Source organism: Telmatherina bonti (genome assembly GCF_933228915.1).
Source record: "Telmatherina bonti genome assembly, chromosome: 14".
Lineage (NCBI taxonomy): Eukaryota > Metazoa > Chordata > Actinopteri > Atheriniformes > Telmatherinidae > Telmatherina > Telmatherina bonti.
The window spans coordinates 25482771-25554859 of NC_136612.1; the positions used below are offsets into that span (position 1 = coordinate 25482771).

General features: G+C 39.8%; 1 protein-coding gene across 1 annotated transcript; it reads left to right on the plus strand.

The window, feature by feature from the left end:
- Positions 1–1909: 1909 nt before the first annotated feature.
- col5a3a (collagen, type V, alpha 3a) lies at positions 1910–47351 on the plus strand. The gene is made up of 67 exons (XM_079253390.1): positions 1910–2046; positions 10735–10899; positions 11204–11417; positions 11775–11937; positions 19234–19356; positions 20677–21096; positions 21903–22022; positions 22126–22242; positions 22340–22393; positions 22505–22546; positions 22878–22940; positions 23832–23906; positions 24111–24194; positions 24379–24435; positions 24718–24771; positions 24917–24970; positions 25099–25152; positions 25638–25691; positions 25942–25995; positions 26535–26579; positions 28055–28108; positions 28277–28321; positions 28482–28535; positions 28926–28970; positions 29312–29365; positions 30010–30054; positions 30393–30446; positions 30960–31004; positions 31134–31187; positions 31301–31408; positions 31645–31698; positions 32034–32087; positions 32217–32261; positions 32464–32517; positions 32807–32851; positions 32958–33011; positions 33132–33185; positions 33493–33546; positions 33667–33774; positions 34087–34176; positions 34797–34850; positions 35035–35142; positions 35423–35530; positions 35626–35679; positions 35866–35919; positions 36015–36122; positions 36207–36260; positions 38752–38805; positions 40171–40224; positions 40364–40417; positions 40505–40612; positions 40708–40761; positions 40876–40929; positions 41108–41161; positions 41275–41328; positions 41679–41786; positions 41896–41949; positions 42102–42155; positions 42240–42347; positions 42438–42491; positions 42801–42836; positions 43238–43291; positions 43388–43682; positions 43833–43945; positions 44080–44148; positions 44789–45022; positions 45239–47351. Exons 1-67 carry the CDS (start codon positions 1962–1964, stop codon positions 45383–45385), a joined length of 5619 nt encoding a protein of 1872 aa, XP_079109516.1. The 5' UTR covers positions 1910–1961; the 3' UTR covers positions 45386–47351.
- The last annotated feature ends 24738 nt before the right edge of the window (positions 47352–72089 follow it).

Below are 72089 nucleotides of genomic sequence, written 5' to 3' on the forward strand. Positions count from 1 at the left end.
TTATTATTGTTTTTATTAATATCATTATTACTTTATTATTATTATTTTTTTAGTTTGGCATGAAGTAGTGTGCCAAAAGCCATCCTTACTTGGAAAGACTAATTACTTGGGACTAATGCTTCTCTTATATCTAGTCGTGAGACCCTCTCCTGTCACCTTTTTTTCTTGTTTACATCAGTACTCTTATTAGAAGAAATATGTACTTGATATTGTCAGCCTCATTGTGAAGTCAACTTTAATTTATTTGATGATGTTGCTCACATACAGTAAAATGATAAGTGATCGGTAAATACACTGAAAATCCTTTAGTTTGTAAATTTGCTTAATAAAAATTGGTTCACACAAATAAAGACCTAACCTGAAATAGTGTTAAGATAAGATTTCTTTTAATATGAGGTCTTTATTTATCCCTTTAACAAAATGTAAAATAAAAAGTGCCACATTTGAAGGGATATTTTTCATTTATTACCATGTGAAATGCCAAATATTTTGTAGTGTGCATGCTTTCTGATGTCCATTAAGGGCCAGAACACAAAAATTGCAGTGTTCCACAAGATTTTGAGCAAAGTTTGCACCATAAAGTGATGCCAAATGTCTCTGCAACTGTGTATCATATATGTCACACAGGATTCTGACGGGTTAATTTTGTAACCCATAAGAAAACTTTTAGAAAACTTTAAAATGTATTGAAAACGGAGTTGAATATAAATTCTCTTTTTGTATTTCTCAAATAGAAAACATATTTTTACATTTTTGTTTAAAAGAAAATAAATGTCATATAGTGTTTGGCTCAACTGGTTGAGCAGCCACCCCATGTACAGGCTACCACTCCTTGTTATAGCTGTCTGAGGTTTGAATCCTGATGTGGTGCACTTTTCTCCATCACTCTTCTTTACTCCTGGTTCCTGTCTAACTACTGTAAAATAAAAGTCACTAAAGCCCCCAAATCCTTTAGGAGAATGAATGTACGTAAGATCTAATATATTTGACTAAATTATATACCTTTACAGGGTAAAAGGTTTGCAATGAAAAAAAATCTTATTGTTTTAAGTAAAGGTTTTCTGCCGGTTGTGCCTGTGGCTAAACTAATCAAACTGACTAGCCATGCGTTGTCCTTTTAGCAGTCAGTAACCTTTAACCTCAGGTGATTCAGGTGTTCAAACTCCAGCCTGAACAAACATTACAGAGGCAGATGCATGACAAGGAAAAGGCATACTGATGGTGGCGATAACCTGATGTGGAAAAAAAAAATCTTCCAACTAGCCCGGAGTATTAAAATGTTGAAATGTATTTGGCTTAGCTATTTCCATGAAGTTCAAAGCTTGGACTCAGCTTCAAAGATATTGAGCAAACCTGATCTGCACTGCAAGTGGAAGTTAACTTTGAGGTCTTTAGGTCATTCATAAAGATGTAAATTATGTCAATTTTTATCATCATAATAGTTGTCATCATAATTCTTTTAATGCACCATTCTAAAGAGCCCTAACTTGTGCATTTTGACCTGTTCCCATGTTCCATCCTTTCAGTCCCCATTAGCTGGATCTGCAAAAGTCAAAACTCTTGACAGGTTAAGAGGTAAGAGTGTTGTACATTACAGCATCTCTGGGGGTAATGACAACCTCAGAGAAGTGAAACCTGACAAATTACCTCAAGTAATAAACCTGATTTATGAGTTAGTTTTGCACAGGGGCACCGCTCATCCATACTCGACACAGTCCTATGGAAGGGAAGAGGCGGGGGTGGAGAACAGAGGGAGGGTGTGATGGTGAGAGGGAGACACTGAATGAGAGGGGACAGAAAGAAACTGTGAGGAGCCACCACAACAAAACTTCTTTAGCAATCAAGAAAGTGGACTGTACGTCTGTCCTTTCTTCCACGAATGGCGTCTTAGTTCCAGCAAACAGAACTTCTGCAGCTTAAAGTTCTGGTTGCTTGTGCAGACGGTGTCCCCGCTTTGAAGGATGGAGCATTTTAAAAGGACCAGGACGCACAGGAGAATACAGCTCTGTCTTTTCATCCTACTTCATCTAACGACAGCACAAGCCGGTAAAGTATCTACACGTAAAAAAACTGCAGTTTGGCAGGTTATTCGTGTTAAAAGAGGTAAACATGTCAATGAAAGTCCTATTTGTGTGTCTGTGACTGTAGCTTGAGTGATGCTGGCACTTTAAAACCTCACATGGTCCACAGACAACACGAATTTTCAGCGCAAATTCATCATCTCCAGGTTCTGTTTTCATTTTGATCCTGGTGTGTTCGGCAGATTTCTGGGATCTAAAGCTGTTCAGATGTTGTGGTGATGCTGCAACTTGTCCAAAGGAGTCGCTTTAGGCTGCCATTAAAATAGCGACTTAGCTCAAATTACTTTCGGAAGTTGTTGGAAAGTCTCAGACCTGTGTAAATGACCGCAGTTATTCAGTATGTATTTTTTGTGAACTTGTGTACACTGGCCAGTTGCTTCTCAGCTTTACACAACGGACGCATGTGCTGTTTCTGCAGCAGCTGCGTTTTAACTGAACGCATTTCCAACACTTGGATCTGAATGCGTCCTTTCTGTCAGGTGCGCTTTTAGGGGATGCAACTTGTGATGTCATCTTTGAGTTTGCTTGAGACCGGCGTCAGTTTACTGCGAAAAAGGTTTAACGTTGGCTTGAGAACAACGTGAATGGCTAAACACTGAAGGAACAGAGTAGATTAAAATTCTTGTCATGGATCTGTTTAATGTGCCCTCCGCTGGCATAGGTTATGTGAAGGGGTTTAGCACTAACACTCTTTCTGCCATAATCAGGATTGTTCGGGTCAAATTGGATGCATTGGACATTTTTCAATACAGGCTTCTATTTCAGGTCATATTGCATAGGGTTACTTTAGAGATGCATTAATATTTTCAGTTCTACACCTGCAAAACGATTATTGACTCTCAAAAGGCTGTGTATGCATTTCTGTTAGTGCAGCCTGGCATGTACTGCCCTTGTGAAGATGCTCATGTGCTGTAGTCAGTTTGTGCTCCCATATGCCATTTGGCCCAATGCTATCAGTCACCAACACAGGTCTTCATGCCCTATGGCCATGTGAGACTATCTATAACCGGCGCAGGGTTCTTCCTTGCAGGTGCAGCAGTTAGAAGTCACTGATGGAGTGACATGTCTCAACAGCAAGGGTAAACCCTGTCGTTATAAGAGGTGCTTAAAGATGACAACTTTCCACATGCACCCAGTCTGTGGCTGTGAGGATTTGTTGGACCTCACTGACTGAAATGAAATGATGGCAAATGAAGTGAGCCATCTGACCGAATCACATTCTAGTGGCACAGTGGCTGCTGTGTCCACTGCTATGGAGGGCCTGTGCAGGGATAGGTGAGATGATTTCAAAGTGTATGAGACATATGGTAGTGCAGATATCGCAGTCTTAAATATGTGCTTGTGGTTGATAAGTCCTTTGTGCCTCTGAGCCTTTGAATGTTCCACAAGAACATGTGTGTATTACAGTGAAAGGAGCGTTTTCCCACATGCTTGCTGTGTGTACAAGAGACATGAGAGAGCGCTTTGTAGTCATGTTTACAGACAGGAAGTGGGGCATTCTTGCACACGTGCACAGTTCACTTCTAAATTCTCTTTTTTCTTAAACCCATTTGCATTATTTTTTTAAAAATCAATCAAGTATCAATATAATTTTGTTTTTATTTGACATGCCTTATCTCTTCATTTACATCATCTCTCCTCCTGCTTACATCCCACTGCTTCCCTAATTCTTTGACATGGAAAAATTGTGCAGACAGGCCCCTCACTGCGTCTTGTTTGATGCAGCCTTCTTGCCAGTCCTGCATCAGATTCCCATAGGAAGTCAGCAAGCCTCGTTTTCTTTTGATCCATCGCGAATTAGTGGCAAATGAAAACAAATGAGACGTGGTAACTGAATTTGACCAGGTTTACATTAGGAAAAGAAAACGTTTCTAAATACTCGTGCCACAACGTATTTTAATCCAGTGAGATCCTCCAACATCAGAAGTCAGAGATGCTTACTGTATGTCTGCTGATACTGCAAGCGTCAGATCAAACTGCTGCAAAGAATTTTTGAGGGGCCAAACGTCCCTGGAACTCTCCCAAGTCTTTAATATGTAGAAATAATACTTAAACACTTTGTGGCGCCGCACTGCAATCTATAGTATTCAACACACATCTGGCTTCCAGAAATTCCCTCTCCCTCAGGCTTTTCTAATCATTGGAAGCTCCAAGCAGCTTTCTTTGGGACTTGCTGGAGATGCTTCCTGTGGAATTGCAATACACAGACATCAGAGGGGCTTACTTCTTTGCAGGGTCACTTTATATGGAATCTGACTATTTATTCCTCACACATCACATGCACATCATGGTAGAGGTCAGAGTTATTTTAGCTGCCACTGAAGCCGTACATAGTCTCTTCAGAACAATATTATGACCTTGCTCATTATTTGTAATTATCTGAACGTGCTCAGTGTCATCTAATGTAACAGTGACATTAATGCATATGTGTGTGTGTGCATGTAGGTGTGTAGCATGTTGTTCTAATTTGATTTTTAGAAAGTTGCCCAGTGTTGTACCTAAGAGACTATATGTCCGATTGGAGTGCACTTGTACATGTTTGCATGTTTATATGTAAGTGTCTGACTGTATGGGTCCCTCTTCATGTGAAAAGGTGTTTAAACAACACTTGTTCTATTCTTGGTGCTTGTGTTACATATTTTTCAAACTTAATATCCGTTTTAGCTCTTTAAGATGGCTTGTGATTAGAAATGAGGTCACTCTGTGCCAGTGTTAGGCATGGATTGGAGAAAATGTTTAGGCTTAATGAAAGCATTTGCTGTTTTCATAGAAAGTTTTTTTCAAGTAGAGAGGAGGAAATGGGTTTACTTTTTTGTTACTGGAGGTTTTCTCTGCATCTGTGTGGAGCGCCTATTTGGTACAGGGCCTTGAAGGGCAGGTGTTTTCTCTGTGGGCCATGCAGCTTTTGGCTTATCAGCTCATCATGCCGAGAGCAAACATGAGCAGAACAAACTGTGGAGATTGAAGAATGTGGTGATGATGAGAACTGGAAGGAAATGTGTAACCAGATTCCATTTAAGTCCTTTGGCTTCAACATTAGTGGTGTAACTGGTGCAGGCATTATCCTTCACAACAGAACAGACTCTCTGACCCACATTCAGAGATAGCCTCTATATTAGGTACTTTGATTTATAAAAACACACACACACACACACACACACACACGTATATATATATACATATATATATATATATATATATATATATATATATATATATATATATATATATATATATATATATATAGTCATCTATTGTCTTAAGTGTTTGTTCCAATGTTTGTTCCAATTAAGAGCTGTGGGGAAACTGGAGCCTATCCCAGCAATCATTGGGCGAGAGGCAGGGTACAGGTTGCCAGTCTACTGCAGGGCCAACACAGAGAGACAAACAATCACTCACGCTCACATTCACTGTTAGGGAGAATTTAGTTTGACCAATTACCTAACATTCATGTCTTGGTGGAAGGAAGGTGGAGTACCTTAACAAACCTATATGCACACACAGGCAAGAAGAACATGCAAAATATTCAAAATAAACACACACCTAAACAAACACACACACACACACACACATATATCCATATGTCTCTCTCTCTCTCTCTCTCTCACTATATTATCTCTGTATGTAGACTGCTGACCTGGCTTCCTCCTGAACTGTCAGTGATAACTGAAAACAGATTCAACCACAAAGTCTATTCACCCACAATGACAATCTCTGCCTCAATCATTTCCTGCAAGCTTCCAGAACAATGAATGCTTTTAGTGAAAGCTTTAATAAGCTACCTTTTTGCTGATATTTACATGACACAGTATAACATTTCTCCAGTTATGATTCTTTTAAACACACAGACAAATATGTTGATCTGGCTTAGGAAAAGAAAAAAAAAAAAAAAAAAAAAGCTTAGAGGTCCCCAGTGATTTCAGCTTCCTCCTTGGATGTTGAGCAGTAGGTAAACAGTGAGCGCAGATTGTTTCCTCACACTTGCATGGGTGCACTGTTAGTTTATCAATCAACCTATTCTGTGGGTGCTCAATTTAGTTTTCTTCATCTTATAGTGATTCTGTCTGCACACACTTGTGACCCAGACGTAGGCTCACATCCGGACTTTATTAGATTATCTGTTCTTAATGCCTGAGCTAAAATGTGTCTGGATTTAATCAAACACATGCACTGGACCTTTCATTAATTTTTCATCATAAATCACCATCTTTAAAAGCTTGGCACACTTGAATATTTACATTTGAGTGTGTAATTGTCTGATACTGTGATTTTTATTTATTCTGGATGAGAATGCATTTTTATTTTTACCGCATGAGACGTGCATATCTCTGCTCAGTGATTTAAAGTTGAAATGTCTCCTCCACTCATCTCAGGGTGTGGCCCAAGATACTATGGGAATATTTAACTGCCCAGATCTCTCATTGGCTTCATTTCTTGTTAAAATTCCTCCAGTTCCCACATGCAATAGCTTTTGACAGTGTTGTACTGTGTGTGTGTGAGAGAGGGGTATTTTCCGGCAGGGCTGGGAGTGTAGGAGGTGTGAGTCATGAAACATGTCTTCAGAGACATTTGCTTTAGAAACACAGAGAACACATTATATCCATGTATGACTGAAATGATTCTGAGTTGTATGACCACAGGGCACGGAGAGAACGGGTCAGAAACCACCGACGATGCACAGATGAAGACGGCTTGGTGGCATTTGGATGGTTTTGAGTCAGTTTTGTGAGATGGACTGCTCAGCTGACTTCTACCAGGAAAACTGCATCTGCCACTGCTCCTGGGCAGCTGTTCGTATCTCATTCCACAAAAAGAGGGAGAGAAGACAGCTTTGGACATGTGTTATAGCAGAGAAATCTGCATAAAATCCCAATGAGCTTTCTCCATTAAAATGACCTACTGGTCTGTGCATGTAGAATTGGCCTGTTCACCAAGAATCCGCAGACATTCATGAAATATCTGAACATTTTAGCCCCTTCCACGCAGTGCTCTGACCTTTTGATGTGATTGGAAAACACACTGAGTCACTGGTCCTTAGAGGTACTATGGCGTTTTGAACATGATGAGCATAACTTTAAATGGTAGGAACTGTTTTGTTTATTTGCAGTTGTGCTCCAGCATTCTTGATCACAGTGATTTCGTAGCTTGTCCAATCTTCCCAAGCTTCTAGAAGAAAAATAATTTGGCAGGTGAGATAAGGACATGATCACACACACACACACGCACACACACACGCAAAAGAATGAGATGCAAGCAAAACGTGTTCAGACAGTCAGTGCTGGAGGTTACATAAAGAAGCTGCTACAATAGGCATAACTCAAGGTGACTTAATGGATCCAAAGCAGGGAAAAGAACATTCTTTTACCAATTGTTGCATGGATCTGGACTGCTAATGACAGACATCCATTATTCTGGGCTATTCTTCTTGATGTTTTGTCAAGAATAGAAGCCAAGTAAAAAAGCGACAACTGAACAGAAACACGATTATATTTTATTTTGGTTGTTTTTGCATCCAGCTAGCTGTTAATGTTGTATCAGAAGCCATTGAAGTTACTTCCTTGCACATCCAATACAGATTTTTCCCTCGCCCTCTGAACTTATTGAAGTTTCTTCTAAATTCACTGCATTTTGCACACTTTGGTGTTGGATTCCTATTATTTCCTTGACATTTGATTCAGATAGTTGTGAAAGCACAGTCTTTGTTGAGAAAGTTCCTGGTGCTCGTCTCAGATTTCTCCCTGTGGCGTTGCTGTGCATTTTGAGTGTTCCTTTTTTTGTCTTTGACGTGTCAGAGGTCAACGCTCTCCTGTCAGCCTCAAGCTAAAACATGAACTAGGCAACAGCTGACTCAAAAACTCATTACAGAAATCCTCTTAATATGATTCAAGGGGTGTGTTGAAACATTGCTGGACTGCTCAAAATGAAATGATTCTGTTAACTTGCACTAAAATCGTTTTGTCAGTGTAATCAAACCCATGTTGCTTCAGTTTAAAAAAATTACTCCAGATTGTTCCAAACGTCACTGCCTTGTGACATCTTGTGTGCATGAGCATGTATGAGAGACTGAGAAAAACAGAGAGAGAGAGAGAGAGAGAGAGAGAGAATTTGAGTGTGTTGGATTCTGACCTTTGACTAAAAAACAAACTTTCAACTCAGCTAACCCAAAGGACTTGATTTGTAGTCAGCAATCAAATAAAGCCACAGTAAAGCCATAAAAAGCTCATTTGAGATCAGATAAGGACAGAGGCGCTCTACCCATTCAGTGAAATATTACAACCCCAGCATAAGACAGAGTACACAGTAAACTAACAGTGTTGCAACAGAAACTGCTTAAATTTTCCAATTAAACATTCAGCTGCAAGAACAGAAAACACTCTGGAGCACCATGTCTGTGAGTTGCTTCAAGGGACAGTCTGAAAAGAGCATTTTGAGATAAACCTTGTTATCTTGGTGATTCACTCAAAGTAAATGTCATTTATTTTGCTTCATAATCTAACCAGTATTATCAGTCTGTTGGTTGTCTTTGATGAGACTTTTTTTTAGAAGAAAAAGTTCAAATTAGCATTTTCATTAGTTTGTAATACGTCGAAATGTATTATTTGTACAAGAAAAAAAACAAGAAAATACTCCATATTTTGAGCTATGTTAGCATTTGTCCAAGTTGAGTTATTGGAAATCATAAATCTACTATATTTTACCAGTGTGGAGTATCACACACACACAACTTTTAATTTATAGTTCAATTTTTTTTTTTTTTTTTTTTTTTTTTTTTTTTTTTTTTTAATTCCTTAGTAACATGCTGATGTGTTTAGGTTTTGATTTCAACATTGGACAATGGTTGACAGGGAACAATAAATATTGCATGATCCTGTAAACAGAAGTAGGATGTGAACATTACCCAGAGTTACCCACATTAAGTCATTATAAAAGGTAACATTTGGCAAAACATCAAAATATAAAGAAGTTTTTTGAAGGTATGACAGTTAAAGAAAACACTGCCTGTCTTTATTGACTTGAATGCTAATCTAAGAGTCAATATGTGCACATATACTTTATCTGCTGACATTTAGTTCTTGGTCTGCTCTCAAGATAAATAGGGCAAATCTGAAAGTTATCCTGGACGACTGTGTGTGTGGGTCAACTTTTATTGCTGCTACTTGTGCATTTAATAGCTTCAGGGTTCGGTTGTTTTCTTCCAATTTTCTGCCATCAGTTTGGTTAAATTGGCTTAAAAGTTCAAAGTCTTTAGATAGACACGTACTATATATATTATATTACTGGAACTTGGCTGTATATCTGAGTTTAACCTATTTGAAACCTTTTCAATATGTGAAGGGACCAACAGGACAAGCTATTAATGCTAGTTTGGACAAACGATGCCTACTTTGCAAATAAAAAATGCCATAAAATGTAACATTGTGTTTTTCTACTGGCAATGTCTTGGCAAAGGTAAACTCTCTCCACATGTTTAATTAACAAGGAGAATAAAAGGCGAGCTTTGAGCAGCAAGAGCTGCAGGAGGCAATTTGGGTTTAGGATCCTCGTTTCAGATGCCTGGAATGCTAAGTGCTGAGCGGCTCTCTGTAGCAGCTGGTGGGAGACTGGCTCTGATCCTGGTTAATGCTCACTGCAGCACTTTATCAGCAGACATCTAATAACACGAACAGTGGACTGCGAATAAAGCACAGGCTCATTGACAGGACAGAAAACCGTTCACTGAGAGAAAGCTCATATCTACAGAGGCATCAGTAGCTTTGATAAACATAATTTGATATGGATGACATATATTAGAGCTTGGTTTTACTGGAGTTTTCAATGGAAACACATAAATTATCCGAAGTGCATTGCAGTCATTTTCCTTATTCTATCTGATTTTGTTTCTGTTCACTTTTACCTAACATCTAAAACAAAGGAAATTGGATTTAGTTAAAAAAAAAAAGCCTTGACATCGCCTCTAATGTTTCATTTTTCAAAGCTATAGCCTTTGATGGTCCAAAGCAAAACTTGCTGACTTGTGAGGGAATGTTGCAGTGAGAATACATAAATCATAAATGGACTTATGCTAGTGAGGGATTCAGATTATGATGAATGAGATGTTGAGGCATTGTTGTGGGCTCATGCAGAATGAGCTGCATCCAGGTGTCAGCTGTCAGGTGTGCTACCGGAGGATTAAGGTTCAGACTGTGTACCACCCCTATCCTATAATAAAACCCACAGAAGCCTGGCCACCTGCCGCCACAGTGTATGCAGCACCTAAGAAGAGTTCTTCTCTTCCGACTCTGAGGAAGCAGGAAGGCACCACATTTTAAAACCAGCTTCCAGCAACACTAAATCCTGCTCTTCAGCTCAGTAACAACCAGCACTTAAGTGATCGAGACAGAAAAGGGTTGTCACACTGGCTGAATTTAAGTGTTAAACCAAACAAGTAAAATCACGCTGCTGCCATCTGCTACAAGCTTTTTAAGTTTACTGATTCTTGAGAGAGGAGAAGACACAAGTGAGAAATAAAACTGTTTAATGGGATGTTAACAATAACTTGTTCAAAAAGACAGAACGAGCTACAGTCTGTAAGCATGAAATGAACAACACATTTCCTCGATCTGCATCGTAACTACAGGCAGATGGCTCATTTTCTCTTCCTTTCTGTTCCCAGATGACCCCATTGATGTTTTGCGAGTGCTGGAGCTGTCAGAGAACATGGAGGGGGTGTCCTTGGAGGCTGGTCTCTGCACCAGCAGGAAAGGCATGGAGGAGACGGACCTGGCTTACAAGATCAAAAAGATCCAGCTTAGTGCTCCTACTAAACAGCTATTCCCTGGTAGTGTCTAGACTCTTTTCCACAAGACCACAAACAGAAAATCCTTGCAATTAAAATCAGCAAAGGAATACTTGGCAATGTCCAAAATTTGCTGAAAGCACTAAAGCGTGTTGCATTAGCATTTCATATTACATTTCTTTCAATAAAACTATATATACTATACATTGTAGGCGCTGAATGCTTTCATGTTTTCAATCATTACCTTTACCCAGGTCTGAGTGACAGAAGGTGGTACATGCATGGTTTCTGTCCTTTCTTACTTAACTACCTTCCCATCCTTTCCACATTCTGCTCTGCCATCCAGTTTCCAAATTTCCTGAGAATTTCTCCCTCATGGCGACCATACGAGCTAAGAAGGGCTCCCAGGCTTTCCTGCTTTCCATATATGATGACCAGGGGGTGCAGCAGCTGGGAATGGAAGTGGGCAGATCACCTGTCTTCCTGTATGAGGACCAGCATGGGCAGCCAACCCCAGAACTTTACCCCATTTTTAGGAGGATCAACCTGGCTGATGGAAAGTGGGTAGTATGAGGGTTTTATAACTGTCTAACTTATGTGCACATAACATAACCTGACAACTCTTTGAGTGAATCCTCACATGTGTCCTGACAGCTTAGTTACTCTGCTTTACCTGTGTCTTTAGAGAGAATAAGGTGGTTGTGGAAAAACTTGATTCAGTGATCTAATCGGATCAAAAGGAGATAAGGAAATCAATTCTTCACACTTTCTCAGATTCCCCACTGGTTCAGGCGTGAAACAAGTTTTCTGCTGATTCTGCAGACATTTCCACCATACACAAAACAAGCATCCACTTCAACATTTTTGTTCCTCCACAAGATGAAGTGTCAGTTTACTCTTTCTTGTTGTTCTTTCAGATGGCACAGGATAGCCTACAGTGTGCAGGAGAAGACTGTGACCCTTTACTTAGATTGCCAGAAGGTAGAGACCTTGGATCTGCTGCGAGGGGAAAATGCAGTTGTCAGCACAGAGGGCGTCACTGTGGTTGGCACACGGCTGCTGGATCAAGACGTTTTTGAGGTAGGGTTTTCAGAAAGCAAAATAACACTTTAAAGCAGACAACTGGCTTTTTATTTAGATACTGAATTTTTAGTTAGTCCAGTTTTAGTTATTTTTTTTCTTTCTTTTTTGATTTAGTTAAACAAAGCATCTGCCGATCTGGTGGTTCTAGTTTGAATGCATAATTTGCTGTAGTTGAACTGTGAAGCTTATGGCCAGTAATTTAATGTTCTTTGTGCATTCAAAAACGTTGTGATGCTGTGTGAAATGTAAATAACCCCTGCCTGATTCTAGAAATACTGAGCATGTTTTAAATGTTAAATAAATACATAAATAAATAAACTAGAAAAGCACCAGAGAGTGCAGAACTCCTCCAAGCAGCTTGTTTCGACCCATGTCATGCAGAAACCTTAAAAAAATGACTGTGTCTACAGTTCCTTCCTGATCATTCCTATAATGAAATTTAACTTGGATTAAGACCCATTTTCAGGAGAAAAAAAAAACCCCAGAAACAAATAAGCAAACAAAAAAATCCACTCAGTAATTTTTGTATAAAGCTGCTAAGAAACAGACAAACAGATTAACAAGGGAAAAACCCTGACGTTAGTAATTACCTTTATGTAACCTTATTACTGTTTGATGTCAGAATTAAAGCACCGCAAAAGACATGCATCCACCAGAGGGAAATAATGTTAAGTTCTGTATCAGGTTGCATACAGCAGGGTTCTGAGCAGGTTTTTACCACATGGCAACGCAGTAGGTCTCAGAAAGAGAATGCATTTAATATTATACTTTAGGTGCTAAGGGGATGAAAAATAAAATGCAAATAGAACGTGAACAATATATCAGATGCTGTAATAGAGACATTTTAACCATTTCATGGAAAGTTTTAGTTCAGCAACGCATCTAAAAAAAAGTTGAAAAATTAGTCTCCTCTGTTCTTTTTAACAACTGTTTGTCTGGGGAATGACACCAGTCACTGGAGTTTTGGGAAAGGAATGTTATCCTATTTTTGTCAGATGCAGGATTCCAGCTTCTCAAAAGCCTTTATTGCAGGATTTTTTTGTTTCATAATACAACAAGAGCAGTTTGTGGGTGAAAGGTCTGATGTGCAAGTTGGTTGGTTTTCCAGCAAAGGGCTGAGATGCAGTATTTGGTTTAGCATTGTTTAGATGAAATATGCAAGACAATGGTCCCTGAAAGAGATGTTACATGTGTGTGAGAAGATATTTGCTGTGAAAATATAATATGGTTTTTTGCATTGATTTGCAAGCTGCCCATGCCATTGGCACTAATGCAACCCTTATAGATGCAAGCGTTTGAACTGTCTGCTGAATAACAAGCTGGATGTTCCCTCTCCTCTTCACACTGCAGGACACTGCTTCTAAAACAAACAAATTAAATCTGGATTCATGTGAACACTGAAAAGTGGTTATAAGCTCATCCCAAGAGAAGACATTTCTGTTCTTATGTTCTTACATGGCTTCTTCTTTCTATGATTATTAATTAACCTGCAGTTGTGGATTAAATAGCAAACTGTGCTCACAGACAGTTTTCTTTGGAACTCTTCCTGAGCCTGTACAATATTTCTAGCAGAGAATCATGCTCTGTGCACAGCGATTCCTTCTAACACAGAATCTTTTGATTGTACAACAGACATTATTGATAGTTTCAGAATTTCACATTGAGGAGCTGATATCCTCAATTTTATTGACACACTTTGTCACACATTGGTGAACCTATTTCCATTGTCTCATATGTGCCTCTCTGAAATATTCCTTTAATACCGAGCCATGCTACTGACCTGCTGCCAGATAATGTAAATAGATGCCAAATGATTGTCCAGTTGTTTTGATTTATGCCAAATTTTTTAGTTGCGCTTCTGCCATCAAATTCTAAATGAGCTCATATAGTGAAATAATAAAATGTCTCAGTTTTCAACATCTGATGTGTTGTTTAAGTTTTATTGTAAATGAGCAGTTTACACAACGTCCCAACATTTTTGGATGAAGGAATTAATGTTCTGTGCTTACATGCACTCGCTTTGCTTAGTCAAACAGGTTAACACTAATTTTGGACAAATGTTAAAAACTAAAATGATGAACTACATATTCAATAGAGTAGCAGTTCAGAGATGGAGCAGGGTCGATCACACAGCTGAATGACACGTATTGTTTTCAAGTTTCAACTTTATTTTGCTCAGGATTTTAAAGGATTTTAAAAGTTTCACTTAAATATTGTTGCAGTGTAGCAGCTTTGTTCACTTTTGGATAAGTAAAAACTTCCAGATAGATGAGTGTATTTCCAGCACACATGACAATGCTGTTCCATGAGAAAGCCATCAAACCTCAGACTGGTAAAGGGAGCACGGTGTGTTCTTCTCCCGTAGCAACGCAGAGAAGAGACGCATTTGCAAAACACTCTTCTTGACCATATTGACACTTTTTATGACCAAGTCCTTGACCTCTGAAAAGTCAGCCCTTGAGTATTTGCCACCAAATAAATCCCTGTGCAGCATGCAGTGCATCAAAATCCCTCGCTGAGTTGTATCCTTTACATGTGTGATTAGTCCACGTCCTAAAGCAGACACTTTCATTAGGTTGGGGATTCAATGATATCGCTCTCCTCAAATGTAAATCCAGAAATCAAATAATTATCTGCATGTTTTCAGGTCTTCTCTTATTTGTACTTACCCTTATCAGCCACTACACCAGCATCAGGCACCCCCTCTCAGTTTCACCATGGTTTCTGAGGTGGAGGATATCTGTTATGTGTTCATGATGCTTTTTGGTTGGATTACAAAACTCTCCATGTTCACTCATAACAGTGTCCATACAACTGGGATGATAAAGTACTGGACTCGGTAGTTGGTTGTTGTGAATAAGAAGAATGTATTTTAGCAAGAATATCTTGATCTTCTTGCACAACATACCTGGGGGGAGTAATGATACTGTTTTCTGCGTTAGTTTGTATTGAATAGTTATTTTACAAAGCTTTCTTGTTTTTGAATAATATTGGTGTGTGTTTTGGATCTCAGACAGCTGGTAACTGAACAGGCACGGGGAACCTGACAGAGCAAGCGCAGAATGTGCGGCCTATGATTGTCACAGCAGCAGTAGGGATGGCTCCTCCTGTGTGTATGCAGGAAGCTTGAAGGAACAGGTCTAGACTGGTCTTGTGTTGGTAGCTAACAGGTGTAAAACTTGAGATAGTGCCTGTGTGTTGCTGAATCTGTGCAATTCTGACTGAAAGATAAAATCTTCAGCCTCCATTTATTCATTCATTGCAATATGTTGAATTTGTCTTAATGTGTATTTAAATTTGTGGGGGAAAAGTGGGAAGAATATAAAAAATTTGTGTATATATATATATATATATATATATATATATATATATATATATATATATATATATATATATATATATATATATATATATATATATATATATATATATATATATATATAAGAAAATCTAATAAAGCAAAACGTTTCTGGACCCCCCTCCCTCGCCCCCGTTCCAGCAGTACCCTTGCAGACCCCTGGCAATGACTTCTAATTTTGAGCATCTAGTATATATTATAACATGTACATACTATGAGACATGACACATTCTCATTACTTTTACGGCTGGGCTGATCACCCGTCCATTAAATATTAAAAACTATGCTTGACTGGATATGCATATCTATGTATTGCAATGGTCTCAGCTAATCTACTTGCAGGACAATTACCCGTCTCTTGTGGCTTTTATTTATTTATTTATTTATATATTCTTTTTTTTTTTTTTTTTTTATCACATAGCAACAGGGAATTTATATTACTTTTATGCAGTATGTCAATGTCTAACTGAATTCTTAGATCATTGAACCCTTTGTAAAGCATATATTTGGAGAATTTTATTTGATAGAGATTTGATCCGGTTTGCATAATAGTCATAAAAAAATACACACAGAAACATGAAAAATCAAACTAACCTCTGTGAGTAATTACATGTCCTTCCTTTCTGTGCTGTAACCTCTACTGCCACTCATCCTCTATGCTTCCCATCCCTTTCTCTTTTGTCATTCCCAATGAGGCCCCACTTAATCTCTCAGCAACAGCATGAAATTGAGATCAGCTCAAGCCCCTTCCCGTTCTATGTCCTCGGGGCTCTCAGTTCACCCGCAATGGAGCAAGAAAAAAAAAGGAAAATACATAAAAGTATAAGGTATTCAGTTTTCTAATGGTAAGAATCGAGTGAAGTTGAGATACAGTAAAATGAATAAATGGCCATCTTCTCAGTCCATTCTGTACCAAGATTTCTTGCAGAAAGGTAGTTTTGATGGTTTTGTTTGTGTGAAATAATGTTTTCTCATAGTTCTTCATTTTGACCTTGAAAAACAAATGTTTTAATGGTAAAAAGTGTCTGTCTTATGGTTATTGCGGTCAGCAATTATGTCCCTAATCATATTTACGCAGTAACATCACATCATACATATCCTGACTTAACCTTAGATGCCCTCACACACTATGTTCTCACGCCTCACTCCCTTCTTCCTTCCGCCTCACAAACACTAACAGGTTTTTCCAGTTTTATCGCTTTATATCCCACTTGAGCTGAGAAATGTGTCTCTTTTTGTGGGCTCAAGAAATTTCCCTTTCCATGAGTAACCGAGGTCTTCTGGTGTTTGGCTTTTCCTCCAAAACACGCCCATGCTCTTATTCATCATCTTGTGTGAAGAGCTATGATGATATCAGACTTGTGGTGATGACTAAGACCCTTCCGACTATCTGTATGATCTCTCACCAGAATCATCCTTTAAACCAACCCATGATCTCGTGGTTGTGTATGAAAACATGAATCCATCTGACTTGTTTCCTGGGGAACATGTAAGAAAATTCTTAAAAAACTATTCGACTTTGGATTTTAGCTTAGATTTTTTTCCCTTTTATATTTAAAGATCAGTGCAGCACACCCCTGGTAAGGCTGGTACCATGGGGAGAGAAGTTAAGCAGGCTGACCTCTGGGCTCCTGTTCCCAGGCCCTGGTTTTGGGGAAGAGGCCAGTGTTCCGGCCCAGTTGTCCCACCGTGGGAGCTCAGCGTGGGAGCATGGGGACTGTGGCCAGCCACTAATGTGTCTATTGCTTCCAGATTTCCTACAAATAACTACAGAAGTTTGCTGTTCGAACTCAACACTTTGCTTGCATTTGCTGTAAAGCAAACACCCAATGTGGTCGCGCTCCTTCTTGGCTGCTGTGTGCCCTTTGTGCCTCAAGCATGCTGACTGCTTCGATAAAATCCTGCCCAGCATTTATTTTGTTAAGAAATTCTAGTCCATTGTGTCCCAATTAGTGCAGGGATTAAGAAATATTTTTGGCTCACTGCTCTAGACATGTTGAAACTGTGTCCCATCAAGCATTTTATTTAAGGGCAGTTTTATTTTGAGGATGTAAGAGATTCATGTATTTACCACAAATTGTGGAGTCACATTTGCTTTACTGTGGTCAGTATAAATAATGTTTACCTGAGTTGTGGCTGTATTGTTTTAGATCACATGTAATGTGTTTTAAGCAGATGAAACATTGAAATATTATCAACTAGAAAGGTAGCATATAAGAAAACAAGCTTTTAAAAAAAAAAAAAAAAAAAAAAAAAAAAAAACTTATTTATTTTTCAGATCTGATTAAGGCATGGCATAAGAGTGGGGAAGCCTTCAGGGAATACCCTGCTTCTTGTGATTTGGTGATGATTGCTTGGCTTGCTTGCGCCACACATCTTGTTTCAGGCAGCAGAGAAGAGCAGAGCACTAATGATGAGCCTTTGACAACGGACTCATGTATGACCTGAGAAATGTGTGAATTTGTTTCCCTTTTCATCACATTTATCTTCTTTTGATGTCCTTTCTCCAGCCCAAATGGAGACTGGTGATGCACAAACAGGTGACTGCTGTACTTTTAGGGAGAGCTCGTAAAAGGCAAGAAAAGCAGGAAGAAAACACCCCCTTTGATCTCAAATTGAGATCGGATGAGATTGATTCCCTTTTGCTGATCTCGCTCCCTTTTTGTCCCTCACCTGAAAGTGCAATATTTCCATTTGCTTGATTCTGGCCCTTGACTAAAACAATAAGAAAAAAAAGAGTAAGAGCTTAACAAATCCTTTCATGTTGGATGCATTAAAGCGTAAATGACTGAACATTCATTCCTGGGTTTGCAGGTTTGTGCACAGTGGTTGTGACTTTGCAAAGACATGCACCACTGATAAAGATTGAATTAAGCTATATATCAGAAGATATATGAGCTACAACAGCGTAACGGAGAAACGATATGTTCAGATTTATTTCACCTCTGGCTGCTAAAGCCAATTAAAGAGATTACAATGGGACTATAATTACCACAACATCAAGCAGTTAATCCAACTTAATTTATCACAAATGGCTGCCCAGCTGTCCCTGGATAACATTTCACCTGACAATATGTTTGCAGTGGCCTGTCAGTCACGTACATTTGTTTTTCCTAATTCAATCAAAGCCTTGTCAAGCACTATGCTGTGTGACTGCCTGTGTTTTTTTATACTGCTTTTCTTTCTGAAGTTTGTGTTGTAAAATTAGTTTTGCAGGTTATAAGTGTATTTTTTGCATGTGTTGAGTGATTGGTATGTTTCTATACAATGTTCATCCAATGAAATTAATCATGAATGCTCCTGAAAATCGAATAGAGTCCAAATTGTTTCTCTGTGTTGTCTTTGAATATTCTTTTTTTGTCAAATCTGAAGTGTTGTGTTTAGTACGTTTTCTTGATAAATTACTCATTGAAGAGTAAATTAATTTTCTCTTGAAGCATGAATCAATAAGTCTTTTGCTTTCTTTCAGCTGCCGAGTATAATTATGTAATAGTGTAGAGGAATGTTGAGTGTGAAGACGCTAAAGTCAGCAGAGGCTCTTGGCTCAGAGCTGCAGGGTGCAGCAGTGCTGTCTCTCTGCATGTTTGTACAGTATATACACTCAAGCTATGCCTGCAGGACAGGATGGGAAATGAAAGGTCCTGACGGGGGGGGGGGGGCGTGCAGGACAGAGCTGTTTTACTGTTTCGTGTACAAAGTCAGGTGCTGTTCTAGAGAAAAAGTCAGCCGCAGCTGAATGAGTGGTGAATCACGCTGCTGTATTACACTTAGCTTTATATTTATCTATCCAGCCAGTTTTGCTGATGTGTTTGTGGTGTTGTTATGTGGCGCCCCCACAACCTGTGAAGGTTCAAATTTAATTTTATGCTCCTTCCAAAATGTGCAGCATGCCACTGCTTGAATAAACTGATCGGTTTCTGGCTTTATTGTTTCAGGGAGATATTCAGCAACTTCTGATTGTGAAGGACCCACAAGCTGCTGCCAACTACTGTGAAAACTACATACCAGACTGTGACTCAGCTTTGCCACACATCAGCCAAGCTGTGGACTTGCCCCAGGTCAGTACTGCCATGAAGATAAGGCACTAACCAGAAAAACTCAAGTATATATACAGGTTTTCCACAGTTTATATGCTTAATAACATGGTTTGTGTTTTAGTTTAGTTTTCTCTTTTTTTTGTTGCATTTTCTGTTTAGGAGAAGCAACGCTGTTTATTATGAGGTTTAAACAATGCAACAAGCTTCTCCTTCTTGCAGCCATGCCATATCTTCCCATCCAGAAAGAGAAAGAAGCACAATTATACACTTCAAAAGAGTTCTGTGCTCTAAAAAAAAGAAGAATTAAGAAAATAGGATAGAATTGGCCATTTGTTACATTTGTTAACATAGAAATCTTCTTTCCAGTGTGGCCAGCATGGAAGCATTTCTAATATTAGGTGCTTTTGGAAACAAATATTATACTAGGTGTTTGGACACATTTATCCATTGGATTTAATGGGAAAATGTGTCAAAACTTTTGACTGGCACTGTATATACACACATATATACCGTGAGCCAGAAAACTCAAATATGATAAAGCACCTCCTGTTTCCCTCAAGGTACGTATAAAAGCGAATCTATCAAGGATATGAATTATCATATATGTCCCTAGTGATGAATGAAAGAGATAAGAAAAATCTAGCTGCAGTCTACGGCTGGATTTAAAGAAGTACAGTATTTTAAATCACCACTTATATCTCCTGCATTTGTATAATTATGTAAATGGATGCGTCAGCACACAACTTGATGTGGCAAGTCACTGGCAAAGCAGTGGACTGTGAGGCCATTTAAATAAACACATAGCTGTTTTTTTTTATACAACTACAGCTGAGTGATGAGCTCTTGGTTCAGAGCATGTCAACATCTGCCATCCTGACTGACCTATTTCCAATCACTCTCCCACACACTGACCATTTTTACATATACTGCAGACTTAAATTGTGGGATATCTTTCACAGAGTCTGTCTATGGATTTACTTTCAAGCAGAGCACATTCATATCACTGACATACAAATGACTTGTTTCAGTCCACTAACAGTTTGGTTTTTATAGGATCATGGACAAGGCAACCCCTGGCCAAATACTTAAATTATGTCATTTATTTTCTTTAGGAGAGAGTATTTGGTCTTTTCTATATGTACTCTGGTTTTTACCAGCTCAGTAGGAATCATGGGGAGGTTTCTGACCTTACAAGGGTCATTAGGCCTGTATGCATTGCTTGACATTTTTGTAGCGGGCTGTTTCCTTTAATGTGTTTTCATTCACAGCAGTGTTTATTTGTTTGTTTTTCTCCATCCTCCACCTTTACCCCCATCTTGCATTTTGCTTTTTTCATATAAGTATTCCCATCTTGAGACTGATGACTTGATGCAAAGTGACCAGCCAGATGAAGCGAAGGATGTCTCCAAAAAAGGAAGAAAAGGCAAAAAGAATAACAAGAAGAGGGGCAAGGGCTCTAAAGGCAAGGGCAAGGGCAAGGGCAAGGGCAAGGGCAAGAAGGGGTCCAGAAAGAAAAAACATGAAGAGGACGGTGTTAAGGACAACTTCCTCAGAGTGTCTACAACACTGCCAGAGTTTCAGTCACAAGAGCCGTTTCAGCCCACAGAGCTACCAGGAATTGACAGCACGCTTGAAACTGTCTATTCCATGGAAGGGTTTGACAACATCGTCATGAAGATTCCCACACGTGAACCTGACTTCACTACTGAGGCCCCCAGTGTGAGCCCTAGCACACTGCCTGTATCAAAGGTTACTGTGGAGGTAGACAAATTTGTCCGTAGATGTCCTTCATCCCAACCTCTCCCCACCATTTACAGTTCTAACCAGTCACCGCCCTAAAACCACCTAACCGTAGAGAGCACCTCTTCCTCTTCTCACCTCTCGAGTTGCTTATCGCCACTAACCAGCACCATTGTACTCATAATCTTTTCTTTATTCTTCCCAGAAAACGTGGAGTCTGCATCTTAAATATAAAAATGGTTGTTTTACTTTTTTGTCCAAGTACACTATTAAAAAACATGCAGAGGTACATTCACAGGATGTTTATAAAAAGCCTGATGTGTGTATGCAACACAATAAAGAGCATCTTAAGCAGTGCATTTAAAAAAGTATTAATTATTTGAAGCTATTTGAACATAAATATTGTGCCTGGGTGGCTGAAAAGTAGGTTAAATCATACCATATGATGCTCTTTTTTTTAAATGTAACAAACACTTAAATTATTACAGCAAAACAGATATTTTTGGGGGGGTTTTTGTATTAGTTGCCAACTTTCAAAGTAAACTACATTTTCATGCTCATGCTGTTTCTGTAGCTTTTCTGTCTTTTTTTGAATCTGATCTTGTCCACCAGCTAATACAAACCACCATTGTACCGAACTTCACATCTCCTAGTCTGCATCTCAGTTAACCAGCACATTTCCATTAATTCCACCTGTTTTGCTAACATTTATTTTGTTTAGTACATTAGAAAATGTGCTTTTTTTGTGGAGGCATGTTTGCTACTGAAAGCTCTCACCCCGCTTCATCTTCGCTATGACTCATTTAAGTCTGTTTGGTGGCTTGCAGGATGACACCCCGGTGAAGAAGCCAGTGGTGGTGGAGTATGAAGATGACCTTTACAGAAACATGGATGAAGATCTCTCAGTTTCCACAGTAACCGTGGGCCCAAATATTACTGAATATGAGGTGGACTAATGTTAAAACAGGCTATGCCTCTTTCTCAGAAGCAAATCAGTTTGGTTTTTTTGGTCTTCACTAATGCACTAAATAGTTTGTGACATTTCAACAGTTTCTTGACTATGAAGATTTAAAGAATGACACAAAAATGGAGTACGAAGAATACGAAATTTACGAGGATGACTTTGACTTTGCAGAGAGGGAACGGGCTGAAACGATTAATTTTGAGGTAAATTGCTTGCAACAATTAAGTGGGCATGTTTTCAAATGCTGCTGTCAAGTGAATTCTGACTATCCTCATCAACTCATGTCTTTCTCCACTCCAGGCTGCACTCAGAGCAGAAAAAGGCCAGAAGGGAGAGCCAGCTATTATTGAACCAGTGAGCTTCTAAAGACATTTAATGTATAGTCCAGCAGCTCCAGTTAAGAGCTAGGGAATGGCATTGTATTCACCTAATGTACATTACATTCTGTCTGTGCTTATTTCTAAGGGCACAATTGTGAGAGGACCCCACGGTTTGCCAGGACTAGAGGTAAGCCAGGTCTTACTGAACTGTCCACATGAGGTCCCTACTTCTAGATAACTTGGAAAACCTTTTGTGTCAGTTTTTGGAAACTGTAAAATTACTTTTAGGAAAAAAAATACCAAAACCATATCATCTGCAACACAGTAATGACAGTATGGGTATCATAGATGGTACTTTTGTACATATGAGGAGGAGGATGTTGCGTCATTATCAGTCTCTCGGGACATTTTCAAACTGATTCTTGTCGAGCATTTGAGGATGAGAATGTGATTAGAGACCATGATATAACATGGTCATGTTAATGCTTGTCTGAGTGCTTTAAATGTATCATCCACAGGGGCTTCCCGGTCCAGCTGGGCCAGTAGGCCCTCCGGGACCCAGGGGAGATCCAGGTGAACTGGTGAGTGTGCCTTATGATCTGGAAATAGCTCACAGGCTGAATTTTAAATGGGTTAGTTGTGCCATCAGTTTGACCTGTTTAGCTAAGGTTCAGAAACTGACCTTAAACTGAAACATTTTGTTTGCTGGACTTCTGGGATGGATTTTGACTCACAGATGTGTGACCTATTTTTAATTATTTTGTGTGCGTACATGTGTGGGTTTTTGTGAATGACTAAAGTAGAGACGACTCTTTAAGCCATGCATGCATATCCCTGTGTTTCATGTACACATTTATTAAAGATTTTTTTTTTATGATCAAATTGCTTATTGGAGTAAAATGATTGAAGATGTTTCTTAAAATTAAAATATGTTTGAAAATTAAAATGATTAAATATTAATTTTTGGACAAACAGCACTCACACACACAGTGTACTACACAATGTCAGTATTCCTTCATTTCAGCAGATGGAAGATATTGATTTAGTTTTTTTTTCTATTGTCCTGGGGGGAGCTTTGTTGACACAAGTCCATCTACATAAAAGATAACAAATATACAGAAAAGTGCATGACTGCATAGAAAAGAAATCCTTCCCCGTACCTCAACACATGTTTATGAATAAAAATGAGTGATCCTGGTGAGCTAGTTTGTTCAGAGCTGCTAGAAACATCTGCCAAGAGCAGCTATTTTCCAACCAAGTCCTGACATACATTAATTTCCTGGAGATTTAACCAAACCAGAAGCACGGTTTGCCTGGTTCTGACATTAATCTTAACTAAATCTTTCCCTCAAAATGTTATAGTTTATATTACTCCTCTGCCTGTAGGTGGGTCCCCAGAGCACGAGCACACACACATGCAACACATTAAAACAATAGCTGTTGTTTATTTCTTTTATATTATCTGTTTTCAGGGGCCCCCAGGACGCCCTGGTCTTGCTGGGCTTGATGGGATCCCAGGTCCTCCAGGAACTTTGTTAATGCTACCAGTGAGACCTTTATTCACACTAAAACACTGAAACATGCCTATACACTTACATGCACACACACGCACACACACACACACACACACAAAGCACACTTTATTTATGGGGTGTAGTTGCATGGCCACAAGGGGGGGCTGTGTGATTGAACTTGGTTTACATCGGGGAATCCTGCACTGGGACCTGACTCCTCCTTGTCATTGCCACCAGTTCCAGTTTGGAGGTGATTCGCAAAAGGGGCCAGTGGTGTCTCCTCAAGAAGCACAAGCACAGGCCATCCTGCAACAGTCCAAGGTAGACTTGACAACTTGATAGCACCCCATCCTTTAGTAGCATCATGTCAAATAATAACACAAGGCATGATCGCTTTGTAACATTACGTTGCATGAGGACCATTTTATTGTATATAATAAGTAAAAGGTATCAAGCTCAGCTGAAATTTAAATATATAAACCACTTACTTGTGTTTTTCTTTCAGCTGTCACTTAAGGGGCCTCCAGGTCCAATGGGTCTTACAGGACGACCAGGCCCAGTTGTAAGGCACCCCTTTGACTAATGTAGGACCAAATATAGACCATAGCACCTGATCTTTGCAGTCTGTCTAACCAGGCACAAGCTTTCAATCTCCTGCCTGAACCTCATCATTATGCATGCTCACTGTCTCCTGATCATTTGTAGAATCTATCTTCATTCATGAAAGAAAGCAGTTGAAATGAAGGATTATGAAAAAATGCTTTCAGCGCATTTTTCTTTTGCATAAATGAGCATTTACTTTATGTTTTATTAAATAAGATGACCTTTTGTTGTTATTTTGTAGGGTGTTCCTGGTCCATCTGGGCTCAAAGGGGACCAAGGAGACAACGGCCCCTCTGTAAGACCACTTCAGTCATCTCTACCTCACTGTTAACCTCCACATACCACTCTTGTTTTTGTCACAGTATTGATTTCCTTTTGTCCTGTTGAATTCCTTTTTACAGCTTTTCCCATTTGTTTTGCTCTCTTCATTTTTCATGTAGGGACCTCGCGGGTTGCCAGGCCCCCCTGGAATTAATGGAAAGCCCGGCAAGAGGGTGAGATATCTTGAGTATTGCGCGGTTCCAGGCTGAAAAATGTTCCATCTGCATATTGTGATAAAAGCATACTGTGCTTAATGTAGTGAAAAGCTGAACCTATATTAACTGGATTGGGTATCCCATAGGGACGTCCAGGTGTGGATGGAGGTCGTGGATCTCCTGGTGAAACAGGCTCAAAGGTAAATTTTTTTTCTAAATATCCCTGCACTGTGATAGCACCAAGAACCCAGTGGCTTTGTGTTACAGAAAAATGATTGAGGCCTTTATGGTCCATGACACAATAATATCATACATGCACATACAGGATCGTCATCACCAATAACCAGTTATCTCTACTTGCAAGTGAAAGCCGTTAGGTACTGAGCTGCCCACAGCTTATTATATGTTGTTGACAACAAGGCAGCTCCATACAAAACAGCTGCAGAAAGGGCTTAGTAAATAAATCAGTTTGCTCTGATGCTGGGTCTGACAGAACAGTCGTTATCACTCACAGCAGCATTTTAGCAGTCCTACAACCAATCTGAAAGCCCCCTTTCCCAGCACACTCAGAGCAGATGGAAAACTCTGCCAGGGGAGAATCTCACTACAATTCTGCTAATGTTTACATATTACCGTATGTGTTTGTGTTTCATGGTTTAATGTACTTGCTTCTCTTACTTCTCAGGGTGACAGAGGTTTTGACGGGCTGCCAGGTCTCCCAGGAAACAAAGGACACAGAGTGAGTTTGATTTTGGTGATGCAACGTCGTCCATGCATTTACCGTGATTCAGACATTAACATGCTAACATGACATGCATGAATTCTACACACATCATGTGCCAGATGTTTATTTGTATATTATGATTATGATGATTGCAGTGGTTTCTATGATGACAGTGCACGCTAAAAGCATCTGCTCAATGATCCCTTGCTGAAGCAGAACACTCCAAAAAATCTTAAAGCTTGTGACTAATGCTTTTATCTTGTAGGGGGACAGAGGAAAGCCTGGCCCTCATGGGCCTGTTGGAGAACCAGGAGAGAAAGTGAGCGTACTATTTTTCTAGAATATGCTTGCAAAAAGCTGTTTCCCAGAAAACACAACCTGCAGCAGGGTTGGATTTTTCCCTTATTTATCCTTCATACAAATTCAAAATGGAAATCCTTTCAGATCAATGAGTTTACTCCATTTAGATGGTAAAGCACCACAGACCTAAGCAAGCCTTCATGACATTAAGTCACAAAGCCCTTCATTATTACCTCCACTACTTGGGTTCATTCTGCATGTTTTTAAAACACATGAAAGCTAGCTAGAGCATCCCCCGATACTGTATTAAAATATGAAAGCCAGAAGCTCTGTCAATGTTTTATCAATCCATGTAGGCAGGTGGGTAAAGCCTTAAGGGTGAACTATTAGTGTTTGCTTGGAGATAGCTGAGCCTTATCTGTTCATTGGTCAGTTTCTTTAATAAGCTATTTTTACAGATTAGGTATGTGGGGATACAAATCATTTCATGCCTGAGGCTAAATAATAGAAGAACAGGAGATCTATACAGTGAATTTGTTTCCTTACTGTTTATCTTAGGGATCTGATGGACCTGTGGGACCTAGAGGGCAGCCAGGTGAATCTGTGAGTATCCGCATCAGGAAGAATACAATCTTCCCGTACACAGAAACATCGCAACATGCATGCACACAACTCTCAAAGAGGAGGGTGCATTTATCTGATTTGTGGTTTGGACTTTAAGAAATACACTCTCGCTTGTTATCTTGGTGAAAAGATTATAACAAGGGATTTCCTCAACAATCCTCTGTAAATCGTAGGTGATCACCACATTTAGTTCTTTAAGATTGATCCAAAAAAAAAGGTGAGAAATTTCAAAGTTTTCTTATCTGAAGTCTTTATTTGGTCATTTTAAACAACGTTGCGGAAAACTGTACAACAAACATTGTTTTGTGTGCTTATCATTTGTTACTGTGTGGTACAAAGAGTATTCATCAGGGGGGGAGAAGACAAGTATCACATTGTGTACAACTAGGTTTTGAGCAGACTTTTTTTTTTTTTTAAGTGACACAAACGCATCAGAAACTTTGTGTATCAAATATAATACATACGGCATTAAAGGGTTAAGATGGGCAAGGCCAAATTTCTGCCAAATTCACAAGGAAGATGCAAAACCTGCTCTCCTAGTTGTTTGTGTAAGCACAATAGAATCACTGAACAATAACGATAGTCACACCTTATTAAAAGACTGCTCCCACAGTGTTCACTCCAGAATTAGAAGAGAAAAGGTCAGTGGGAAATTCATAACACTCCAGTCTTTATTCATATTATATCTTTGGTTTTCCTATGATTCAAAAGATGACAGTCTTCCAGAGGCCCAAAAGTTAACAGCAGTGTTGTCATTGTTTTTGTGTATCTGCTGTGGATGCTGGTTAATTGGTTTTGACTCACTCTCTATCTTTCTCTCAGTAGGTGAGGTTAGGGCTCAGTGGGGTTCTGTCCCTCCAAATGGACCACTCAGTGCTTGAGGAAATGGAGTTGCCATAGGCTGCATTAAAAAACTGTTTTAAGCCACAAAGACACTGGAATGGAGGGGTCTTAGCAGCTTTGATGAGTGAGCGAGGAGGAGGGATGGGAAAAGTGAGACAGCAAGAGACAAACACAGGATAGAAATTTGGTTGGTGGTGAATGAGATGAGATAGATTGAGTGAGGAAAGAGGAAAGAGGGTGTCAGCAAGGTAAGAGATAAAATCCTGGCCTGAATGATTATATTTCCATATCAATCACTTCCCAGGAGATCACAGATGTGGCTTTGGAACAGGTGGCTTGGCCAGCCTACAAAGAGGGAGGCTGACAAAAACAGATCACAGAGACACACTTGCGCAAGCGGACTATCACAGTCTTCATGGAGAGCGCATATAAAACAGACACAAAAGCACACTAACTGACACAAACACACACTAAAATACTTTTTCCTTTCTCTCATATTTTTTTTTTTCTGACCCTCCTTAGTCTTGATATATGGTTTAGTATTCTACACTTGTTCAGTCTCATCATGAACGCAGATTAGCAGCTGGCTATTTGTTGTGTTTTCTCTCCAGGGTCCTCGAGGTCTTGTTGGGCCGAGAGGGTCACCCGGCCCACCTGGTCAGCCAGTAAGTCAACATCACCTTGATTACATGAGCAGAGCTATCGTGTCTTTTCAACTCAATAAACACTTCTCGAGTGTACAGACTCATAAATATGCCTCTGAAGATAAACAACAAAGCTACTGGACTCAGTGTCCATCCATTAATATCAGAATCTTAATCTTTACCCATCAGGGAATACGTGGAATTGATGGAGTACAAGGCTCAAAGGGGAACCTGGTAGGTTTTTCTTCTTTGCTTGCCTTTACACATCAGTCAACAGTTTGTTTATATTCAGAAATATCAGAGTGGTCCTATGATGAAACTGTCTTTTGAAACAAGATTATGACAAGGAAATATGGACTGAGTGTATATGACTGCTACTTTTTTATGCTTTTAGGGTCCACCGGGAGAGATAGGGCCCCCGGGTCAACAGGGAAATCCAGGAGGGCAGGTATTGTACTTAGTTTAAGCTTTCTGCGTTTAGACAGTTTATCTGCTCATTATGTGTTCTATAAATTGTCTCACCAGGCACTTGTGCCCATTTTTACTGTTAGTCAGTTCTTTCTGATTTAGATTTAGATTTGGACTTTGTCTAATGTAGGTTTCCAGATTTCTCTGGCTGTGTGGAAAATAGATTATCCGTTTTCATAACACTGAAGTGTATATAAAATAGAATATCATAATGCAAAGGAAAGCAATTTTTTGTTTCTCTCTTCTTTATGACACAAGTGTCTTAAAATAGATTTAAAAAAGAAACAAACAACAACAACAAAAACAAAAAAACTAGGCTCTCTTTGTCATTCTTAAGACACAACCTGGTTGATGCTTTGTTTTGTTCCAGGGCTTTCCTGGCCCACAGGGTCCCATTGGATTGCCAGGAGAGAAGGTAGGTAGCATGTCTTGCACTTAATTTTAGAATTAAAGCTGTGACCTCATGACCCCTGTCATCACACACCAAGGGGAGGCAGACCGAGCAGGACAGTATGACCCAGCCACTTCTGGCTCCAATTCAGACAAGACAGACCTAGACAGGAAATCAATACTCAGCAAACACACAGGCATTACAGACACTATGGAGAGCCAAGGCCGGTGCACACTGGCCAGGCAAGAGGCAGAAAAGAAATAAATATGGACTTAAGCACAAAATGTAGCAGTCCAATGGCAAAAAAACTCCCTAGGGTATAGGCTGAGGTGTTCAGTGTTCTTCTCTTTTTGTGTCCTTTACAGGGTCCCCAGGGCAAACAAGGCATTCAGGGACTACCAGGCATTGATGGGCCTCCTGTAAGTAAGCGCTGATACATAAACACATAAGTGCAAGCATTAGCACAAACCCGCATGCAAGTCAGCATTCTATTAAAACAATGCAGTTTGGTACAAGTTCTCATCAATTATCCAAGAATGAGTCGACCAGTCATCACTTTATGCAACCAAACATGCTCTAACTCCACTGCAGAAATGCTACAAACACATGGTCCTATATTGCTTTACATACGCCAAATGCTACAAAGCAAACACTGGATGTGTACACATTTGTAAGTACACACATGTAGCCCAGAGGCTAATCTAGTGTAACCAAGTGAAAGGGAATTTGCCAACTTACATTTTCTGTGCTTTCCCAATGTTGGAACACAGGCGGCTTTTACAGTTGATCCAAAGCAGCAGGGCATTTAGAACGAGGACTACAAATCTTCTTACAGGGAGGCTTTCCTCATCTTAAGGAATTAATTTTAGATTGCAGTCAAACACATTTGTATGAGTTTAACATATCGTCCCTCGTTCTGCAAAGCTTTCTGACACAGTGATTCTTCATTGTGCCTCCTCTCTCTCATTTGTTGGTTGCATTCAGAAAATTCTATTAAAATATGACATAAAAATGATCTAGTAGCAGCAGTGCCTTTACAGTGCCTTTTTTTTTCTTGCTGCAGGGTCACCCAGGGAGAGAAGGCCCCCCAGGAGAAAAAGGCATCCAAGTGGGTAACTGCTTATCTGAGGCTCATCTGCTGTGGTGTTATAGCAAGATATTAACACAGCATAATCAAATCTTTTTCTTTTCTTTGTTCCAGTCTGCTGTAACATGCGTCAGTCACAATATGACCTGACATCATGATCATTTTGTTTCAATAATGCCATCATCTATAGTTTTAGTCCGTTAGAGTTAGTGCTATGAATTCATCAAAGTCATTTGCATTTTCTATTAGGAAAGGAACATAAAAGATGTGACTGAGTGTATTACTTATTCAAACACATTTCTTCTTCTTCTTCTGCATACTAAAAAAATAACATGACACTTTTTTCTTTTTCCACATAGGGTTTACCAGGTGTTCAGGGACCAGTTGGGTATCCAGGTGCTCGTGGAGTCAAGGTGAGACATAAATGCATTATGATCTCTGTTGTAATGTTGACTCATATAGTTTTTCCTTGTCCCCTTTCCTTCTGCCTGTGTATCTACTTGTGACAGACAAGCTGTTTGAGTCTGTAACTGACAGGTGACAGGTGGACAGAGACCCAGTTCTCAAGGAGACTACTAACAACAGAGTGAAGAACATTTGACATGTCGGGGAAATGCGGTGTCAGACCGCAGCGGGGTGAATTTGTAGGGTTCAGGTTCATTTTGACTAAGTGTGTGTTGAAAATCTGAACTGCTTTCTGTTTGGTGATTGATTTTGGCTAAATGTTCTTCAGCGAAAAACCGACCTTGCTGGCTTTCATAAGCATGAAATGAATGTTAAGGTCTGTTAAAGCTCTATAATATATGAATGGATTCCATTTGAGAAATGCGTTCAATGTTTTAAGACATTTTTTGTGATGAATTTCAATTCGAAGTGTGGTCTCCTTGAGAATATGTTTGTAAATTTTTCCTTTATATTTTACACAGGGAGCAGATGGAGTTAGAGGTTTAAAAGGAAGCAAAGGTGAAAAGGTGAGAGAAAAAGATATTTTTTATTAGCCTTATCTAAATAAGGTTTGTCATTTGAAGGATGTATGACAGTTTACAGTGTAATGATTCAACTTAAAAGCAGTCAAAAGATACCTCCTCTTTGCATTACAGGGGGAAGATGGCTTCCCTGGGCTCAAAGGTGACATGGGCATCAAAGGAAACAGGGTAAAAACTCCCTCTAATAACAATCTTGCTATCACTGGCTTGCAGTTTTTTTTCCCTTTTCTTTTAAAGAAAATAAACTGATGCCTCCACATGTCTCTCAATTTTTACTTAAGGGTGATAACGGAGTCCTTGGTCCTCGTGGAGAGGATGGACCAGAGGGGCCAAAGGGTCAAACAGGACCAGCAGGTGATCCAGGAGCTCCTGGAATAGCTGGAGAGAAGGTATGTGAAAAGAAGAAGGAAAGGGCGATACTATGTTTGATCAGGATGGAAAGTTAGATTAAAAAAAAGTATTTTTAGGCTGAATTTTCACTTAAAAAATAATGTTTTATATATATATATATATATATATATATATATATATATATATATATATATATATATATATATATATATATATATATATATATATATATATATATATCTCTGATTCACTTCTTCCCTTACTGTGTCTGCAGGGTAAGCTTGGAGTGCCTGGTTTGCCAGGATACCCAGGAAGACAAGGTCCTAAGGTGATTCAGTCCTGATGGGCTTTTACAACCAGTGAATTCATCCTCTGGCCCCTTTATCAGAGTTTTGAGCAAAAGATGTGTCTTTGCCCAGATTGTTTCCTGCCTGATTAAAAATAAAGGATGACAAATGGCACATTAAAAAAGGCTATTTTATTTATAGTTCATTAGTGACATCAATTACGTGTTGATGAATGGTGTATTTAAGACTGTGTTGGGCTCATGGATTAGATTAGCTTTAATTTGATACAGTGGTTAATTATAAGTTAATGGGACGTTGGAGGTGATGTATGATAAATGGAGAGCCGAAGCTGATTAACCTCTGCTTGTGTCTGCAGGGATCACTCGGCTTCCCTGGTGGGGCGGGGGTCTCAGGAGAGAAGGGACGAAGGGTGAGGACGCTGCTGACATTTTAGTCCACATCATTTTGTGGCTTCTTTTTTTAATACATATGCAAATTTTATGTTGGTCATGTTGTAAAGTAGATAAGTGATGAATTAACATCAGCCTTTACAATGCAGGGTCCAGCTGGTCAGCCAGGGTCTGGGGGCCAAAGGGGTTCTAATGTGAGTGGTGTCAGGTCTACTTGTGCTCTCTCCATGTGTAAAGTAATGTTATTTCTAATTAGTCATCGACATCTTACAACAACTCATGTGAGTGACTGCTACAGTCACATATATGCCATATTTTCATATCAGCAGGTATCTACCTTCTACCGTCAGATTAGTTATTCATGTGCTAATCAGACAGATGTTTGTGTTCCACTAGGGAGCCCGAGGGGGAAGAGGAGCAAGGGGGCCAACAGGAAAACCTGGAGAAAAGGTGAGCTAAGTGGCATAAACAAAGACATATACCCGTACAGTTACACACACATAAACACACATCTGGCTGTCTCATAAAGAATGGATGAAAGCATCAACCAAGTTGAAAGTGGTTTTTACTTCTCAATGATAGACCATCTGGTGCAGCAAGAAGCCACCGTTTGGCAAGTTTATGGTCTCACCTTTAAAGACCAAGCTAAAGCTTTGTTGGCAGGCAAAAAGCTGAAAATGTTTGAGGGCTGGATGTTTAGCTGGGTTTCACTTTGTGTTTTACCATGTCCATCTGACAGGGTTCTGCCGGACAGGAAGGTCCTCCTGGTTCTCCAGGAGAGCAGGTAATCTTTAGGTTTATTTTTGGTATAATCCTCACATCAAATTAATAAAATCTATGCGTGAAGCCCACTAAACATTTCATCGTATTGCTTGTGTTTTGTTTTCTAGGGTCCTCAAGGACCACAAGGCAGGAATGGAGAGCCAGGACCCAAAGGACCTAATGTGAGTGGGTTAAGTGTTTGTCATGTGGTTGCCACTCATTTGACCTCATTCTTAATTTTTTTTTTTAATCACCTTTGGTAAAGTTCAGATATAACAAGTAAAGAAGCTTCTTTTTTTTAGGGTTCACCTGGAAAGGATGGATTACCAGGCCATCCAGGTCAGAGAGGAGAACCAGTGAGTCATTTTTTATCTCAACTAATGCTACAGATTTAGAGATGCATTTTTCAACTCTGACTGCACACTCTAAGTGCACAGTATAAGAGGATCATGTTGAGCGTTAACATGATTTACTTAATGACAACAGCTCTAAAGGTGAGGTTTCAGGACTGTTACAAAACCTTTTGAGAGGTTTGCACTAAATCTATTAAAATAGGCAGCCATTTTTCTGCAGCCTGCAGATAAGAGCATAATGTGCACACTGCCTCTGATTCACATCTTAATGGGGGGGGGGGTCACTAGATTCTTTTGTCTATTTCTTCAGGGATTCCAAGGCAAAAATGGGCCTCCTGGACCTCCAGGAGTTGTTGGACCACAGGTATGAGGATAAGCTGTGGGAAATTTATCTGATTCTGAAGAAGAAAAACCTTGTTTAATTTTTTAAATAGTTTTAGAAAGCTATTACATGTCATGTGCTGCCTACTGTGGTTGTCATCAGGGAAAATCTGGCGAGACAGGGCCAACTGGAGATAGAGGCCATCCAGGTGCACCAGGACCACCAGGTGAGCATGGCTTACCAGGAACTGCAGGAAAGGAGGGTACCAAGGTGAGTGCTTTTCATCATATTGTCAGGATCATAATCGCCTTCCTTCATCATTAATGCTGTTAGATAAAGTCCATTGACTCTCTCAGCACTGCCTGAATATGTTATCTCCTGGGTCTCATCCTGACCTCTAATTTGCTAATAAATAACAGAGGAAACCTCATAGTGCTGAGTGTATTATGGCTCATAAAAGATAAATGCTCTTACTTAGCATGACTTGCTGGTTGGTGTGATTTATGACAGCATGGGGCCCTTCTATCTGCTACTGGCTACTTGCCTGATATCTAATTAAACGTGTGTGTGCGTGGGTTCCAGGGGGATCCGGGTCCACCAGGAGCTGCAGGGAAGAGTGGCCCTTCTGGGCTTAAAGGCTTCAGGGGAAGCAGAGGGACCTCTGGTGCAACGGTAACCCAGATTTCTAAATATCTCCCATCATTACTTTCTCTCACTGTCAACAACATAATTCTCTAGAAGTTCACACCTCGCACTTAGAACACAAGCAAACTTAGTAAATAAGGAAGAATTTATCAACATAACTACTAAATGGAGTCACTGGAATTCCATACTTTATGATTTACTGGTAGGGCTGCACGGTGGCACAGTGGTTAGCACTGTGGCCTCACAGCAAGACGGTCGCTGGTTCGATCCTTGGCTCGTTTGGTCAGTGGCCTTTCTGTGTGAAGTTTGCATGTTCTCCCCGTGTATGCGTGGGTTCTCTCCAGGTACTCCAGCTTCCTCCCACCATCCAAAGACATGCATGATAGGTTAATTGGTCACTCTAAATTGCCCCTAGGAGTGAGTGCAAGCATGAGTGTGGTTGTTCATCTCTCTGTGTGTGGCCCTGCGATGGACTGGCAAGCTGTCCAGGGTGTACCCTGCCTGTCGCCCAAAGCCGGCTGGGATAGGCTCCAGCTTCCCTGCGACCCTGAATTGGAATAAGCGGCTTGGAAAATGAATGAATGAATGTATGATTTACTGGTAAATATTCTCTTTTTAATTTAAGTAAAGGTGGTTTGTCTTTCCAGGGTCCTGCGGGTCTAAAAGGAGGGGAGGGTCTTCCCGGCGTTCCAGGACTTATTGTAAGTGTAATTTTGTGAAATTGCTTTCCACCTCATCCCCTGCTCTGTGTCCATGTTATATAGAATACTAGGCACATCAAGGAGTAGGCTGTTTCCATGGTGACCAGCAATCGTGACTATCACATTAAATAAGAGTGATTCATGTGATATACTTACCTCACCTCTCATCTCCTTTTATTTCCAGGGTGCCCCCGGAGAGAGGGGCCCCGCTGGGCTGGCAGGTGCTATTGGCCAGCCAGGACGGCCTGGTGGTGTGGGTCCTGCTGGGCCAATGGGAGAGAAAGGCGAGCCAGTAAGATCCGAAAAATAGAAATATATTCTTTTCGAGACAACGGTGTCCACTAACACATAATGCATTTCCTCCCACCACTGAGTAGAAAAATAACGTGTGCTCTCACTTTGGAAAGTGTCATAATGAGACAGAGAGGAGAAAGGAATCCAACTTGCTTTACTGGAAGTGCTTTTCTTTACTAGTATTATACTCCATTAACCAGTGTACCATACTTTGTTATTAGGATAATAAGTACTGAAACAGTTGCTAGATATGTGGCGTTTTCATATCTGTTGTAAAGGGGGAGAAGGGGACTGTTGGGCCAGCTGGGCATGACGGGGAAGTTGGTCCTGTTGGGTTACCAGGAATTGCAGGACCACCTGGACCTCCAGGGGAGGATGGAGACAAGGTAGCAACGTTAATCAGTTACACTAAACAGCACTTCAACTGTAAAGTCCCTGCTGATTATTGAACTCAGTTAATCATGTTAGTGTGTTTTTATAGGGAGAGACAGGAGGACCTGGTCAGAAGGGCAGCAAAGGAGACAAAGGAGAATCTGTAAGTATAATTGGACCTCTGTTTCTGTCTTATTTCATGCAACTAATGATGACATCACAAGTTGATCACAACAGATTTGGTGTAATCAGTTGTCATACCTAACTGTCGGGATATTGGATCCTCTGGTGTCCAACCCTCAGTAACTGTGTAATGAACTGTTATGCTGATTTTGATTTCTATTTTCAGGGACCCCCAGGACCTACTGGCATTCAAGGACCTGTGGGCCAACCAGGGCCATCTGTATGAGCCAAGACCGAGATTATAAATTATATTAAAAATGTATCATTATGTTACCACTTAGTTATTGCCGTGTTAACTAACTTTATATGTCTCAGGGTGCGGATGGAGAGCCAGGTCCTCGTGGACAACAGGGTGTCAATGGGGTTAAAGGTGATGAAGGTTTCAGGGGCTATAAGGGGGCAGCCGGTCCTTCTGGACTACAGGTAAAACTTCGCTCAGTGTTAAGGCTAATGATAGCTCAATGTCGCGTGTTGTTTCACATCTCATGTGTCTCACCACCTTTGCAGGGGATGCCAGGACCCCCAGGAGAGAAAGGAGAAAGTGGACATGTTGGCTCTTTGGTGAGTGCCGCTCTGCAGTGTCTGCACGTGTTCTCAGTGCACAAGGTTTACAAGTTTAGTTCTCAGCTCAGTGCTGCACACTGCTTGTTTCAATTTGTTTATTCATTTATTTATTTGTTTATTTATTTACAATATCCAGAACTCCTGGACTCTGATACTGTCATAGTTAGTGAACATTTTCTATGAAAAGAATTTTTAATGATCCAGCATGGTTGGATTTCATTATCAAAGCATGTTAAAATGTAAAAGAAAAGATAGAAGAGAACTTTTTTTTTATAACTCAGTTACTTTTGTTGATGGAAATCACCAATAATACTAACAGTAACCGAAAGTGTACAAATATTGACTGGGTGGTTGTTATAAAAAGCAAGCATGTTCCCAAGTCTGTTGTTTTGTTTTGTTTTGTTTCTGAGAGTACAGATTGGTCCTTTGGTAGACCTTTGGCATAAGCTGAGCTCCTACCTAGAGCATAGCCTGACTTGGTGAAAACCTGCTTTACAGCATGATTTGCCATTGCAGTACACCAGTAAGAAGCAAACCAACTATCGGACAGTAAAAATACCCAGGTCTAAACCAGAAGACGTCACACTAAGCCACTTCTCCTGCTTTACAGCACAGGCCTCTGATGCCTGCACTGTAAATATAGTATGAACAGGATGTAAACTATATGTAATACACAGACAATCCACCTGAGAGTGTTAAACTTTGATTAGTAACACCCATTTAGTTATGCTCAGCTGATTGTGCTGCGTGTCAAACTTGTGAGCCAACCTTTTCCTCTGTTGATAATAATTAACATTAACTGCTCCAGTCTCAAGTGGTTTTAAGTGGGGGGCTGAGTTTGCACCGATCAGTGATTAGTCTCAATATTATTCAGCTCCTGGTTGTCAGACTGGTATTTAAAGAGGAGTCAGTCTCGGCCATATGCTTAGATCAGTCTGCAGTGAGGCAGCTGCACACAACCAGAAGAGGAAATGTAGCTGCTCTGCCTCCAGCCTGTGTGCTCTGAGCTGTTTCCTTCTAATAACCTTAATAATGCTAAACACTCAAGCTAAATTCATGTTTTCCTCAAGAACATGCATTTTTGAAAGCAACTCATTTCATTTGTCAGGAAAAGCACAGGTGTAACTAATAATGCTAATTATGATTCTGCTCCTGGTAATGATCTCACTAAACAACGCCAGCAAGCTAGCATGTAATGTGACAGATTGAGAGGGAGAACAGAAGAGATCGCTTGCACTCACAGCTTAATGACGCCGCTAATAACCAAACAACTCTTACGCATCTGTGGTTTTGAAGATCCAGCCCTAACTCTGCTAGCTCGCTGTCTGTTCCAGTAAACTTTGTGCTAACTAGTTTGTCATGCTATTATCACATGAGGGGTCGGTTCCTCATAACTTAGCAGCAGCCATATCTTATAAAATATTTAAAAGAACAATGGGGAGATTAAAGAGAGATGTTTGACTCTTTAAACCTCTAATAATCACAACACAATAAGAATCCACGGCTTCATTTCCATAAAAGTTGAGCAGAGGAATGAATGCGATGGTCATGTTTGCGAAAGGTAGGGAAAGGATGAAAAGAAAAGCTGTGACAAAAAAGGAGACAGTGGAGCATCAGAGTGGAAGGAAGAGGCGGGACATTCATTGTGAGCAGGAAGACGGTGTGACAGCTGCTAATCAGATTAGCCTCAGCCTTGGCTGTCTAATGAGCATCCTCCTTTGTGACAGTCATCTCACAACGCTGTCAGCCATGAACACACGCTCAACAAGATTCTCTATAGCTCTCCTTCTCCACAGTCAGATTAGGGGTGGAAAGCATTAAAATGGAACCAAAACAAGACAGAGAGAGAGAACGAGAGAGAGAGGCAAATGTTGAGGACTCAGTGAGAAAGTTTTATTCATGTGTCAGTGTTGCGGATCACAGAATTCTCCCCTCTAACACTGACGTATCTCTTTGCCAGAAGGATATGTGTTTCCTCCAGTCTTGTACAGCCTCTCTCTGGGCAGATTGTCTGTTTCAGTATCATCTTTACAACACAGGGCTCCCTCTAAGACTTTAGAGTGATTCAGAGTGCAGCTCAACATGTACTCAACTGAAACTGAAGCCAAGCACTGTTAGGATTAATTGCTTGGTGCTCTCTTGAGCTGCACAGAAGAGTCAAATCACATGTTGCTGGCTAAGAGAATATGGTCGCTCACATCACAGGCTGGAGGTTTCTTATTAATAAGTGAGAATAAGAGAGAGGCAGTGGGAGGCGAAAACGAGAAAAAGTCAGAGTCTGTGTCATATTGAGGGTAATGACCTGTCTGGATGTCTTCATCATGTCAGTATGATAATAATCGTAGATCCGAGGGCCATTGCATAAGCACTCCAGCATGGGCTGACATCAAACTCTTATTTAATTTAGAAGGCACCAGTTCACATTCATTTTGTATCTCTGAATGTTTTATTTGATCTTTATTTAAATGTTTTATTTCTGTCTCTTCAGGGACCTCCAGGACAGCATGGCCCACGAGGCCCTCAGGGACCTATTGGTGGAGAGGTAAAGTGCACATTTTCTATATTTTTCCCTTAAATGTGAATTTAAATCTAGACTATAGCTGATTCGGTTAGTCATACAGTCAGCAATGATTTGTTTAAAATATATCATTCCACATTAAAATGTTTCACTGAAACATATGTTGATCACTATTTGTATTAAATTAGTTGAACTGATAAATGCACCAACAGGCTTCATTTCACTTGGTTATGTTAATCAGTGTAATCATCATAACCATATATTCAAACTAGCCCTCTCATAATGGATAAATGTGCATAATTTTACATAATTCTTCTCTGTTTGCTATTAATACAGCTTGTTGAGGTTTGAAAAAAAACATTTTTTTTGTTGTTGTTGAGTGTTTTTCTTTTAATATGAATGACTACAGCTAAATGTTCATTTTGTTCAGTTTTGTAAGGAAGGGGGCCCTTCTTTATTCAAGTGATGGCTGTCACATTCTTTTGTAAATCATAATGAATTGTGCTATTAAAGTATATTTTAACAAAGATTTTCACTTTACTTCCAACTACTTTAAAACTGCTTAATTCCTTTACTTGCAGCAAATGCTATTCTTTCTAGCCTCTCACTGTTTTTAACATTTCCTGCTACAGACCTTCCACTGCTTTTGAAATCTGAATTATTAAATAGTATTAGAATATAATCTATGTGAAAGAGTTATATTTACTGCTTTATGAATCATTTACAAGTATCAGACTATTATCCCTGAGAGGCAGTTATATTTACCTCTAGTAATGGCCGCCCCTTCGCAGCCTCTCATATCGCTCAATTATTCAGCAGTGAGCTGCAAAAGCTATGAGAGCCGCACTAGCGCTTTATCTCAGGAAACATGGAAACAGCAGTGCGGAGATGGATGAATCCATAAATGGACTGATACAAGACTGCTGGAAAAGAGTGAAATGGACTTAGATAGCATGTGAGGAAAGCAGAAGACAGTAGGGGTTCAGTAGTAGCACATTTCTGTGTTCATCTCATGTAATTGTGCATTTTTCTACTTAAGGCACAGATTAACCACGCTCATCTCAAGATATTCAGATAGATACGATGCTTGCATGCACACTGATCTGTTCACATGCACATGCACAAGCAAACTGACTGAGAGAAGGGAAAAAGACCGACTCTTTTGTGGTTTCAATAATATCCAGATACAGTGCTGCAGGAAAACTGTCGTTCAGTATTTTCCTTGTGTTGTGATAATTTTGCTCCAGTTTCAGCATTCTGCAAGCAAAGCTGCTGACAAACAGACAGAAAATACCGCATAACGCTGCAGAATCGGGATTTTCTGAAATTAAATAAATATTTGAAGCTTTCTCTTGTTTTAATGCAAACTTCTCTCCACTCCCACTCCAGGGCCCATCTGGTTTACCTGGAGGAGTGGGTCAACCTGGACTTGTTGGTGAGAAGGTTAGTAATTCGTGTTACCCCCTACACCACATGTGCATGCATGCTGTATAATGGTGATGGCTTGTAAAGTATAGACTCACCTCCAGTCTATGGTTGTATATGCTGTTATACATACGTTCAAACGTTCCCTGTGTGTTAGGGTGAGGATGGAGAAGCGGGAGACCCTGGGTCAGTTGGAGAGTCTGGTATGCCTGTGAGTCACAATGCCTTCAATATTCTAGCCCAAACTCATACTTTTGTCCCTTCAACCTTAAAACAACTGTATTTCCCGTTGTCCCAGGGTGCTAAAGGTGATCTAGGGGAGAAAGGTGACTCTGGTCCTCCTGGTGCTGCTGGACCTCCTGGACCCAGAGGAGCACCAGGAGAAGACGGACCAAAAGGCAGCCTTGTGGGTTGACAAAATAACAATTTGTGCTCTCCTCATCAAGTTACTCTGTCTGTGTGATAACCTGTTATTTTTTATATTCGTGCTTTTGCTCATAGGGTCCGATTGGATTTCCTGGAGATTCTGGACCGCCTGGAGAACCAGGTGCCAATGTAAGGACTTTCTTTTCAAATTTCTAAAATCTCTCATTTGGAATTAATAATTATTTTGAATAACCCCTTCCCATCTATTCTATTTGATTTTTAATTACATTTTTTTTAAATCAGGGAATAGATGGTTCACCTGGATCTAAAGGAGACAACGGAGAACCTGGAAAAGCAGTAAGCAATGATTTTTATTTTCTTAAAACTGAGATTATTGGCACCTTATGATAACTATACAAGCTCTGGTCAGTTTGGATAAAGTCTGGCATATATAAACAATATGACAAGTTTGTGTTCTCAGTGTTTCCATGCAGGTGGCGAAGTGTTTCTGTTTTAAGTCTTTTGTCATTTGCAGGGACCCCCAGGAGCTTCTGGAGAGCCAGGACCTCCTGGGCCTCCTGGACGGAGGGTGAGATTAATGTATCATACGTAAACATGATGCGTAAACATATATGTAACTTTATGTTGTGTATTTATATCTCATGCCATTGTCACTACCATTTTGTCCACTGTCCATACCAGGGTCATCTAGGTGCTGCAGGTAAAGAAGGAAAACAAGGCATGAAAGGAGCCAAAGTAAGGATAAGAAGTTATATTATGTGTGTGTATATATATATATATATATATATATATATATATATATATATATATATATATATATATATATATATATATACTGTATATATGTACTATATATATATATATATATATATATATATATATATATATATATATATATATATATATATATATATATATATATATATATATATATATATATATATATATATGTATGTATGTATATATGTGTGTATATATATATATATATGTGTGTGTGTGTGTGTGTGTACATGTACATATGAAAAAACTATTTTGCTCCCAATGTATTGCATTACCTTTACACATCATTGTCTTTCTCTTTAAAGGGGGCAACAGGAGCGCTGGGTCCAGCAGGAAAGACAGGCCCCGTAGGACCACAAGGACAGCCAGGAAGACCTGGTCCAGAGGGGCTTCGAGGCATTCCAGGTCCTGCGGTCAGTATGAGGGTCTGGGAATGGAAAATGTTACTCTGATTCAAACAAAACATTTGACCTTTCACAGTGAGTGTCTCATCCAGCTGTATTGCACATGGTTATTTTACAGGGTGAACATGGGTTAAATGGACCACCAGGACAAACTGGACCACCAGGACCATTAGTGAGACCATTTTATATGGCTGAAAATGGAATCTGCTAAATGAAAGCTGGAGCTGATCACAGATATAATCATGAACAAAATGACATGAAATATTATCAGTTTTACCAGATAGATAGTACAGAAGCACTACTAATGCATAGCACTGTTAACAGGGACCACCAGGGCTTCCAGGATTGAAAGGAGACCCTGGAAACAAAGGAGAAAAAGTGAGTGTTTAGCCTTTGACAGAGATTGATCTGCACCAGTCTGAATCTAGATGAGCTGGTGATGAACCATGTCTATCTCTGCAGGGTCATGGTGGGTTGATTGGTCTAATTGGGCCTCCTGGAGAACCTGGTGAGAAAGGAGACAGAGGCCTGCCAGGAAATCAGGGTTTACAAGGACCTAAAGGAGATGAGGTATATGTGACTGCATAACAACTTTGCTGGTATACTTTCCCACAAGAAACATTCAGTTTTCTGACAAGTCATGATTATGCTCATACTTAGGGTGTGGCAGGACCACCTGGTCCCCTTGGCCCACCTGGACCACCTGGACTCTCTGTAAGTCACTGCTTATTATTATCGATGGCAGTGCTTCATCATTGTACTCTAACCATTCAAACAATGATTATGTTTTCACAACACGTGATACTTGATGCATGATGGCTCGGTTTGTTTTCAATGTTGAAACCAACTCATGAGCCTAATTACAGTCTTCTATTACTGTCACAACAGTTTCTGATGGGACGCCGCGTGGCAATTTTGATATATAATATGGAGAAAATGATCATGAAAATGTATTAATCTTATTAGCTGATGTTCTCCTACTTATGTTTCTTATGTGGATCTACCCTTCACCTCGACTATTAGGGTGCAGCTGGTGAGAAAGGATCGAAGGGAGAGACAGTGAGTAGAATAATCTGCCTTACTCATGCTTTGCCATTTCTGTACTTACACCTCTTCTTGGGAAGCAGCTGCTGGGAACATATGCCGGGTATAAAGGAGAAACTATGTTCGTAGGCTTAAATGCTCCATGGTTCCTAATCACAATACTCTGCTGTGTTTACCGCGTGTCTGTGGATCTTAAAGCCTGCTGTACAGCCATGTTTGCCTTGTGTGTGATTTTTCCTTGCAATAGGATTTGGTTGTGGCTTCTGGCTGTTTTAAAAAAACAGTATACTGGACTGGAAAGCCAAGGCTTTGACCACAGAAAGCTGATGTACACAGCAGCCATACAATATCCGCCTGGGTAATCTTGCAGAGGCTCCAGGTGAGAAGTGAATGACAGTCTTTGTCTTGTTCTTCAGGGTGGCATTGGTCCTTCTGGAGATCCAGGCCCTGCTGGTCCTCCAGGACCTCCTGTAAGTCCCATTATTCATACTTTATAGCTGTTTCTGCCATTTTATATTTCTTTTGTCTCCTTTGGCTACTTTTTCACCTGTCTTCGATGCCTTCAGGGACCTCCTGCAACAATGGTTCAGCCCCTACCTATTAGGGAGGGCAGACGTAAGAAACGAAGGCACTCAGATCGAACAAAAGCCGAATCCAGAGAGGAAGATGTAGATCTAGATATGAAGGAGTTCCTCCAGGGAGATCAGCCTCTAGAGGATGCTGAGGGAATGGAGGAAGTCTTTGCCACGCTTTCTTCTATGAAGAATGAAGTGGAGCTCATGAGAAGGCCTCTTGGAACTTTTGAGAGTCCTGCTCGGACCTGCAAAGAGCTCATGATGGTTCACCCTGATTACAAAGATGGTAAGCAAACACAAAGCTTCATATAGGATGCCTCTTTTACCACCAGTGACGTTTTCCATCAAAGCAATGCTAAAAAATACATTTTGTTTGGTACAATTCCTTCTTACCATTCTATGACTGTGTTGATCATAACAATGTTTGTTGTTTTAGGAGAATACTGGATAGATCCTAACCAGGGCTGTCACAGAGACTCCATCAAAGTCTACTGTAACTTCACAGCCAATGGACAGACCTGTCTCTACCCTGACAAAAGGATTGAGATGGTGAGCCTCAAATCTCTTGCTGTCAGTCATTACAAACCAGACACTGTCATATTACATCAGAACAAAAATAACTCCCGGTGTCTCCTGGCCACAATCTTTTCTCAACACACTCCTTCTCCTCTCCGAGTGCCCAGGTGAAATTATCAGCGTGGAACAAAGAGAAAACGGGAAGCTGGTACAGTCAATACAGGAGGGGCAAACAGGTATGATAAAGAAATAAATCAAATAAATCCAACTTCACTTCTGAAAAATATTCTCCACAGGCTCCAAACGCCAGACGATCTTCCTCTGGAAAATTCCCCCTTGAAGCTAAAAGTGTTAGCCTGATATTCATGCATAACATTGAGTGCGTAGAAACGTGTGTGTGTCCATCCATGTGCACATGAATGCATATGAATGTTTTGGATTTATTTGTAAATCTGCTCTCTGGATAGTTTGGTATTAATACATTACATTATGTGCAGCGAAGCAGTTTATTTGAAATTGCCAACAGATGATTACAGCATGCAGTTAGAATGATTCACACACTGGGTTGTTTGCAGCTGTGTCCCATTGACAAGCATTCATGACCTCTCATGTGCACCTGTTCTGAGATCTCATAGCCTTCTCACAAAATAAAACATCTTAATAGAATACGATTAAAATTCATCATGTTCATTACCCTTATTATAAAAATCTGCATTCACACCTCATTTTCCCAAACAAAATAGAGTTTTTTTATTAGTCACAAAGAGATTACTTTTTTTTACATTCGTCTAAAAGTCTATGTGATCAAGCTGTTTTAAAAACGAAGGTAACTTCATATTAAACATCTCTAATACTGTATGTTTCTGCTTTTTTCAGTTCTCCTACAATGACAGGAATGGGAATCCTGTACATGTAGTTCAAATGACCTTTCTGAAACTGCTAAGTGCCACAGCTAAGCAAAGGTTCACTTATACCTGTCAGAACTCAGCAGGCTGGTTTGACAGCGCCTCCCTCTCCTATAAGCATGCCCTTCGCTTCCGGGGCGGCAACGACGAGGAGCTGACTCAAGCCAAAAATCCTTTCATCACAGCAGTGCATGATGGATGCCAGGTCAGTGTTGATGTGTGTCAAAGAAGGAGACTGGTGGGGCAAATGTGCAGTTAGTGTTAATGAAATGAATGTGTTTGGTGTAAGCTGGATTTGATGCGAGGAACTGTCAAACAACTGATCTGATGAGGGATTTAGATGTGAGTGAGAGGAGCTAGCCATGATTTATACATTAAAGCCGAACAGATTCCGATAATAGCTTCAGTTTTTCTCTTACAGTTCCGTAAAGGTCAGGAGAAAACCATTTTAGAGATCAACTCCCCCTCCGCAGAGCTGCTCCCTATCACAGATGTGGCTCCTGCAGACTTTGGCAGCAACAGCCAGAAGTTTGGATTCCAAGTTGGACATGTGTGCTTCAATGGCTAACATCTTAGCAGCAACAAACACAACGAAGACATTCACAGAAAGTTTTCAGTGAAAGAAACTGGACTTTAACCGGTGCCCCAACAATATTTATTTTGTTATGTTCCGGCATGTAGTTAGTTTGAGTTTTAAGACTTTTCAGCAGCCAAAGAAATATTTTCTAAGGATTTACACCAATATGTGACAAAGCTAGAAAGAAGATATGCGACAGTGGAAGCGCATTTACCAAAGGGAATTATTACAGTTACATATATTTAAATACATGTTTGTATTGTTGTTTCTGTTTTCTCACTGTTTAACTGGGCTATAATTGATCACTCTGGAATTATGGGAATGATGCCACTTGACAACAACCCATTGTAAACTCATTGGATCTGTGCAGTCACAGTTAGTCTTACTGTGTTGCAGGCAGTTGAGTTGGACTTTGCAGATCATGGACGTCTTGCAGCCTCAGAAGCAAAATGTGGACTGAATAAATAAAAAAATATGCTTGAATTTAATTTAAATGACAATTGCAGAGCAGTTGTAAACTAGCCTAGCATAATAATTCCACACAGGCACTATAATTAATTTCCTGTGAGCGGAGAACGATAAATTGTCCTTTTTACCCTTCAAGTGCAGTTTGCTCAATGAATTGCCTTGTTCTGTATTCATTTGGTGTTGCTAGTTATTGAGCCTGACACTTACTTGAACGAATAAGGTTGTTTCCTTTATTGGACTGCTTCCCCCCATATGCTAGATAATAAGCTCTTTGAGCCCTCCGTGTTTCAGCATACCTCAATCCTGTGCAAATCAGAGTTTCATCCTTGCAGCATCCATAGGCACCTGCTATAACACATCCCAGCACCCAGGCTGTGGATATTTCAAGGCATGAAATAAGAGAATGAATTAAGAACATGCTGATTAAAATGTTCCCTTGTTTAAAGTGCAGTCCTTCACACAAAGAGATGTTTCATGCATCTCCTGAGAGCGTTTTTAAATTGCTGACTTAACCTGTTTTGATTTTTCTGTGCAACTCAGTTTTTTTCTCCCCACTTTTTTGTTCATATGCTGACATTTGAACAGAATACATTTCTGTTCTGGCATGAATTGCTCTTCAGTGGTGCTCAAGATGAGTCTTATATATTTGTGTAACTATGTTTGTGTGTCTCTGTGGGCAGGATTATAGGACTGGAGAGTTGGAGGGTTATTGCTCTTTCAGCAGCATGAAACGCCTTTAGAGGCTGAGGACGCGCCTCCTGGTTTTTGTTTTTTTTCTTTTTTTTTTGCACGTCTTCTGGCTGATTGTGTCATTTTCACAGAGCCAATGAAAGGAGGCAAAGAACAGTTCAGAGCAACATGGTTGATTGCTTTAAAGGGAGAAACCACTCTTGATTCAAACTTACATTTTGCCGTTCAAATGATTTTTGGATAGTAAATCCAGCTGCAGCACATCTATCTTCTTCAAGTAAAATTAAAGCTCTCAGGCTTTTTTTTCCAGTGATTTTATAGTGAATTGGAAAAAAAAGTGTCTTTATTGTATTGGTAAATGGAGCTGTGAAATACCATAGAAATGGCAAATGTAAGTGAATCCCACTTAATGGCTGATTTTCCCTCGAGCACATGAAATTTCTTGATGCTCTAACTACCTCCTCAGACTCAAAAAGTAGGCTATGGACACTGTGTAATTACCGGTACGTCACGCTTTGTCACAGCATTCAAGCATTTCAGCTGAAACTCTTTCTTTCCTCTCATGCTCTGCCATTCCTGTGTAAAGTGTTTGTTGTATTAATTTTATATACTGTACAGTTCTGAGGACTGTTTTGAGCAATAACCTATTGCCTAAATGAAAAAAAAAAGGCGATGTGCAAATTAAAAGCCACAAGAAGTCATCCTGTTTTCTTTTTTTTTTCCTCTCTGGGTAGCGTCCATGAGGACATGTGGCTGTTTGCAATGACCAGTCAAATCGTAATCTGCTCTTCATTACCACCTACTTCTGCAGCCTTCGCTCAGCAAGCATGGAATCAAAAACCACACACAATCGATGTAATCAACTCCAGTTTGCTGCCCAGTTCATTTATTCCAATTAGCTTTGTTTCGGTTCTCAAGAGCGAAGGCGGTCAAGAGACAGATGAAGAGAGCGGTTAGAAAAATACATGGTGGAAACAAAAGAAGAGATTGATAATGAAAAGGCTGAAATAGACTAAATGCACAGCAGATGCATCAACACACACACACACTTTTTTTTTTTTGTTGCAAGGCTCTCCTCTTTTGGGACCGATGTTCAAGGTTAGCTGAATAAAGGTTACCATGTTTTTTTTCTTTTTCTTTTCCATTCTCTTTTACTCAATTGAGTCTTAACCACACTAAGCTCTTGACCAGGAAAGGTCATCTGTTTCCACTACCTCAAAATAATGATAGCAGAACACCCTAGTGACTGTCAATATGGTATTTCCACAGTGCACTGCCCTTTTTCATTGTTCATATGCCATCCTATAGTGTCCTCCATTCCGGTGACATTGGGTTCCTATTGTCATTTTTTCTTGTGTGCCAGGCATTTGTATGCATCACTGCAGTGCTACACCGTTTTCTCAGGGTTAAAAATAACAGGAATATACAAATATATAAGACTCTAAGTCCGTTGCCAAAATGACAAAAACTTGAAAGAAATTGAGAAGAAGATTTGTCATTTAAGAAATATAAAATACTGCAAGTAAAATGATGAAAGCTTTTTGTCCAGCTTTCCTGAGGGCTCATTTCTATAAAAGCCTTTGGGAATTCGAAGAAATTGTTCTTTCATTGTAGGAGATTTTAATGCTAACAAATATAAACTTATTAAATATACTAAAGAAAAATGTGAAACTGTAGCTGAAGGAGACATATAGTCAAACCTTTCATGCCTCAAAAACAGTGTAAAATGATTATATGGAGGCTTTGCTCCATCTGTTTGGTTTTTTGTAACAGTGTCATCAGTAAGGACATATCTATATTTTCATCGCATGAAATTACTAAATTGTTAAGACTTTGAAAGTATTACTTGCCAAGCTTTCCATTTGTACATTGTAGCATGCCAACACCACAGCTGTACATGTTACAAGACCACTCCATAGTAATAAAAATACAGGGGATCTGATTAGAAACATGACAAAATGTAATGCCACAAAAGAGGCTCAAAAATTGTGTGATATTATAAATTTACTTTGTTTTATCATATTCCTCCTTTTCCTTGTTTTTATTCTTTGCTCTGACTGTTTTCTTTTCCATGTTTTACCCTCAGCATGTTCATGTCTATGCGGAAGGTTTTACTAAACACAGCTCACAGCAAAGATAAAAAATGTCAAGTTCTTGTACAATATCTGGTCACATGGAATTTCAACCTAATTCTCATGTGTGACATACTTGTGCAATATCACATTCATGGCACACACTCCAAAATTTATGTAAGCACAATGCTTCATGTCATAATTTTTTTCAGGCCTTAAAAATGCAGTAATTTCTCTACTTTCTTAGCATGCAAGACAGTTTAACATGATGCAAAATTTGGGCATCTTAAATTTTAAAAAAGCAGCCACGAGCATCTTAATATTTAGCAGTCTAGAGAGTTTAATGAATTTAGCCTTTTAGCTTTCGTGGTGAAGTGTTTTGCTCTGCAGATGATTGTAGCTTAAAAATTCTTGCTAGAGAATGTAACCTAAAATCTATTTAAAGGGGTAAAAGCAATAAGAACCATTGCCATCTTCCTTTTTCTACGCCTTATTGTGGCACTTAATGTTATTATTAGTATTATTACTGTTATTATAAGTTTTTTTTTTTTTTTAATTAACTCTAAACCAAGTGAAACAAACTATTGATGGCTCCTTGATTACTAATAATGTCAACATAAGTTATTGTTTTATAAGACATAAGTGAAAGGGGTATAACTGTGAACCAACTTAAATGTATTACTTTGGTATTTAAAAAGCGGTGAATAATATAGTTAATGAATGATTACCTAGTTTGAGCCAACTAAATCCTTTATTTTCTTGTTGCCTCAAAGTTAACAAAGTGATCAAACTCATCCATAGATATTCACAAACTTATCACCCGCAATGATACTTTATTGAAAGATCGTCTCTGCTGCTATATAGTTGCTGATCATTATCTGCTATACAGTGTTTCACTGGGAATGATCAAGGAAGGACTTCCTAGCGATTCATCAGTTAATCACTTTACATTGCTTTTTCCTCTTAATAAGAGTTTCTTCTTTAGTTTTGTCATTTGTTGCACATTAATTGCTCAAAATTTAGTTTTGCATCATATAGGGGGTTATTTATCTCCTCTTATTATTTGTATCTTTAAAGATGCCTGTGACTTTTCCATTTTGTGTTAGTGAGTTTTGTAATGGAATGCATCACATTGGATCACATAGCTTCTGTGCTGTCTTAAGTACAGTTCGGGCAAAGATGATGTTTCCTTTTTTGTGTTGCCACTGCTGCAGGTAACTAAATTGGATCTAATACACTGTGATTTGTAAACATGGCATGTGTTGATGCTTAATTTTTACAGTCACCTTATAAGTTAATGATAAGTGGAGTGGTTTTTGGCAAAGCTTTTAACCAGCTCTTCATTGCTGTTCACTGCTCCATCAATGATTTAAACCAAAGTGTGGGTCTATAGTTGGCACTGATGAGCTACTTAAGGCCCAGGAGTACATTAGTGTAACCCAGAGGCAGTGAGATCCATATCTGCTGCATACTGGACTGACAGATGAATGGAGGGTTGTGCTTTTTATTCCATTTTCTTCTCTCAGTTCTTTCTGTCTTTCCTTCTCACATATGTTCATATCTTTGTCTCATTATATTGTAACCAAAAAAAAAAAAAAAATAAAAAAAAAAAATATATATATATATATATATATGTATGTATATGTATATGTATATGTAAGTAGTTCATTGGACTGTCTCCTCTCCCTGCTCTCCCTCTCTGCAGCTTCTCTCCTGTGGCACTGACTTAAACTAAGCTGAACATGTCACAAAGTCACAGAGAGAAATGAACAAATTAAACAGATGTTTCGATTAATTTGAGAAAATCAGTGGTAATCTCTGTTTTTCAGAGTGAATAGGGACATTCCCTTAGGATAACATCCACCTAATTCCAAATGTTGTGTCCCGGCGTAATAACTGCAGACATTATTTTCCAAACCAGTGATGTGTAGTTCTGCTCTCATTTTAGCTTCTCATTTGATACAAAAGGTGAAGAATAACTAGGATCTTCCCTGGCTTATGATGAAAATATCAATGCATGCACGTGTTTGTGTGAGGATGTGGCATTGTGAACATTTGTGAGCATAGACTCACTCATTAGAGTGCATACAAGCACCTGTCCCGCCTGGTCCCATCCACAGCCCCTTTATCTTGGAAAGGTTTGGGGGAATCAGTTCTGTGGATGCTGCTTCCATCAAAAGTGCTTATCAACAAAGCTAACATTAGTAAAGTGGTGAGAAAAATGGCTTGAAGGCTAGGGAGGGAAATAGAAATCCCTGGACGAGTGGACGAGCAGCTCAGTGATTCGGAAGCCTAAAGCCCCGTGTGTCTGAGAGAGTGTCGGATGATTATCTGGCAGACAGAGTGGCCAGATTTTAACACGCAGCTGGAAAACGCCCCTGTCACCTCGAACACCAACATGCAATAAGCCGTCTACTGCCGCTTTCAGCATTCCCTACCACAGCAACAACTACCAATACTACAACTGTCACGCCGTCCCTGCTTATCTTGGCTCTTAGTAAAGGAAGACTGAGCTGTGTGCAAGCTCCCCAAGACAGTCAAAGTAATCAATGGTGTCTTATTTACTAAATCGGAAGAGGGACATGAAGAGAAGCAGAGGGTTGAAGAGAATCAGAAAACAGAAGGTTAAAAGGGAGATTGGCATACAATCACTAGACAGGTTTCTGTGGCATGAATCATTCAGAGCAATTGGAAACATGAGCAGCTGTTCACAAATCCAAGGTAGACAATGTTAATCAACAATTTCAGCCCAAATCAGGGAAACAGAAAGCAATAAACACTGGGGACCTGTACTCAGCTCTCCCTGTGTGTGGACGTGTTTCTGGTTTGTTAGTGAGTAAGTGTGTGAGTGAGAGAGCGGTGTAGTTGCATGACCCCATCACTCAATATAAATGATCTTTTCCCATAAATCAGACAAGGCAGAGAGGAAAAGAGTGCAAGCAAAAGACAGAGACTGAGTGATTCAGCTGTGGGATTACTCTGGCTCAGACCTCAGCTGAAAAGAGAAGGAAACTAATGGTTTCCATTCACGTCAATGAGTCTGGCAACCCCTGTCTGTGGTCCTGAATGCAAAGACATTCCCCTTTTCTTTTCACCTCTGACTTTGTCATTGCATTTTTCCTTCACTTTCCCTCGAGTTTCCTTCTCTCTCTTTATTTTTAAATAATCTCTGTACCTTCCCTGGATCATCACTGACACTCGCACAAAATTGATTCTGTCGCAGCCAATCACTCGTGGCACATGGAAGCTTTTCCAAAATATTGGAAGACAGAGGTCATAGACAAAATAACTTGCCTGAGGTGTGAGTGTGCAAAAACTCACAAAGTACTAAAATATACTTTCTGCTTTTTAACAAATTGCCAGTGTGATTTAAGCTCAATATGTTTGCCAGCTAATGAATAAAAACTAAAAATGAATCATTTTGGGGAAGAGATAAAATCCATTCCTCTTTCTCCACTTGTCATTGCAACTAACAGCATTTACACATTACGTTTTCATGTTTCATGACCATGAATACAATTAAATCTTATTCTGATGCTGTTCAGAAATTACTAATAGTTGTAATAAGACCAATGACCAAGTAAGCCATGAAATTATAATGTTTAGGAGTAAGTGGAGTTTCTTTTTTCTTTGCCATCTCATATAATAACTAAGAATAACCTGTATAGACAGTTATTTATCTTTTTTTTCATAAAATATAGATCACACATATAGCTAAAATGGGCTATGTCTTCTTCTCCCTGATCTTACTTAGACGTAAAAGTCATAGACATTCTAACAATATGGTCAGACTATAGAGCATACAGCATTCACGTTGTATTAGGAAAGAAACAGAAATGGTTTATAAAGACTTGAATGGCATATCTGTCTGATCAAAGATGAATCAAATGTTTTGTAATAATAATAAAAAAATGTAAAAAGACCTCTAGAATACAACAGCTACAGAAGGTGTTTCAACAGTGTACTCTTCCCTGTGTAGATAAAAGCTATTGTATTGTCACTGATGAGGTCCAACCAGTTTTTCAGGAATACAACAGACATATACAAAAGGCAGAAAAAGAAGTCCAATGTAATAAAAAGCGCAGCCATTAAGAAACATCTTCCTTCTGGTGTTTCATTTACTTTGTTATATGTGCAGGAGCAAACACATAGGTCTTTAGTTAAACCTGCAGTTTTCTCTTTCCATTTCCTCCAGGACACATCAAACAACCATTTCTTGTAAAGGCTCATCTGTGTACCTTTTTCAGAATCAGATGAAAGAGTAGTGATCTACTGACTGAATACTTGGCCTCCCGAATGAACCCTCACCGCTCAAACCACAATGCCTTCATTTGAATTCTATTGAAGATCCAGCCTCTACTGATCCTTTCTACTTCTTTTTTACATTATTACATCCAAGTGTTCGTGTTGTAGAATGAACATGGTTACGATAGAGACTGCGTGTAGGTGTGCATGTCTATGGTGCCGCAGTGCTAATGAGAGACTGGGGAGTTTCAGGTGCTGGTGCTTTGAGAGAGGAGGTGAGTGACAGGGCTCATGAATAGTGATGGCTGACAGCTGCTCATTAACCAGGAGACTGTCTGTCAGCAGCAGACTGGAACAGCAGCCCTTCCCCTATGTTTACCCACACACACATAAAAATAAATTCACATATACACAAGCCCAACACAGATTTGCCCACACAAAGTTCACATCCCCTTCATCTGGATCCCCTGTGCCTGCTGTCGAGAAGAAGCCCCCCAAAACAGGAATAGTGCAGCATGCCTTTACCTGTGTGCGCACATTTCTCCCACAGGGGCAGGAGCCACAGTGAATATGGAAACACCTGCCTTGTAAATTCTAAATGAAGCCCTGAGTGCAAAAGGTGCAAAAGATGGAGGTTAATGCAGTGCCCACAGAAGAACTGACATCCACTTTTCAAGTACTTTTATACTGTTGCATTGGAGTTGTCAGCCTGCTTTATTTTATTTTATTTTTTTTTTTTGCCTTTCTTTATTTGATCAGCCTTAAAATAAAATAAATATATGCATGTATGTACAGAAACTAAAATAAGCAATTCTGATAAATGTTCTTTTTTTTTTTTTTAACATTTTCTTGAGATCAAGCGTTAATTAACTCATTACCAAAAAGTAGCAAAGCTCATTTTGCAAAGTTAATAGATTAAATATGATTTATTTGAGCTTACTTTGTTATGATATGATATGAATAAATTCATGACAAGATCTCAAGAAAAGAATTGTTCTCTCAAGTTAATAAGTTGACTTTAGTGAAAAAGATCAAAATAATTAGGCTGAACATTAATAACACTAAGATGTGGAAATAATGGTAATGTTAAGTCCCAGTGTAAATTGACTGATTTAAAATCCTAAAAGACATGTTTAGGCATTTGCTATCAAAAAGATGCACTCTGGATGTAAAGCCATCTGATTTATCTGACTTTTTAGAAATGATCTTTACCTCAGAAGACAATGATCTTGTACAAATATCTTCTTACTGACATCTGGCATTTTTCACAAGTTAAAAAACAGCAAGCCACTCCTGAGGAAAATAAATCCAGATAAACAAGTATAAGCTTGTCGCAAACCTCTCTTTTCTATCCGAGATTATTAAAAAAATTGTATTTAACCAACTGAAAGACTTTTTCAATGACAGCATAAATCTTAATCAATGTCAGTCAAACTTCCGATCTCATTGTACTGAAACAGCTCATGTCAAAGTGTTAAATGACAGGTTGAATATTATTTATTGTCATGTTTCATTCCGAGTTCTGGTCTCAGTGCTGATTTCTTAGGCTAGAAACTTGGTTGGATTTTCTGGAGAAGTCCTTCATCGTTTAAGGTTCAATTTAAAGGAACTGAAAATGTAAAACAAAACAAATATTTTGTCCAAAGTTTATGACAACTAGTCCAGAAACATGGAGAAGCAGCATTTAGCTTTTAAGCTGCAAATAAGTGGAACATACTGCCAGTGAGGATAAAACTTTCATCAAAAGCAGACACTGTTACATCCAGTCTAAAAACATTGCTTTTCTCATGTGCACATAACATCTGCACACTATGCTTTAACTTATCCAGGCTGTTATTTTTAGTATTTTGACTTTATTCAGCTATTTTGCATGTAATGATTTTATTGTGATATAGCACACTCTTTTAACTATGTCTTGATACGATGTTTGTTTCTCCTCATTATTTGTTGTATGTACTTGAATGTATGTGCTTCTTCTGCACCCTGCTGGAATGATCTTAATGTCTTTATGTAAAGTACTTTGAATTTTCTTGTACATGAAATATGCAATATAAATAAACTTGTCTTGCAGTTCAGCTCAGTAAAGTTTGTTTGTTGTTTTGCAAACAAAAAACAGCAGGATGTCCTGAAGGGCCCCCACTGGCTAATTTATGACCACTGTCACTGCTCAAGAGCAAACACATAATAAATTCATTGCCTTGTCTTGACTTTATTTTATACATCCTCCCCAGCAGTTGTGACAGCAGTAATGAAAAATTAGATTAGACATAAACACAGAAACCTCTTTTTTTTATTCGTCTAGATAACCAAGATAATGACTCCTTTGCAAGAGGAAACTCCAGTGCTTTACACAGGATATTTAGGAGCAAGCCCCCCTGTGCTTGTTCAAGCTGTGGGTGACAATATGACAAAGCTTTGTTCCATTTGTGTTTGAGTCCTTTACATAGGAACAACCCGACATACAGCCTTGTAGACAAAAGGGCAGACAGAAAAATGGGAGAGAACGCTTTAAAATCAGGGTGAAAGAGGACCACAACAAGTTGGCAATCAGATGGTTTGATTTATTGCTTACTGGCCCAAAGCCTGAGCAGAAGCTTGCAACATGTTATGAATACCCTTAACGAGCACATTGGAGGTGACTTGTTGCATTTATTTGCAGCCATCTCCTCCCGCAGCATATCTTCCTCAATTGTCCTTAATATCATTATTTGATATTTTTACTTTACAAGTTTTCCAAGTTTTTACCATTTTTGTTTTATTGAATTTGTGGAATAGATCTAGTAAAATGTTTTAAGCACAACACGTATCCTATATCACTACTGTTTTTTATTTTCTTCCAGTCCATTTCAGATGAACTTGGTGTCAACACACCAAAGATGGCCATCATTGGATAAAAGGATCCTTGGTAACATAGACAATGTCATGACAGAGCCCATCAATGCCCCACTGACATCCTTGCACTGCATGAGCATGTTTCAGGTAGATGAAACAAAGATAATAATTACTATCTGGCAAGGAAGACAGTTGGGCATGATGTTTGTTATTGTGTTAATTAACCTTTGCATTCAGCTGCTGGACTGCTTAGAGTTTTATTTAGATGGTAATATATGATCCTGAAAGGCTCCTTTGCATTCATTATACCATATTACTAATGTATTGTTGTTTTGTTTCCAGGTTTCTGATAGTTACTAGTTATACTAACTATACAATATACAATACAATACTAACTATACAATACAATAGTTTGAACAAGTTTGAGTGTCAGAGGAATATTGTCAGTTCGTTTTTTTAATATATTTTTTCTTATTTGTGGTAATTTTGTTTTGTTTTGTTTTTCATAACATTATAGTGACACGTTTACTCTTTGCACAGTAAATACCACACAGTTGCTTGTCTATCCTCTCTCCCTCTCTCCTTGCTGTAGTTGTATCCTCATGGGGGATCCTCCGCACTGGGGGCTATGCCTACTCGGGCTGCGGGGTTGTTGCCATGGAGAAGCCTCTTGTCTGGGTGGTCCTTGCATTGCAGCCTTTTGGCTGTGGTGTGGATTGTGGGCTGCCCTGAGTCAGGGCCGTTCCGGTGGTCATGCCATCTGTGGTTATGGGGGGCTGGCTCTGGTGTGAATGGATTCCCGGGGGGGGGGGGGGGGGGGGGGCAAAAGTGCTTTGTGTCTATGTGTGTATGTAAATGATCAGGTGTGTGCTTATATTTGTTTGTCAAGTTATTCTTTGTTATTTCTAATATGTAAAGCATTTTGCGCTACTTCAGACGATTTGGTTCGTTTGCAAGGAAAAAGCTTCCAGTGTGTTGTCGCAGCCTCATTTGATTTAACTAAACCATGCTGTCCTACACAAGAAAGCAGGTGAGACAAGAATAGCAGGAAACGCCTTTACAAAACCAATAACATACTCCTGCTTACTTGATTCCTTGACCTCTTGCATGCAGGCGCACACACTTATTTGCACATTCCTTTTAAATGGTTTTACCCTTTTCTCCAGTCTCGCAGTGGGTCTTGTCTTCAATCATACTCAACACACAGCTACAAGAAGGGTGACTGCACACACTAACCCACACATTCACTTTTTCTGCCTATCTCGGAATGAGCCTGGGATTGATTCTAGTCAGACTACAGTGGGGAGAAATGAGCAGTCACTCTGAATAGGCAAAGGCGTCAAATAATACAGATATGAATGTCGGAGGAATAATTGAAGAAAGTGTTTTATATGGGCTGCACGGTGGCGCAGTGGTTAGCACTGTGGCCTCACAGCAAGAAGGTCATTGGTTTGATCCTTGGCTGGGGGGGTTTGGTCAGTGGCCTTTCTGTGTGGAGTTTGCATGTTCTCCCCGTGTATGCGTGGGTTCTCTCCGGGTACTCCGGCTTCCTCCCACCATCCAAAGACATGCATGATAGGTTAATTGGTCACTCTAAATTGCCCCTAGGAGTGAGTGTGAGCATGAGTGTGGTTGTTCATCTCTCTGTGTGGCCCTGCAATGGACTGGCAAGCTGTCCAGGGTGTACCCTGCCTGTCGCCCAAAGCCGGCTGGGACCCTGCTTCCCCGCGACCCTGAATTGGAATAAGCGGTTCGGAAAATGAATGAATGAATGAATGTTTTATATGTAAAAGACAGAGGAGGATGGAGTGGAATTAAATCTCAGAGAAAATGAGGAGCAGTTTGGGTCCCGGGGGACTGATACACAACAACTCCAACCATTTTTGAAAAAAATAGACGATAATTGGAGTGGTCACTGGGTTCCACGGGTCCTGATACCATTCAGTCTCACTCTTCTTCTTTCTGTCCTTCATCCACTCTTTCTATAATTTTGTTAGCCTCTTTAGCGTCTCTCAGCCCTCTCAGTCTACATCATAGCCCATTTGTCTCCTGCTCTCTTTCTTCCCATCTACTACTTTCCTATCTGCACCCACGTTCTTCTATCCCTCTAACAGCCAGCAGGCATGAAGCTACATCAGTGAAATTGATCAGATATTCCAGGCACATATGGACAGAACTGACTGGCACAGCCTAAATGGGGGGTATTTTGAAGTGTCCATGTAGAGTTGCTCAGACTGCAAGGAAGAAGCAGAGGAAAAGCTCAGTGGGACGATGCCTTGCAATCCTTCTCTTCCAGCTTCAGATTCAAGCCAAAAATGTCTTTTACTAAGCTTTACAAAGTGTGTGACTTCTTCTCTAAAAGCACTGTTATTCTCCATTTCTCCCTCTTTCATCCTGTGCCAACTCAGTACGTGTTAATACTAATGATACCTCTAAACCTCTATGTGGGAATTGTGTGTCTCTGCCAGTCAGGGAGGTGAGTGATATTCAAAAGCTCTGCCACCTCTCCATGCTGGAGCCAAGTTGTGGCACGGCTTTGGTCATCAAATCCTTTGTTTTCCCCATTACATACTAGTTGGCTTGTTGGCATGACAACAACACATCGCCATGGCAACAGGCAAACCAGCAACTAGACTTCTGGATATTTGGACATGTCTTTTCATATGATATTTACCCAGGATTCATCACAGCACCGCATATAATAATTAGTCTCTACTTTTGAGCTAGAAGAAGTTAAAGCCTGACCTTTCCCTTCTGACAGCAACTATCAGCACATCAGCTGCTCATGAGCAACACAGAGGCCTAAAATTACTTTCCATACAACATTACACAGAATGATGTTAGAAGACAAAACAAGAAATTAATCCTTGTAACATTTTCTCACATTTCACTGCTGTTCATTCCAAACCATCAGCTGTGTACTCATAAAATATGATTTCTTATGACTAATGTAATATACTCACCATTGTACTGACGTTAAAATCATTACAAAATCAATTCACATGGTCCACAATCACATAGGGGCTTCCTGAAGCTTCCCATAGGCATTTATCTCCCTGTGTGTGGCCATGAACCAGCAAGCAGCACAAATAAATTTCCACGCTCTGCTCCGTCCTTGTGGTTCCTTGCCTCTGCTTCACGACCGATGACTTGTCCTCTGTCGCCCTCTCTCCAAGTCCCCAATTATTGATTGGGAGCCTCCTGGAGGGTGGGTATACGATAAATAAGGAGTCAGTGGCCATGAACAGCTCTCTCACTCACCCTAACTCGAAGGGAAGGATAATCACCTGCCAGTCTAGAGAAAGTGGCCGTGTATTTCTTGGGCAACTTTCAAAATATGCCCTGAACCTTTACCTTAACAACAAAAACACAGTTCTTTTAGTCCCGTCAAACCAAGATTCAGGCACAGTTTGATTGTTTTGTTGTTTCTTTTACTAGAATCAGTTCTCCCATTTAACCAGCAACAGCCCATCCCTATGGTCAGAACTACAAACAAAATGACAAACAGAAGATTGCAGTCATGAAAGTCGTGTTTGAGGAGGATCCTCGGCTTTAAAGCACAGCGGTACATTTTCATGCCTGTTCTTAGTTCAAATTGAAAACAAAGTGGTGCCCAGCACACAAAGTTCTTCCACACAGATTTTAACACATCATGTTACACTAGACCTCTATCAGTCAAGCTGCATTTGGCTGAAAAGGAAAACTGTTTGTCAAACATCTCCAAGTACAGCAAAACATAGCTGTCTGCGCACAAATGCGCGTTGCAAAGACATGGATAAATTCATCTGATGGGTAAACACGGGCACACGCAGTGGGGGTAAATAACTGTCGGTATCTCTTGCAGTATCGAGAGCAGTGGCGCGAGGCTTCCCCTCAGATTTTGAAAGCTCTATCTGTATCAGGAACAGCAAACTGAAAAAGCAATTTGCTTTGTCACACAGAGACATGCTTGACTACGCTGAATAATTGCACTGCAGCTCTGGAAAGAGCTGTTTTCCTTTTATCTAATGAAGGCCTTCAGGGGAAGGAGCAGGAGTCTGTGTGTTTTATATCTGTATATGTGTTTTGTGTGTGTCTGTGAGTGTATAGGTGTACCATACAGTATGTTTCGTAGGGCTTCTGAATATATGTGTCAGCACATATTACAGTGCATCAGAGATATATGCAATGGAGACACAAAGAAGATATTCACTGTCTGCTCCGATCCTGCCAGTGTCCCTTTTTGTCTTCCTGTCCTCCTTACGGCTCCACTGCAATATATTCATTCATCAAATCTGCATGTTGCCACTTGGCTGTGTCCAGTTCCAGGCTTCAGGCAGCCCCCTGATTCAATGATGCAGAAGCAGAGCAGAGAATAAAAATTCCTCTGCCCGGCTTGTGACACTAACGCCAAAGAAGTGCTGAGTCCACACTCAGCTGCATGCTGACCTACCTCTTAGGACCAGGTTGAACAATCTTGGCATCTAACAAATACACAACTCAGAGTTCACATGTCTACCAGAGACCCCTGTAAGTGTCTGAAGAGGAGAGCCACAGACAAGTTAGAATATGTGCATTTTTCTATCCTTATTTCTGTATTACAGGCCAAAGCGGTAGAGGCAAATGTTAAAGCAGTGTTTGATCAGGGCATGAAAATGATGAAAGTAAGAAGGAGCAGAAAAAAAAAATAATGGAGGAAAAAGAGCACCCCCTCCGATAACTGTGTTTAGAAAGAGGTTTGTGAATCGCTGTAATGGCTCCTGCATTTGCTCCAGTGTGGAACTGTAATTAAGCCATCAGCGACAGTTTGGAGACTTTGACTTCATAATGAGGCTGAATGTGCGCAGTTCGTGCTCTGTGGATAAGCTGCTGTAATCACTTCTATCTGCTTAATTATGTAAAACCATTCTTTTATCCCACTAGTGTGTAGCTCTTATCTCACCCTCACTCCCTTTCAGTCTCTGTCATGGTCTCACATACTGAACCAGTACTATAAAATCCTAGGAATGCAGTGAGAATGAACTCACAGACTGGGAGATATCAACCTGAGACATACCCTATATGCTGCTAACTCTCAGTCCAAATGACTGCTGGAAGATAAAGTACAACAAGAGCGGAGAGTTAACAAAGGACACTATCAGGGAAGAGGTGTGTTAGCTGCTGCTGCTGCTTTAAGAGCAAGCACAAAGCACTCATCACTCTGAGGAGCTTTTTAGTACTTCTCTCTATGCCCTACATAGTATTGGTCAGAGGACTATTACAGCTCAGAGGTAATGAATAAGGCATTGTCCCTTCTTCTCCTTTTCAAGTTCACTTTAGATTTCTGGATCACTTCTTCACATTTTCTGAACAGCTACAGGACTCTTGCTCCTCTGCACTAGTGCGCTTGGTACTGCAGGTTATTTGTCACAATAAGACTTTTTTTTTTTAAAATTCCTTTTGGATAAAACCTGACTGTCCTGTTTTGCAGACCTTCATCAAAACTTAATTTCTATCGTACAGAAAGTTGCTGAAGTGCTGTGCACAAGCTGCACACACTCACATGTGTACTCACTCGCAGGCCTGTGCACTCACCCTTGAGAGTGTGGCAGTGGAGAGTGAAATCTTGTGATGTTCAGAAACTTTAGAGCATAGACAAGTTTCACTGGGAGAAAAGAGAGAGAGAAAAAAAACCTCAGAATGCGTAAAAAAAAAAAAATAAGAAGCTGCCACGATTTCAATGAAGCAGAAAAAAACAGTAGAGAAAAATGTCAACAACAAATAGCTGCTGGTTTCTTTTGCTTCAGGCGACGTGGACTTTGGTTCCCTCGTGTTTCGCTCCTCTCGCATTATGCATCATCGTTTCATCCAATTAAACACTAACATGGGCTACAGAGTACAACACAGAGAGCATCTTAGCACTGCTCATTCTGGGAGAAATGAAACGAAGAGGGAGAACAGGGAGATGTGCCAGAAGAGGAGAAAAGAATGAGCAGATTTGATTGTGTTGGTGTGTGTGTGTGTGTGTGTCTGTGTGTGCAATGTGTATGTGGCTTCACTTAAAAGATGGACCTCTTGGCAGACCACTCTGATAAATCTGCCAGTCTACAGCCCCCCCCCCTCCATTTGTTCTCTGTTTCTGTGAGTCTTTGGCATTTGGTGACTTTCTATTTGGACTTGGTGATATCAGCAGACTGCCACGCACTAATACTCGATAATGATTGATGATGTTTGCAGAATTATTGTGAGACAAAGACACTGAACACATCTAAGTCTTTTTTTTTTTCTCAAAAAACCCCAACTAAAGTGGAGTTGTCCTTGTCCTGGTTACACTGGTCATGTGCAGGTAGTAAAATGTGGCAGCTCAGGATAAGTGTGAAAAGCCATGTTTAGTTTCATCCTCAGGCAGCGATGAAGGTCTTATGCTTATCCCTCTGGGCACTCAGGAGAGTATTTTCTAAGGCAACACATAAGTCCCAACTCTTTGACCCAACGTCTTGACATTACTATTGTGTTTTCACATTCAAGGCTTTTGGTGTGAGATAAAAATAAAATCAGAACATTTTGCCTCATCAGTCTAAGAGAAGAAAGATGTTGTTTTGTTTTTTTTTAACAGTCTTTTCTTATAGATTAACAAAGCTGTAAAAATACATGAATAAATAAGATGAAAGGACTTCCACATTGACCACATGACAGTTGCCTAACATCCCTAAATTTTCTGTTTCTAAATTTAATGTCCTACTGATGCAGTACAAAGGAAACTCAGCAGGTGAGAGATTGAGCTGTTTATTTGTCTGTGCAAAGAAATGAACATTTGGGACTGCTGAGTAAGACTTTTCTTCCTGTTTTAGCATGTGCAAGTTGATTAGACATTCATTAGGGATGCACGAATATGAGATGCATGCTGCTGTGATGTTTGCACAAAGCTTTTTTTTTGTTTTATATTAGCTTGTAGATTTGTGTAATAATTGCAGGAGTGTCTGTGCTAGCACTTGCCCATCGGCTTTCCACTGACTTCATCTAGTAAAGTGTGTCTAGTGTGCAAGGGATTGTCTGTGTTTAATGAGTTTCAATATCATAAGCCAAAGACTGTGAGCTCCTTCAGCTTTAGACATGTTACATGTCCATCAGACAAACTAATACAGACCCAGAGTTCTAAATGGTTTCAGGAAACATTTGGTCTTTTGCCTTTATTGCATTATAACTCAACAACAGGGAAGAAAGTAACATTGCGAAGATCAATGACAACCATAAGCTCTGTAATGTTTGCTCGATGGATCGAGCAGCTCATGCGCTTTAGCTACAAAATTCAATTTCACTGTCTGCATATGTCTGTGTGTTGATCTACAATCGGGTCTCTAGATGGGCCAATCCACCAAAGATTAATACAAACCAAGAGCAAAACCAAAAGCACCTATATATCCTGAATTTCTCAACCACATTTAACTCAGAGTATGTTTGACATTTTTTCTGTTTTGCTTCATTGAAAAGAGTCAATGCTTAGAAAGTAAAAATCAATATAATAGTAAACTTAGCTATGGTGGGTCAATAAATAAAATCCCATCTAAACAGCTGTAATTTAATGATTAAGAACTTGTTTGCCAAGAAAGAAATCTGTAGGAAGACAGAGGAAAAGCATTACACACACACACACACACACAAACACAGAGATGCTAGTGCTTACTAAAGGTCCTGAGGCCACTTCAATAAAGGTAAGCACTTTTATTGTTCAACTAATTTTAAAACATTCACCCACTTACTCATTGACTGAGATATATGCTGAGAGCAACTGAAGATGAAATGAAGCAAGAAACACAGACAAACAACTAAAAATCCATAACAAGCAAAAAAAAACACTTCATTAGAAGATGAGAAGTGAAAAAAGAGATCGAATGAAACAGAACCAACTTCACAAAGGTGCAGTTCTGGATTGGAAGTCCATAAAAAAAGGAAAGTTCAGAAGTACTTTTGTCTGATATATAGTGCAGGCACATAGAATATGGTCAAGGCAGAGAGATGATGCCTCTTTGCCTGGGAGAACACATTTTAACCCTGAGGGTCTATTTTCTTTTTTCTCTCGGTCTTCTTGGAAACACATAGGGATGAAAGGGAAAATGACTCCATCTTGGACAACTGGGTCAAGCTTTGTTTGCATTTGCCTCAAAAACATTCTCCCGGCTCCCTCAATGCCCCGTGTCTCTAAAGTGTGACGGGATGGAGATGAAGAGATGAAGGAGAAGATGGAGTAGAACGATGCAGAAAGTAAGGAGTCTTGAAGTACAGTGGTGTGACCATTAAACATCATTGAGCTCTGGCTCCATGTAATGAGTCAACATCACTTTTACTTATCATGGGCTTCTCAATTAGCCCCATGCTTTATGTATGAGCCAACACACCACTGAAAGAGGTACTCTAAAACACAATAACCCCTCAGTTATTCATTTCCCCTCCTTATGGGTTTTTCACTGTAGGGAAGACAGAGGGAGGTGCATCATGTCACTAAGGGCAGCAGCAAGGATTAAAAGAATCATCCCTCAGCTGGAGCAAACAGGGGCCCAGAGGTTGGAAGATATAAACCATCAATCTGTTTGGGCTGATGTCCTTTCTGAATGCTTTATGAACTTAACTCGCTGTTTCAAGTGTTAAAAGTCTTGTTAAATATGAGCTTCTGGATTTTAGTTGTCAGAATATCATTTTGTTAGTAAACTAAATTCAACATTGATGCCCTTTAGGAAATAAAAAGGAATGAAAATAGCATTGAAACAAGAAATATAAAAACAAATAACTGGTTGATTTTTAAATGTTTTGTCCAATAACTTCAGACTTAATCTTAATAATCTAATCTATATGATAAACATTTTTATTGCAAGTTTCACATATATTCTATATAGATTTATAGCAGAAATATGAACATGGTTGATGCAGGCAAGCAATCTATCTATCTATCTATCTATCTATCTATCTATCTATCTATCTCACACGTGCACGGACACGCGTGCGCGTGCTTGCACGGCCAGGCTCGGCTGCATCAAAGGCTGGTGGTGATCTGAGCTCCTGGCACATAGACGTGCTGCTCCTAGCGTCCGCACCTTGCAAGCACAGCATTCACCTTCCAACCTCTGCGACTCTTCATTGCTCCTCTATCTCGGTCGCAGTTATTTTGCAAGCCGGTGGGAGATCGCTGTCTTTTACGCCGCTTACAGCATTTGAGGAGTGTTCTACTACCAGAGGCTCGAGATTTTGATTTCGCGAGTCGCAAAAGAGTCCATGCTCCACAAAAGACAGGAGGCTGATCGCTTTACCGAGCCACAGAACACTGCCTTGCGTCCTGGTGATGAGGCTGGTGGCGCACAGCCGACACAGCATTAAAGGGATCCCTCTGTATCTGAAGAAACCGCCCCAATAAGGCACGAGAACGGGGGGAAAGCTGCAGGAACTGGTGTCGGTTGGGACGCTATCATTTCGCCAAGAATGCATCTCTTCAGTGCCATTTTTCTACTTGTGATGTTAGCTGGCATGCCCACTGAGGTAAGCTCCCTGACATACAATAAAAAGGATCACTAAAAAGTTACTATACAGTGTTTACAGTGTTTACTGCTTGTGTGCGCTTTCTCAGCTACGGACTATTTACAAGTACTAAAGATTTCATAAACATTCTGCTGTTTTTTCAACAGAAATTGAATCATAACGCCGTGTTTAGTCAGAGCAAATCCCTGTGCAGTATTTAGCAGCCACGTTATAATTTGAAAATATTTAGATTTTTTTTTTGCATAATCTTGTACAGACTCGATTTGAGCTGTAAAGTTTAAGGCACAACAATAAGTGGACTGACAGATAGTATATCATCTGAACCGGCTCACAGGACCTTTGGCACATCTGAAGACAGACACAAACCATGATGCAATTTATGGCTACAGTAGAACATTGTGTTAAGGGAGAAAAGTGTTGGATCAAGTGACGATCTTTCTTCTTCTGATGCGTTTGATGACCTGGAGGTCGTTGTCGAGCTATTTCTATCTCCTACTAAGCCACTGACAGAGTGGTCCGGAAGCTCAACAAGAAATTACAGCGATGGTTTGTGTTGATTAAACTAAATGAAGCAGGCAACAATGTGAGATTTATGACTGTGGACAAGAATCCTGAGTAATTAGCACAGAAAATCAAACCAACGCCAATATGTAGCTGTGGGTCCTGACGATCCATGATGTGTGTCTGCATGTGTGGCGTGCTCCTGGGTATGACACTACAGAAAGGCTGTGTCTGTTTGGTAAAAATGACGAGTTTTGATGTGACAGTTAGAAATTGAAGTGAAGGACGGTAAATTATTTGACCCAGAAAAGCTTTCAGTCAAGGCAAGAGCACTCAGAACTCGCAGTGATTCAGCTGGTCAGCATCCACGTGGTGCTGAGCATAACTAATGAACGATTAGAAGGTGTGAGGTCCGTTGAGAAAGTAGCCATTATGTCGTTTCTTTTGGCGGGGAATGACCGTTTCGCACCTTTTGGTTCCGCGCGGTGGAAGATTCAGGACCGTGGACAGCGCCGTGACGCGCCTTCGGTTATAAACTACAGTCAATTTAGCACCACGGACAGCGCCTCCTCATACGTCGGAGGTATCATCACTTGGCAAGGGCCACAAACAGGCCGCAGGGCCCTTGGAAACCCAACAATAACAGCACAGTTTTCAATACATCTAACACCAAAGCGACGGAGACCGCAAAGCACAGTCTGCACAGCACAGATAACTACAGGAAAACCAACTGATTTAATTGTGAGGTGTGTGAAACAGCCAGGAGTTTCCAAAGCTCTAATAGTCACGTTGAAGACATTCATAGCCTCTTAAACCTCCGTTAGATTTAATTCGACAAGTTCCCTACAGTCCAATAATTATTTAACAACTAAAAACTATCTTACATATCTTATAATTCAATAATGAATTCTAACGTGTCAAGTAAAAATAGTTCATTACACAACCGGCCTGTCCCACAAACACTGACACACTGCCACGGATGTGCTTCAGTTCACGTTAAACACTTGTAAATGTGCCACTGAAAATGTAGCTGATGATATACTACCGCATTTCAACTCTTGCTCCAATGACTTTGTACAGTAATTGGGCTTTGGGGACAATTTGTTGTAAGTGTTTGCATTAAATATTAAAAGGTCTGAAAGAAAATATGACACCAGCAATCTTTCTAAGATTGCACACAAACATAAAGAATTGATGATTTCTTAAGACTCTGCAGCAATGATGGCAGCCCTCCCGATGAACAGAGTTGAGCTATCTGCATATTTTCAGTCACAGTTTTTTGCACAAACCCCCATGAAATATTTAGAGGGCTTTAATGAGACAGGCACACTTGCTCGTTCACTTGCATGTGTTTGTTAAGTAACCATAAAACGCAGGGGACCTCTGTGCTACTGATAGAGATGGGCACCTGCTTGACCTTGACACAGATGTCTCACAGTGGTTTGTACATCAAGCCATGCATGACAGGACGCTCTGATACAAATGAATAAGCATACGTGTGAGTACATCTGTGTGTGTGTGTGTGTGTGTGTGTGTGTGTGTGTGTGTGTGTGTGTGTCCCCCTACAGATGAATGGGCACAAGAGTAATACATTCATAAGCGGTATGAAACCAAGAATGGAAACAAGAGAGATGAATGGATTGCTACCTTTCATTGAAAACAAACGTTTGCCATATTGGTCACAGTATCTCTAAAGAAGCACTTTTGCAGGCCAGATATTGAACTGTTAATCATGTGCGTTCACCCTGATGCAGTGAGACTACAGAGCCTGCATCCCAGGGATTTCTTAAGCTGTGTCTCTTGTATACTTGTGCAACTTCAAGTATCGAGTAACACTTACAAAACAAACTCCCTGTGGGGATAATTAAAGTTGTTCCTAAGTCTAAAGTCAACAGGTGATACATCAATCTTGTGCATAATGCAGAGAGCCTGCATTCCACCTTATTCACTTCAGCTTTGAATTTATTTAGAGATTTGCTTGAAAAAAAAAAGGGACAGAGCATATTAGTGGACTTATATTATGTACACATTCAAGATCATAGCAAAGCTGATTTCCATCCACAGTCCCTCCGCAAGTCAACACAATAAAATACCAATAACAATAATAATAGATTGAGATCAAGGTTCATAATAACAAGAATAGTAAGGAGATAAGAACAAAATGAAAATATTCTTGATTTGAGACCAGAGGAAACACCTGATCACTTATGACAAGGGTAAAAGAAGGGAAAGAAAGGTTTTAGATAAGATTAAAATTAGAACAAGAGGATGTTTTTTTTAATGCTTGTAGATGGAAAATGTTTAGTTCAAGTTATTTAATTTACAAATAATAAATAAAACAGATAATCTGGTGGTAAACACATGCACAAACACTGAAAGTCAAAGTGCTTCTATTTTCTCCAACTTTGATTTTGGTTATTGATTCTTCCTGAATTTTCCTTCATGACGACCAGAGTTTAAAAACAATGGTATCAGTCATGTTCTAATATTTGCAAATGACAAATATGTCGTCACTCTTTTACCCAACAATTAGAGTGGTTCATAAATGCTGGATCATTGAGGTAATGTTGCTAAAAACGGGGGGGGGGGGGGGGGGAGGATTTCTTTGTTTAGTTTTCCTTAGCCAGGTAATTTCTGCTTAAGCGGACAGGTTAAAAGATTTTTCTGTGTACTTGAAAGATTCATGCTCTGGTTTCAGGGCAAAAAAGTGTTGTTGTGGCCCCAGTGGAGTCAGGGAGTGCTCAAGTAAGCAGTTATTGGTTTAACAGGTCTGACCTCAAAGACTCCCAACATTAGTGTGTTTGAAAGTGATGGAATTAAACACTTGCTTTGGTGTTTTTCTGTTCAAGCACCAAGTGCTGTGGCAGAGAAAATATAATTGCTTGTCATTCTCAAGCAGGGAGACACAGCGCCATTTTAGCAGTTGCCTGAATGTTTCTGTAATTTACTTGATCCCATTTTCTCACCAGGGATCAAGACAAACAATCGGGCTGATCGGACTACAATTTAGGATCTTGTTAAGTTGTGTTTCCTCATTCTGGTTCTGTGTGATGATTGCAGCAGAAACTCGTCCAGCCAGGGTCGATTTATAGCTGAAAGGCAAGTACAGTACTGAGGAGAAACAAGTGCCTGTAAATCATGTTGCTCTTTAAAACATCATTTGGCACATTTACTTACATGAACTGGTTGCATTTACATTGAGCTAATTATAGGGTAGATGAGAACTGTAATATAAGATCCCCTGAAATGATATGAGTGTATATTTATGTTTTATGGAGAAAATATCCACAGCTGTTTAGAAGTAATGTTGACAAACTGGGCATATGTCAAACCTGACTCCACAAGCACGCAGTGAATGTGATCTGATGCAATAACCTAATGTTAACACTGTGTCTCCACATATGAGGAGGGTGATGACAGAACTCTGCTCAATCAGAGTCAAGCAGAACAAACAGCAGGCTTGGCTAATGTCCAGCTGAGACGGCTTTAAACAGTGCAGCCCTAGCTGTGACCCTTAGGCCAAAAATCCCTTTTCCTGGTGCCAGCCCAATAAGAGCAGAGCAGTATGATCACTGTAAAAGCCTTTCCCCAGACATGAGTGGAATCGAACCACTCAGGGTAAATTTCTGTCCCGGTGTCCATGCTAAAAGCCTATTACACAGCAATCTGACCAAACACTGCAAACTAAACCATGAAGGGATGGCAGGTAAAAACTTTTCAATATACTACCTCTTCCATCATCATCAGTGAGTCGACTTTTTAAAACTGTATATCAAAATTGACAAATGAGACTTCGTAGCTTGATGATGTTAATGTGTGACTCCCGAGAGGAAGGACGCAGACAGCAGGTTGGACAGAGTGTGCTCTGCCAAGCACCAGGATAACCTCTACCCAGAGAATTAGACAAATGAAAAGCTGCAGGAGCGCGGTTGTAAATCTGCCAGTAAGAGCAGAAGATACACAACTGTTAAAATCACTTTGCAATGCTGAACACTTGCAGCACTTGTATGTTTTATCAACACCACCTGACCACACAGACCCATGTGAAGGGAAGGTCAAGTTGAAGAGATGCATTTTTAGATTTTCAGAGTGTTACATAGTCTGCGTGAAGCTCAGAAAGAATTCATTTTCTCCTCAAAGATAAAGTATATTTTTCAGAAAACATACTAAAGCATGCGTCAAATTCAAGATCATTGTCGGTAATCTTCAACGTGTGTCTTTTACATAAGACAACGCATCGACTCATTTAATGTCATTTCTCTGAAACCTATTAATCAGTAATCAGTAATAATCATGTATAGCACTCAAGTATGTGTGTGAGTAAGTGAGCAGGCAAGGTTAGATTAGACACAATGCCTGCACCCCCTTCATACTCCTCATCATAATACAAAGGTGCAGCTACACAATCAGAGCCACAGATAATGAGGTTGCATTATGTTTGATTCACTGCTGCCTGGAAAGATTGAATAGTGTGTGCTTGTGTCATGACTGATTAGAGTAGAGCTTGTAAAAGTGAACAATAATGATACCACATTGTGTTGTGAGCTGCTGTAGTGAGGTTTAGGGGTTTTTTTTAAAATATATTTTTAGAGGGGATGCTGCTTAAGAAAGGGGCTGAAACACAGAGAGCTATTGAGACCTTTGTGCTGTCTGATGTTTGCTCACTCATCTTTAATGTTTGATATGCTTTTATGTAGCCTTCTGCATCATCATAAATGGGTTTGTGTGTTAGTCTCTGTTTGAAGGAACAGCTTATCTGTACACAATCACACTGTGTGGATGTTTCATCTTAGAACTCAACAATTTCTTTTTTATTATGATTTTGTTTTAAGACCAATTAAATCAAAGTCATAATTGTGAAATGTAAGAGGTTTGTAATGGCTGATAAGACTAAAAAAAACTAAGCACAGATTTTTATTTTTCTTATAAACAAGAACGTCTGCATATCTGGGTTTGTGGGAAGGCAGTTGCATGTATAGTTAATGGATGCAACATCAGAGAAGCATGTGCAGTCCGTGGGCTCTGTGTTGTGGTTGGGACCTGGAGGTTGAAAAGTGTCTCATATAATCATCAAATAAATGTTTGCATTCACGTACATAAGACACACATGACCTTATCATGTGAAACCAATACAAAGCCTTTCCTCACACTTAAGACCAAAATGTCTCACAAATTTACAATCCCTCAGAAAGCCCATCTATTAGGCGTCATGTCATAATGCCGTGAGCTGCAGCTGCTTTACAGCTGCAATGTTATATGGCAAGGGAAACTTCCACAGTTTGAATGGCTCTGGCTGTTTTGCAAGAGTCTGACAAGATTATTAAAAGGATTTCTTCTAAAGCCTACATGGTAGATGAAGCATACAAAATAGCCTAAGATGACTGAAAATGCTAAGTTATATATATTTATATATTTTAATAAACACAAAGGTTAGTTTTCAGACTGAACTGGCCCTGTATCCTTTTTAATGGGGTGATGCCACCTAAATACAAAACAAAGTAAGTCTCATGTTTTAAGCAAGTATATTCATGTTTAAAATGATGTGATAATGCTTTGGGACACACATGAGCATGATGGATTCTTCCTGATGGAAAGCCATGATGCCTCACAGTTCTTAGCCTCAGAAAATCCCTCTCTTGCACCTCTTTTTCAGCTGAACCAACTAATGTGTGCAAGGATTAAAGGAAACTTGAGGCACCACAATGGTTGCACAATCCATCTTCCATTTACTAGATTTCCTCTGTGGGAAACTGTCTTTGAAAGGTGTATTGTCAAATTCACACAGAAGAGTCTAGCATCCTTGCTATTTATATTTAAAAGACCACTTATACATTCTGAGCCACACGCTGACCACTAATCATGCTCCAGGCTTGTGTGGGCTCTAAATGACCTCTATTGCTGTTTTCTGTCTTGTTGAAAAGACACAAACTGGCTGTCCTAAAATGACCATTAGCGTTCCAATAGACCAAGCTGTCTGACCTCAGGGCAGCTGGTAATCATCGTCAGAAAGGTCTTTGGGACTGAGTACTAAATGCACTTGTAAGAGTTTTCTCATTTATACAGACATGGCTAACCTGGCAGCTAACCAGCAGCCAGCTGTCCACTCAGAGACTGATTATGTTTTTCACACATGTAGAAAGAAATAGCATCAGATTTCCATGTGAGCTTGTGGCCTCTTTTGACCCTTACTTTCTCTTCTGGATGATTTTGCAGCTGCTCTTTCATGCGGAAATATTTTGTGTGTTAATGTAACGCATGGGACATTATTTGTATGTTCGCTGTCATGGTGTATAGATGGATCAGCTTGACTGGTGGGATGGATATCATCCTTATATCACATTCTCTCCCCCACTTTCTCACTCTCCTTCTGTGTGCGTGTGCTGGAGGGTGCAGGACTCCCA

What these genes read in the sequence shown, in the direction of transcription:
- col5a3a (XM_079253390.1), top strand. Translation starts at nt 1,962, where the DNA reads ATGGAGCATTTTAAAAGGACCAGGACGCACAGGAGAATACAGCTCTGT. An exon ending in CTGGTTCTCCAGGAGAGCAG is followed by an intron (nt 32,852 to 32,957) that starts GTAATCTTTAGG and finishes TTTGTTTTCTAG; the next exon opens with GGTCCTCAAGGACCACAAGG. An exon ending in TTGGAGAGTCTGGTATGCCT is followed by an intron (nt 40,418 to 40,504) that starts GTGAGTCACAAT and finishes CCGTTGTCCCAG; the next exon opens with GGTGCTAAAGGTGATCTAGG.